General features: G+C 39.8%; 2 pseudogenes; both read left to right on the forward strand.

Annotated features, from left to right (window-relative positions):
• Positions 1 to 3,793: 3,793 nt before the first annotated feature.
• LOC124078514 (bone morphogenetic protein 15-like) lies at positions 3,794 to 18,907 on the forward strand (annotated as a pseudogene).
• Positions 18,908 to 46,753: 27,846 nt separating this feature from the next.
• On the forward strand, positions 46,754 to 47,872 carry LOC124078510 (histidine protein methyltransferase 1 homolog; annotated as a pseudogene).
• The last annotated feature ends 24,217 nt before the right edge of the window (positions 47,873 to 72,089 follow it).

Genomic DNA, 72,089 nt, shown 5'->3' on the forward strand with positions numbered 1-72,089 from the left:
TATCCTTCCAAAGTACCTTGGGCTTATGCACATTTTTTGGACACATATGCCTTTCCGCAGCACTAAGTCCTGATGAATCCAAATTTAAAAAGTTTAGAGTAAAAAGGGTTATTTTAAGTTTATCTTTTGGGAATATATACCCCTTCCCAATTCCTTCTTTTTGCTTTAATAAGTACATTTTAATAGTTTGATGAGCTCTTTCAACTATGCCTTGTCCCTGTGGATTGTATGGGATTCCTGTTATATGAGTAATGCCAAATGTTGAGCAAAATTGTTTAAAAGAGGTAGAAGTATAACCAGGGGCATTATCTGTTTTTAACTGTTTTGGAACACCCACAGTGGCAAAATTTTGTAAGCAATGAGCTATAACATCTTTAGTTTTTTCTCCGGCATGAAGGGAGCCCATCAAAAATCCAGAAGAAGTATCAACTGTAACATGCAAATATTTTAATTTTCCAAATTCTGGCAAGTGTGTGACGTCCATCTGCCAAATATGGTTAGGTATCAATCCTCTAGGATTGACTTCAAGATTAACTTGTGGTAAAAAGGTCACACAATTTTGACATTGTTTTATTATTTGTCTAGCTTGTTCCTTAGTTATTTTAAAACGCTTTTGTAAAGTATTAGCATTGACATGGAACTTTTTATGAAAATTTATAGCTTCTTCTAGTGTAGAGAAAATATGTATGTCATGTGTAGTTTTATCTGCTAAATCATTGCCCAAACTAAGGGCTCCAGGCAATCCTGTATGTGCCCTGATATGTCCTATAAAGAATGGATCTTTTCTGTCCCAGATTAGACTTTGTATAGTGGAAAGCAAAGAGAAAACAGTAGAAGAAGGGGAAATCCTACCAGCATCTTCAAGAGATACTATAGCATTAACTACATACTGACTATCGGAAAATAAATTAAATACAGAATATTTAAACATCACAAAAGCTTGTAATACTGCATTAAGCTCTACCTTTTGAGCTGATTGTTTGGGTACTAAAAATGTAAAAGTTTGATCAGGGGTAACTACTGCTGCTGTACCATTATTTGACCCATCAGTGAATATATTTGGAGCATTCATGATAGGTGTTTTTCTTGTCATTTTTGGAAAAATTACAGGATGCAATGACCAAAAAGACAATAAAGGATTAGATGGTAAGTGGTTATCAAATGAAACATTAGATTTGCACATGATTATTGCCCAAGTATTTAACTCATTAGCTAACTCATCAATTTGATTCATAGTATATGGAGTAATAATTTTATTGGGAGAAATTCCAAACACTCCCTTTGCTGCTTTTATTCCTTTGAGTATTAATTGTCCTACAGCCTCAGGATACCTAGTAAGAATAGTGTTAGGAGAATAAGATAAATGTATCCATAATAATGGACCTTCTTGCCAAAATACTCCTGTAGGAATATTTTTTGTTGGTAGTACAATAAATAATAAAGGCAAACTTATATCAATTCTATCCAAATGCATATTTTCCATATATGTTTCAATGATTTTTAATGCCTTTCTTGCTTCAGGCGTTAACATTCGGGGTGAATTTGGATCTGATGGACCTTTTAGGATATCAAATAAAGGTCCCAACTCTCCTGTTGGTATACCTAAATAAGGCCTTATCCAATTTATATCTCCTAATAAATTTTGAAAGTCATTAAGTGATTTGAGTTGATCTACTTGTATTTGAATTTTTGGTGGACGGACCATGGTTGAGGATAATAGAACTCCTAAATAATTAATTGGAAAATTTAGCTGTACTTTATCTATTGCTATCTCTAGATTGTAATTTTTTAGTAAGTTTGTAAGTGTGGCATAACATTCTAGCAATGTGTTTTTATCTTTGTGTGCTAATAATACATCATCCATATAGTGAAATATTTGTAGTTCAGGATTTTGATTTCTAAGTGGCTGGATTACTTTGTTAACATAAATTTGACACATAGTTGGGCTGTTAGCCATCCCTTGAGGGAGTACTTTCCATTCATATCTCTGATCAGGACCTTCATGATTCAGTGCAGGGATAGTAAATGCAAAACGTGGACTATCCTCAGGATGAATTGGAATTGAAAATAAACAATCTTTAATATCTATAACTAAAACATACCAGGTTTTTGGCAAAGCAGACAACTGAGGAATCCCTGATTGAGCAGGTCCCATAATAACCATCTCATTATTAATGGCTCTTAAATCTTGCAATAATCTCCATTTACCAGATTTTTTTTTGATGACAAAAATGGGAGTATTATGGGGAGATACAGAAGGTTGTATATATCCTTCCGCTAATTGTTGTTTGACCAGGTCATGGGCTGCTTGTATCTTTTCTTTAGTCAGGGGCCACTGAGGAACCCATACTGGTCTTTCTGATTTCCAAGTAATTTTTATTGTCTCAGTGGCCCTTTCTGAAAATCCAACCCATGTCTTTCTGTTCCTTGATCTATTTGTATTGGTGCTGCTATACCTTGTTCTTGTTTTTCTAATCTTTTTCCTTTCCTAAAACCTTGTCTAGTCATAATAGTGGATGCATTTTGGTTGATGTTATTTGTTAATGTCAAACCTAATTGATCCAGGACATCTCGTCCCCATAAATTTACGGGAAGATGATCCAATACATATGGCTGTATAGTTCCTTCACATCCTTCAGGATCCTTCCAATCTAATACCATTGCACTTCTATGGGGATTAGTCGCCACTCCTAGGCCTCGAAGCGTTTGAGTGGCTTGTTGTAATGGCCAATGTTTTGGCCATTCTTGATGAGAGATGATGCTAAGGTCTGCACCTGTATCCAGTAGCCCATTAAATTCATGTCCTTGAATATTTAGTTTTAGCATGGGGCGAGAATCTAAATTTAAAGAAAGCATAGCCCAATCTACACCTGTGGAGCCTAATCCCTTGGAAACTCTTTCTACAGTACGACTGGAAAATTTATCATGTAGGCTGGGTATTATTAGTAACTGTGCTATTCTATCTCCTGGTGAAATTACTGATATACCCTTTGGAGAACTGGCTATAAATTTTATTTCACCTTCATAATCGGGATCAATTACCCCAGGACTTATCATAAGTCCTTTTAGAGTAGAAGAACTGCGTCCCAATAATAAGCCTACTGTTCCTTTGGGAAGAGGTCCTTTCACCCCTGTGGGAATGATTTGAACTCCCATCTCTGGAGTTAGTACTGCTCTGGCGGAGGCGCAGATGTCCAACCCTGCGCTCCCTCTGGTTTGTCTGATGAGGGATCTGATGGACAATGTGTCCTGGGCACTACCCTGATGGGGTTGCTGGGTTCCTCCAGTGCTCCGTATATTTGTGGTTTTGGGCCCCGGAGCATTGGGCCCCCCTGTCCATTTTTTGGCAATGGAGCCCGATGCCTTTCTCCACGATATCGTGGATAAATACCTGGTATTCTACTCCTTTGATACCTAGTTTTGTTAAACCCTCCTCCAATGGGGCAATTCCTTTTAAAATGTCCTGTTTGTTCACAATTGTAGCATGTTCTTGGCCTGGCATCTAAAGCCTGTTTTACTGCAGCTGCCACGACTTGCTCTTGTTCATTAATGTCTCTACATAATTTAATATATGTGTTTAAATCTTCATGTTTCCATGGTCTAATGATATCTCTGCACCAACGATTATACTTTGGTCGTCTTGGGAAGCTATATAAGGCCTGCCTTTCTTTCATTCCTTGTCCCATCCTTGGTCCTGGAGCCTAGATATGGTTCCTTGCATGAAACGAAGGGATCAGAGTGACACCCTTTGGGCTTGGTCTGGAACTCTTGGCTGAACACCAAGCCTTTGAAGATGGTCCTCCCCAGCTCTCTTAGAATACTTCTTTGGGGACTGGTGCTTTCAATGGAGCATGGGGTCCACATGGAAAAGGGAGACCATCCCTCTGTCACCGCCCTGCCCATGGAAACCCCTACCTACCTTTTTTGTTTCGGGAGCTGATAGAAGAAGCACCAGGCAAGCAGCAGAGGAAGCCGCAGCTCCAAGGGCATCCGCTACAGTACATGCTGGAGTTGGGCCAGTGTTCAGCTGACCCCCATGGACATCCTAGGAAGATTGCACCATCAGAGCCACCATGGTGAGCCTGGTGAGGCCTTTGGCCCATGTAGCAAGGCCTAGAGGAGGTGAGTCCTCGTGTCCCCATTCTACCCTAGAGTCGGGAGAAGAACAGAAGAGTGTAGAGAACAAGGAATCTGTGGGTTTACTGTCAGGCCTCATTGCCTGGTGCAGGTAGGCATGGCTTCATTTTCTTTGGTTTTGGTTTTGTTGTTGGAGTTTGAACCCCAGGGTGCTTTACAACCAAATCAGTCTCCAGCCCTTTTGGGGTGGTGGGGGCTGCCAGGGACTGAACTCTGAGCCACATCCCCAGCCCTATTTTGTATTTAATTTAGAGACAGGGTCTCACTGAGTTGCTTAGCGCATCTCCATTTCTGGCTTGAACTTGCCATCCTCCTGTGTTAAACTCCCAAACTGCTGGGATTATAGGCATGCACCACCATGCCAGGCCCCAGCCTTTTATTTTTATTTTAAAATTTATTGATTTATTTATTGGTACTGGGGGTTGAACCCAAGGGTGCTTAAGTGTTATACCGATACCAAGACCCTCAATTAACTCTCAGACCACACATTGGCATTCCAATTAAGTCTTTATTGCTGGCCAGTGGCGGACACTCTACTCTCTAAAAGCAAGATAGAGTGGTGCACCCCCTTCAGTTTGGCCTCATATTTAAGTCAAAAAACCACAAAAGGGACATTTGGGGGTTTAGTCAATGCAATGAAGCTAAATTACAGAAGCGGGAGATTGCATTCAGGCGGTGGGAGGCTTAGCCAATCAAAATAAGCCCAGTTACCCAGTTACAGAAACAGGAGCCCAGTCATCCCAGTTACAGAAACAGGAGCCCAGTCATCCCAGTTACAGAAACAGAGCCCAGTTAGATAGTTCCGTGTTCTCGAGGGTTCAACCAAAGGAAAAAAAAAACAAAAACTTGCCCCAGTCATGACCTTTCTAGTTGGCATGGATGTTTCACAAAATGGAGTTAATAAACAAAATGGAGTCACTATAGTCATGACTTCTGGTTCATCATATTAACACTGAGCCGCATCCCCAGCCCTTTTAGAGACAGGATCTCGCTGATTTGCTTAGGGCCTTGCTAAGTTGCTGAAGCTGGCTTTGAACTTGCAGTCCTCCAGCCCCAGGCTCTGGAGCTGCTGCAATGACAGGCATGCACTACCACACCTGGCTGATTTTTAAATTTTGAGAAATGGTTTTACTAATTTGCTGAGGATCTTCCTAAGTAGCTGGCGCTGGTCTCAAACTTGTGAATCTCCTGCCTCTGCCTCTGCCTCTTGAGTCACTGGGATTCCAGATATGTACCACCTGCCCTGGTTTTGAAAGGACGGCAAGCTCAGGAAAGCTGGCTCCAAGCCTATTTTCCTTTAGGGCCCCAGCTTAAGAACAGATTAGCTTGGGGCCTTCTGAAAAATCTTTTCCATTCCCCACAACAACTGAGTAATGTGTTAGCCACTTTCCTTCATAATAATCTTATTGCTTGTTGTCTCTGAAGACTGTAATTGAGCTGCATTTTTGTGGAGGGCTGTTTATGTGGTGGCTTGCTCTTAGAAGGCAAATAGTACAGGATGCTGTGTTGGGGAGACTTATAAAGCCTCAGAAAAGATGAGAAAAGCTAACACCTGAGGATATGCGAGCATCTGTGACAGTATTTAATTAATGACAGCCAGTACCACTTGTAGTTGTGGGGCAATTGACCATTTTAGAGAGAAGAGAACTATGGCATGGAGAGAGAAAGCAACTGGCAAATGTCACACGGTGAGTGGCAGAGACGAAATTTGAGCTCAAGTCTGATCCTAAAATCTGTCTATAACTTTTTAAATCTTTAAATGCAGTATCCCAACCTGCCAGGAAGTTCTCCTATTTGGGCCATGGTGCTACTTTGAGATTTTGGCACCAAATATGCTTTATGATTTTCTTTGTCCCCATCATGCTCAATTCACAGCAAGATGGGACCCCTTCTGCCTGCCTGATGGAACCTGGGTGGCAGACCATAAGCACACAGACATGGTCGCAGCAGCGGTGGTAGCAGATTCCATACCGATGGCAGGGGGAGGACTGCAAGGTAAGGCTGAGAGAAGCTTGGGTATCTGAGAATGAGGAAGAAAAAGTAGAATGGGAAAGTGGTTCCCTAGCAAGGAAAACTTTAGCAGTAGAACAGAACAGAGAGGAGGATGGGAGCGGAGAGCAGAGGGAAGGATGGGAGTGAATCTCAAAGCTTGAACATTTTTTGCCCTGTCTGGTGACAGAAATTGTCCAATTCAGTGAGGGTTTAAAATCAAAGTTCCGAGCCAGAGGGGAGGAGCCGGGCCGCCGCCAGCACCCGGAGCAGGCCCAGCGGCTCGCCAGCGTGGTGACCGCGTGACCCCAATTGGAGAGGGGGCGGAGCGGAGCCGCCACCCGCACCCGCAAGGTGGGCAGACCCGCGACCCAGTGGTACATGGGCGTGGTAGGAGGGGCAGGGCAGAGCCGCCGTTCGTGCTTGCAAGGTAAACAGACCTGTGACAGCCTGGCGGGTCAGGCCCAGTGGCCTGCCAGTGTGGTACACACGCCACCCCAACTGGAGTAGGGGCAGAGCAGATCTTTCTCCCACGCCCGGATCAGGTCCTGCCGGTGTGGTGGCCACGTGACCCCAATTGGAGTGGGGGCGGAACAGAACCGCCACCCGTGCCCGCAGGGTGAGCAGACCTGTGACCAACCTGCAGATCAGGCCCAGGGGTCCGCAGGCGTGGTAGGAGGGGCAGGGCAGATCCGCCGCCCGCGCCTCCAAGGTAGGCAGACCTGCAACAGACCGGCGGATCAGGCCCAGGAGCCTGCCGGCATGGTACACACACCACCCTAATTGGAGTAGGGGCAGAGCAGAGTCGTTGCCCGTGCCAGGAACAGGCCCAGCATCCTGCAGGCAGGGTAGTCACGACACCCCAATTGGAGTAGGGGCAGACCAGAGCCTCCACCCGTGCCCGAAAGGTGGGCAGATCTGCGACCGACCAGCCGGACAGGCCCAGTGGCCTGCCGGTACGACAGACACGTCACCCCATTTGGAGTAGGGGCAGAGTAGAGCCGCCGCCCGCGCCTGCAGGGTAGGCAAACCTGCAAACGACCGGCGGATCAGGCCCGGTGGCCTGCCGGCGTGGTACACTCGTCACCCCAATTGGAGTAGGGGCAGAACAGAGACGCCGCCAGTGCCCAGAACAGGCCCAGTGACCTGCCGGCGTGGTAGCCACGACACCCCAATTGGAATAAGGAGAGAGCAGAGCCGCCGCCCGCGCCTGCAGGAAAGATACGCAAGCAGTATGAAAAGACAAGGAAAGAAAGGACCACAAGCAATGCAGGTCAACGCAACTTTAGAAGAGGTAACAGCTGCAGCAGATGGAATGTCAGATAAAGAATTCAGGATATACATGCTTCAGATGATCTGGAGTATCAAGGAAGACATTAAACAGCAAAATCAGACAATGAAAGATCACTTCGACAATGAATTACGCAAACAAATCCAGGAAGCAAAGGATCAACTATACAGGGAGATAGAGGTTATAAAAAACAAACAAACAGAAATCCTAGAAATGCAGGAAGCAATAAACCAACTTAAAAACTCAATGGAGAATACTACCAGCAGAGTAGAACACTTAGAAGATAGAACATCAGACAATGAAGACAAAGTATTTCAACTGGAAAAGAACATAGACAGCTCAGCAAGACTGTTAATAAACCATGAGCAGAACATCCAAGAAATATGGGATAACATTAAGAGACCAAACTTAAGAGTCATTGGGATACAGGAAGGTACAGAGGTCCAAACCAATGGAATGAGCAATCTATTCAATGAAATAATATGAGAAAACTTCCCAGACTTGAAGAATGAGAAAGAATCCCAAATCCTAGAAGCCTACAGGACGCCAAATGTGCAAAATCATAAGAGATCCACACCTAGACACATTATAATGAAGATGCCCAACATACGGAATAAGGAGAGAATTTTAAAAGCTACAAGAGAAAGGAAGCAGATTACATTTAGGGGTAAGCCAATCAGGATAACAGCTGATCTTTCAACACAGACTCTGAAAGCTAGAAGATCCTGGAATAACATATTTCAAACACTGAAAGAAAATGGGTTCCAACCAAGAATTGTGTATCCAGCGAAATTAAGCTTCAGGATGGAAGATGAAATTAAAACCTTCCACGATAAACAAAAGTTAAAAGAATTTGCAGCTAGAAAACCATCTCTTCAAAACATCCTCGCCAAAGCATTACAGGAAGAGGAAATGGAAAATAACAATGAAAACCAACAGTGGGAGGTAGGACAGTAAAGGGGGGGAAAATAATCAAAGAGGAAAACAAACCATGTTTAGTAACAGAAATAAACAAATATGGCTGGAAGAACAACCCATATCTCAATAATAACCCTAAATGTTAATGGCTTAAACTCACCAATTAAGAGACACAGGCTAGTAGAATGGATCACAAAACAAGACCCAACAATATGCTGCCTACAGGAGACGCATCTGATAGGAAAAGACATACATAGGCTGAAGGTGAAAGGTTGGGAAAAATCATATCACTCATATGGACTTCGGAAACAAGCGGGAGTGTCCATACTCATATCAAATAAAATAGACTTCAAGCCAAAGTTAATCAAAAGGGATAAAGAGGGACACTACATACTGCTTAAGGGAACCATACACCAACAAGACATAACAATCATAAATATTTATGCCCCAAACAATGGTGCAGCTATGTTCGTCAAACAAACTCTTCTCAAGTTCAAGAGTCTAATAGACCCCCATACAATAATCATGGGAGACTTCAACACACCTCTCTCGCCACTGGACAGATCTTCCAAACAAAAGTTGAATAAGGAAACTATAGAACTCAATAACACAATAACCTAGACTTAATTGACATATATAGAATATACCACCCAACATCAAGCAGTTACACTTTTTTCTCAGCAGCACATGGATCCTTCTCAAAAATAGATCATATATTATGTCACAGGGCAACTCTTAGACAATATAAAGGAGTAGAGATAATACCATGCATCCTATCTGATCATAATGGAATGAAACTGAAAATCAACGATAAAAGAAGGAAGGAAAAAGCATACATCACTTGGAGAATGAACAATAGGTTACTGAATGATCAATGGGTTATAGAAGACATCAAGGAGGAAATTAAAAAATTCTTAGAGATAAATGAAAACACAGACACAACATATCGGAATCTATGGGACACATTGAAAGCAGTTCTAAGAGGAAAATTCATTGCTTGGAGTTCATTCCTTAAAAAAAGAAAAAACCAACAAATAAATGATCTCATACTTCATCTCAAAATCCTTGAAAAAGAAGAGCAAAACAACAGCAAAAGAAGTAGAAGGCAAGAAATAATTAAAATCAGAGCTGAAATTAATGAAATCGAAACAAAAGAAACAATTGAAAAAATTGACAAAACTAAAAGTTGGTTCTTTGAAAAAATAAACAAAATCGACAGACCCTTAGCGATGCTAGTGAAGAGAAGAAGAGAGAGAACTCAAATTACTAGCATACAGGATGAAAAAGGCAATATCACAACAGACACTTCAGAAATACAGAAGATAATCAAAAACTATTTTGAATCCTTATACTCCAATAAATTAGAAGATAGTGAAGGCATAGATAAATTTCTTAAGTCATATGATCTGCCCAGATTGAGTCAGGAGGATATAGAAAACCTAAACAGACCAATATCAATTGAGGAAATAGAAGAAACCATAAAAAGGCTACCAACTAAGAAAAGCCCAGGACCGGATGGGTATACAGCAGAATTTTACAAAACCTTTAAAGAAGAACTAATACCAATACTTTTCAAGCTACTTCAGGAAATAGAAAAAGAGGGAGAACTTCCAAATTCATTCTATGAGGCCAACATCACCCTGATACCTAAACCAGACAAAGACACTTCAAAGAAAGAAAACTACAGACCAATATCTCTAATGAACCTAGATGCAAAAATCCTCAACAAAATTCTGGCGAAAAGGATACAAAAACATATCAAAAAAATTGTACACCATGATCAAGTAGGATTCATCCCTGGGATGCAAGGCTGGTTCAATATACGGAAATCAATAAATGTTATTCACCACATCAATAGACTTAAAAATAAGAACCATATGATCATCTCGATAGATGCGGAAAAAGCATTCGACAAAGTACAGCATCCCTTTATGTTCCAAACTCTAGAAAAACTAGGGATAACAGGAACATCCCTCAATATTGTAAAAGCAATCTATGCTAAGCCTCAGGCTAGCATCATTCTGAATGGAGAAAAACTGAAGGCATTCCCTCTAAAATCTGGAACAAGACAGGGATGCCCTCTCTCACCACTTCTGTTCAACATAGTTCTCGAAACACTGGCCAGAGCAATTAGACAGACGAAAGAAATTAAAGGCATAAAAATAGGAAAAGAAGAACTTAAATTATCACTATTTGCAGATGATATGATTCTATACCTAGCACACCCAAAAGGCTCTACAAAGAAACTATTAGAGCTAATAAATGAATTCAGCAAAGTGGCAGGATATAAAATCAACACGCATAAATCAAAGGCATTCCTGTATATCAGCGACAAATCCTCTGAAATGGAAATGAGGACAACCACTCCATTCAAAATATCTTCAAAAAAAATAAAATACTTGGGAATCAACCTAACAAAAGAGGTGAAAGACTTATACAATGAAAACTACAGAACCCTAAAGAGAGAAATAGAAGAAGATCTTAGAAGATGGAAAAATATACCCTGTTCATGGATAGGCAGAACTAACATCATCAAAATGGCGATATTACCAAAAGTTCTCCATAGGTTTAATGCAATGCCAATCAAAATCCCAACGGCATTTCTTGTAGAAATAGAGAAAGCAATCATGAAATTCATATGGAAAAATAAAAGACCCAGAATAGCAAAAACAATGCTAAGCAGGAAGTGTGAATCAGGCGGTATAGCGATACCAGACTTCAAACTATACTACAGAGCAATAGTAACAAAAACAGCATGGTACTGGTACCAAAACAGGCGGGTGGACCAATGGTACAGAATAGAGGACACAGAAACCAATCCACAAAACTACAACTATCTTATATTTGATAAAGGGGCTAAAAGCATGCAATGGAGGAAGGATAGCATCTTCAACAAATGGTGCTTGGAAAACTGGAAATCCATATGCAACAAAATGAAACTGAATCCCTTTCTCTCGCCATGCACAAAAGTGAATTCAAAATGGATCAAGGAGCTTGATATCAAATCAGAGACACGCCGTCTGATAGAAGAAAAAGTTGGCTATGATCTACAGTCGGTGGGTTCGGGCTCCAAATTCCTCAATAGGACACCCATAGCACAAAAGTTAATAACTAGAATCAACAAATGGGACTTACTCAAACTAAAAAGTTTTTTCTCAGCAAAAGAAACAATAAGAGAGGTAAATAGGGAGCCTACACCCTGGGAACAAATCTTTACTCCTCACACTTCAGATAGAGCCCTAATATCCAGAGTATACAAAGAACTCAAAAAATTAGGCAATAAGAGAACAAACAACCCAATCAACAAATGGGCCAAGGACCTGAACAGACACTTCTCAGAGGAGGACATACAGTCAATCAACAAGTACATGAAAAAATGCTCAACATCTCTAGCTGTCAGAGAAATGCAAATCAAAACCACCCTAAGATACCATCTCACTCCAGTAAGATTGGCAGCCATTATGAAGTCAAACAACAACAAGTGCTGGCGAGGATGTGGGGAAAAGGGTACACTTGTACATTGCTGGTGGGACTGCAGATTGGTGCAGCCAATTTGGAAAGCAGTATGGAGATTTCTTGGAAAGCTGGGAATGGAGCCACCATTTGACCCAGCTATTCTCCTTCTTGGTCTATTCCCTAAAGACCTAAAAAGAGCATGCTACAGGGACACTGCTACATCGATGTTCATAGCAGCACAGTTCACAATAGCAAGACTGTGGAACCAACCTAGATGCCCTTCAATAGACGAATGGATAAAAAAATGTGGCATTTATACACAATGGAGTATTACTCTGCATTAAAAAATGACAAAATCATAGAATTTACAGGGAAATGGATGGCATTAGAGCAGATTATGCTAAGTGAAGCTAGCCAATCCCTAAAAAACAAATGCCAAATGTCTTCTTTGATATAAGGAGAGTAACTAAGATCAGAGTAGGGACGAAGAGCATGAGAAGAAGATTAACATTTAACAGGGATGAGAGGTGGGAGGGAAAGGGAGAGAGAAGGGAAATTGCATGGTAATGGAAGGAGACCCTCAGGGTTATACAGTGGAGGGGGTAGAGAGAGAGGAGGGGAGGGGAGGGGAGAGGTGGGGAGGGGGGAGGGTGGAGGATGGGAAAGGCAGCGGAGCACAACAGACACTAATATGGCAATATGTAAATCAATGGATGTGTAACTGATGTGATTCTGCAATCTGTGTATGGGGTGAAGGTGGGAGTTCATAACCCACTTGAATCAAAGTGTGGAATATGATATGTCAAGAAATTTGTAATGTTTTGAACAACCCACAATAAAAATTAAAAATAAAATCAAAGTTCCTTCTGGGGGCCATTGTGACCCATAGAACTTTTGGGGTCTAAGGATAGGATTCCGTGTTTCCCATGACCTTCTGGCACCCTCAGGGGTGACTGGGAGCAGAAAAATGCGTCCCAAATTTTGCTTGTGCTCACCTGAGGAACGGGTAAGGGCCAGGCAGGGGTTGAGGTGTCCCAGCAACCCACTTGGGGGTCCAAACGGATGGAGGGGCTTGCAAGAGGACTGGAATGTCTCCACAGTTCCGGGAGACTTGAACGGAATGGGTAGGGTCTATGGCATGCGTGTGACTTATGGATAGACCCCACACATGGAAAGGGGCTGTAAGGTCAGGAGAACAAGGGAACTTACCCAAGTCTGTTGGCCCAGATGAAGACAGGGAAAAGAGCAGCTTAGGAATTTTCCTGGTTCATTTGAAGGGGGAAGGGATGGACTTCAATTCCCTGAGGCAGAAGCCCGAAAATCCCTCCCAGGTTTCGGCACCAGATGTGAGGTCAGGCAACTGGGCAGCGATCAAAGGAGGCAGATTTAAAAGGCTGCTGAACGAGGCTTTATTGAGACTCACTCCCATGTGGGACTCGATCAGACTGACAGAGTAGACCGGAGAAGGGTCTGAGGAGAAACCACGTGGGGGTTCTACAGGACTGGAATTTTATGTGGCTTATGGCAGGATGGAAAGGGCTTGGGACAGGAAAAGCTGTTTTTAGAGTCCCTTGTCCTACTGGAGTTGGTCGGGGGAACTGGCTGAGACCAGGATTGGTCAGGAGACCCTGCTGATTAACAGCCATTAGCCAGGAGATCCCACTTATTGACAGGTGTATCTGTCGGTGCCTCATTGATGTTTCTTTCCCATGCTCAGGCTACTTGGTGCTTTGTTCCTAAGTCACCGCCACCGACCTGACACTAAGCTCAAGTATCAGATCAAAAGTCTGAAACCTTAGGCTTTAAGACCAGCGGACACACACTCACTCAGACCGTGGTGATCAGATCAGGAGCCAAGGCAGGCTTCTCCTGGGGTGGAGCTGACAGCCAGTTTAGGAGAGAGTCCTAGGGAGAAGTTGCAGCTCTCACCAGGGTCAAGATGTGGCTGTAGAGTCTGACAGTGGTGGGGAAGAGGCAGAAGATCAGGCAATCCATGAAAAGAGTTGGGATGTCAGTCCAGGTTCTCATCAGGCTCTCCAGCGGGAGGGCATCAGTGTGGGCTGGCTTAATGTCAGTTCATTTGCTCCATCATTTATACTAAATTTTGGGGCTTCTGACCACCCTTTCAATCCCTATCAGTCATTTGCATAAAGCATCTGGTCTGTGGTCCCTATCCTGATTTTCTTGCCACTCCCCCTTACTGAGGTGAGGACAACATGACAGAGACTTCACTCTGAGCTTTTCAGGGTGGGGAGAAATGACTTGTTTGTGCCTGAGGGTCATACTGGAAGGCTCTGTAGGTATGCCTGATGAGACTGCAGGTTTCAAACTGGAGTTTTAAAATGGAGTTGCTTAGGCTCAGGCCTAAGGCCATCTTTACACTAGTATAATAGTATAGGTAGATAATGTTACAAGTGCTTAGAGGATTAGCAATTGGGATACCAGGATTCCAGAGAAGAAATGGATCAGGCCTGGGGATATAATGCAGTTGGTAGAGTGCTTGCCTCACTTGCATAATGCCCTGGGTTCAATGCTCAGCACCACACACACACACACACACACACACACATGTCTCACTGTTTGGAGCAGAGAAAGGAAAGCAGAGATAATGGTGGAAGGCCTCATTGAGAAGGTAATATTTAAGCTGGAACTCGGGAAAGGAGGAGTAAGGAGCCGATTACATTGGCAGAGAAGTTCATCCTGATTTAGGAAAGAGAACATAACTTGGTGTGGGTGGAAATTCATTCAACAAATATTTATTTAGCACCTACTGAATAAATAGGGCTGAGCATGCAAATGTGATTAAGACAGGCAAAGCTACTGTCAGGTCGGTGGTGGCGACTTGGTGGCAACTTAGAACAAAGGAGCCATGTAGGAAAGGAACATCAATCAGGTGCCAGTGGAAACGTCTGTCAATCAGCGAGATCTCCTGACTAATGCCTGTCAATCAGCAGGACCCCCTGGCCAGTCCTGGAGTTCAGCTAACTCCCCTGACCAACTCCAAAAGGACAAGGGACCCTAAAAACACTTTTCCCTATCCCAAGCCCTTCCCTTCCTGCTGTAAGCCCCATAAAAGTCCAGTCTGGTTGAGCTTCCACGCGGTTTCTCCTCAGACCCTTCTCCTGTCCACTCTGTGGGTCTGATCGAGTCTGCCCGGGAGTGATATCTCAATAAAACCTCATTCAGTGGCCTTTTTAAATCTTCTTCCTTTGGTTGCTGCCCAATTCGCCTGATCTGACAGCTACTGTCTTGGAGCATGTGCTCTGGTGGGGAGATAAACGTGCAAACAGTTAAGTCGCAAATTGTGGCAAATCGGTTATGATTGATAATAGCAATGAAGTCATCTCTTTCCATGGGGTTATGTGAAGGTAGCTTTGAAGAGGGAACATTTGAGGGGAGGTCTATTAAGAAGGGAGACATGAGAAGAGTGGAGAGACACCTGACTTAGGTTTAAGGAACAGCGTGTGCAAAGGCCTAGAGGGAAGAATGACCTATTTGTGGCTGAGTCTAGAGAGCTCTGCAGGGAATGGCAGGATATGAGGCTGGTGAGAGGTGGGGTCGGAGGCCCTGAGGAGGGCCCCAGATTCCTTTCCTAACTGCAGCACAAAGCAGACCAAATCAAGTTTGCACTGATGCTATGAGGCTGAAAAGGAGGATGCCTACAATTAGGCACATATCCCGGGCCGACTAGGAAGCAACTGGTATCTTAGGGACTCTGGAAAGGATCCAGAAGCAGATGACAGGTTCAGTCACACAGGATGTATGAGTCATTCCTTTCCCTGAAAAGGTCTGAGCAGACCCTTCCTGGCTCTGAGCCTCAGCAACCCCACCCTGCTTCAGGAAACTTGTGAGGTCAAGGTCTGAAAGGAAAGGGCAGTTCCTCACTAGACAGCCTGCTAGAGTTTGGGTTGGGTCCCTTTTCAGGCATGGTGGAGCAGGTGTATGGGTGGGCCTCTTGGAAAGATTATTGTAAGATGGGAGTATGGAATAACTTAAGAAAGCAAATACAGGCCTGGCTTGGGCCTGTGTGAATGATGGCTAGTGAGTGCCCCAATCCTGAGGGTGTGTTAAGCATGAGTTAGAATCCAAACTTTAAAAAGTATTCTGGAACATCAAAATATTAAAGAGTTATGTTAAATCCCCAGCACTATTACAACCCCAGGCTTGTGGATTCAGTGGAGGAGGAAGGTTAGTGAATAATATATAAATTAACGTGGAAATACTTACTCAGATGTTTGTAAAGGAGAGAGAAGACCTTTTCCTGAGATGTCTGGTTTTGTAGTCTTTGCTCTTGACCTTTACCAGGAGGGGGAGCACAAGTTGGGAACTCTGCAGGCCCAGCCTTCCTACCCTTTGGCCACTGGGTGTCAGCACAACAGTTTGGATTAAATCTCTCAATTGCTATGAGGCATGTGGTTTTTAATAGACTTTCCAGCAAACAAAATATTGGTGATCAAGGCCTTGTTGAGATGGTATTTAGAGAAGTGTTCGTAAAATGAATAGGGCGAATGGAGAGCCATTTCTAGAAAGGATTGGAAAAGGGATAAATGGGGAGTTAAAGGAGAAATGGCCAAAAGATACTTAAGAAGCAATTAAAAAAAACTTTTTGTAGTTGTAGATGGACAGAATGCCTTTATTTTATTTATTTGTATGTGGTGCTGAGGATCGAACCCAGTACCTCACACATGCTAGGTGAGCACTCTGCCACTGGGCTACAGCCCCAGCCCAAGAAGCCATTCTTGAAGTTGTTGGAAGACAGAAATGGCAAAAATAGCTATCCCCACTAGTGATATAATTATTTTGTGGTGCCTAGGTCCTGGATTTAAAACAATGACAAAATAGCACCCAATATCGAATTGTTGCCCCAAATCTGCATCTGTATAGTGATATGAAATAAGGACTCTTTTAAAAATATTTTAAACATTTTTATTACTTATAATTATACATGACAGTAGACTGTGTTTTGGCAGAATATACATACATGAAGTACAATTTATTCTATTTGGGTTCCCACTCTTGTGGTTGCACATGATGTGGAGTTTTCCTGTGTACAAATACAAGGCTAGGACAGTTATGACCAACTTTCTACTGTCTCTCCTATTCCTCTCCTTCCCTTCCTCCCCCTTTGTCTAATCCAATGGATTTCTATTGTCCCCTTCCCAATCTTCCTGTGGGTTAGCATCCACAAATCAGAGCCAATACCAAGAAACCAAAGGCCACATGTTCTCTCTGAAATAAGGACCCTAATCCATGCATGTTTCAGCATGTCTTTTAGTCACCTTTAGTAGTCAGTAATATAATTGATCTTCTAAACTCTTGTATGCTTGAGTTTTCCCCCTCAGTCTAGAAGTGTAAAGTGATCTAAAAGTGAGACAAATTACTTTCTTTAGTGTTTTATTTTTAATTTTATTGGTGCATTATAATTATACATAATAGATTCATCATGACATATTTGTGCAGGGACATAACATAATTTGATCAATTTAATTAACAGTACTTCCTTTTCCCTTACCTCCTCCCTCCCCTGACCAACTTCTTTACCACTGGTATAGTTTCTTTTCTTAATGGAAACCAGCTTGAGTTCAAATTTTAACTTTACCACATGCTGGCTGTGTGAACCCAGGACCTTACATATGCTAGGCAAAAGTGCTCTCACCAATGAGATAAATCCAGCACTTGGGTGTGTGTCCTTTGACATAGCTTCTGTGAGCCTCAATTTCCTTGTCTGCAAAATGGGAATAATAAGTATCTCATAAGACTATTGAGGATTCAAGAGTTTATAAATACAAAGCATCTTGTACATTCATAAGTGTTCAACAAATGATACATATTATTACTTTGAGTTAATTTCAGGGCTGATTATAGCTGTTTCTCTTGAACAGTTTTGTGAAGGATTTTCAGGCTCAGTGTTCAGGCAAGACACTAATCCCCTGACCCTGTTCTATCTTATGTGTGCAGGTTCCTGGACTTTCCTCTCGGACCAAAGCGGGAAGTGTACCAACTGGTCAGAGCCACTGTGGTTTATCATCAACAACTCCACCTAGCTCACTGTCATTTATCCTGCCATGTGGAGCCCGGGGCCCCACAAACCCTAACCAACCACTTTCCATCAGGAGGAAATTCCTCAAAGCCTTCTCTGTTTAAAGCCTGAACAGAGATGGACACCACACAACACATTCAACAGACACTCTGGGATCACAAGAGTCACAGGGTCCTAAGACTCCACTTCATCTGTCAGCAGCAAAAAGGTAGCTTGCTGTTTTTGGATTCCTTTGGATTCCATTGGATTCCTGGGATCCAATGGAATGGTACTTCACCTTTGGACACTGCCTTTGTACTAGTCTATTTCAATGACACTCATAAAAGTGGCCAGTGGACTAAACTTCCCAGTGGACTGGAGGAATTTTTGGAAAGGGAATCTTCCAAAAAAGGGTCCGGCGAGCAGGCAGCATCGTGTCTAGGGTTTCTGACTCTTCCCAGGAACATTATGGGTCTGCAAATAATCAGTCTGCCAATAATCAGTGTTCCCTTCGTCCTTTCAAAGTCAGCTTCCAGCAGCGGGGCTGGAATCATTGGATCATTGCTCCTCGCCACCATACCCCAAACTACTGTAAGGGATCCTGTCCTCGGGTGCTACGCTATGTTCTCAATTCCCCCAATCACGCCATCATTCAAAACCTTGTCAGTGAGCTGCTGGACAAGAATGTCCCTTGGCCCTCCTGTGTGCCTTATAAATGTGTTCCCATGAGCATCCTTCTGATTGAGGAAACTGGAAATATTCTGTATAAGGAGTTTGAGGATATGGTTGCTCAGTCTTGCACATGTAGATAATAATGAAGGAACAGCTAGCTAGGGCTGCCCATGTAATTGTAGAATGGTTGTAAATATCAGTGTGAAAGATATATGGGATCTTAAATCTATAGGTCCTATCTCTTGCCCTAAGTATTGTTTCTTTAGTCTCTTCCCCCATTTGTAATCTACTCAGTTGACAAGACTGTGCTGATACCAATTTGACCTAGTCAAATTTGGTCACTAGAACAAATCTGACCACTACTATTGGTCAGTACAATTTGACCACTAGTCAGAGCCCTTGCTGCTTGGGTAAGATGGTCCTTTGAAGATGTCCTATTTTGTCTTTTGAATTTTTTTGTAGTTATAGATAGACAACATGTCTATTTTATTTGTTTATTTTTATGTGGTGCTGAGGATCGAACTCAGTGCCTCCTCACATGTGCAAGGCAAGCACTCTGCCACTGAACTACAGCCCCAGGCCTCTATTTTGTCATTTTTTATTGTGACGTTTTCAAGTCACTGGCCCAAGCTGGTAGAACTTTATAAAGTATCCACCAAAGCCTGGGAAAGGTGGACTTTTGCTAGTGTTCAGCTTCTAAGGCTCTGGAGGATTTGGAGTGGTATTAGTAGCCTGAGATTTTTGTACCCTCTTCCTCCCCTCCTATCTCCTGGAAATGAATGTCTCCTATCCGGACTGCCTGCTTCTATGCTCTTTCCACCTTCTAATTCTTGGATTAGAGAACTTTGTAGGTAACCATCTTTATAGGAACCTTCATGTAAACATGTAGGGCTTTTCCTCTCAGCCTCTACATCTGGGAAAAGGGAAGCATCACCATGGAGTTGTCCGAGATGGCAATTGCTTCAACACCACCAGCATTTGTGGTAAAGAGGAGAAGAGCTGTTATTGCTGATTAGGATGAGGGAGATTTCAAACTTTCTATGGAGCAGTAGATTTCACAGGATATTTTCTTATTCTACATAACATTTAAAGCCCTTACTCACACCCAAAGAAAGGTCCTTGATGGCTCAGAGACCAGGAGGCCTGTTTGGGGAAGGAGAGGAGGAGAGACTGTGGTGGAGGGGAGAGTGAGCCATGCAGAGGTCTGGAGCTGACTTCATTCTGGGCTTGCGTGTTTCATGTATCCATTGGGCTCTGGACATTAGACTTGGGGAGATGGGGATGAATGGAACTCTGTTGTGGGCTATCCAATGCTTATGCTGTGGTTCTATTCTATATTCCTGTGCTGTATTTAAGTGATGGGGTGGGAATGTGATGCACATAAATTGAGGGAAATGTAAAATGAGAAGATGAAATTGTCTAAATATATTGTGCACGTGTACAAATATAAGAATGTATAATTAAAATGCATTAATAAAAAATTTAAAAAATATATTTTTTTTGTTGAAGAAGATCATGAATATTTGGGGAATTAGGAGAACAGGTGGAAGGAATTTGTTTCCTTTGTTGGCTTTTAGCTATGATTAGGATCTCATCTCTAGTCCCTATGGGGCAGGTCTGCAGGCTTTTCAGAATTCTGCTTTCTTAAAGGCATACTGCTGGTGAACAGGACTCATGGACATGCCCTGTTGAGGAAGCTTGGTAAGTCTTTCCCTCTGCCCGACTCTTCCTTGATAAATTGGTATCATTCTCAGTGGGATGGGGTTGATTAAGGGTAGGTACATATGTTTGCAAATATTAATCCCTATCTTTCTTATCCATCATAAATCAACTCATTTCTACCAATTCCTTCTCAACAGTTCTAGCTAGACTAAATATGCTGCAAGTGAATATCTTGCAAGTCTATGCATATATAAATGCTCTTCTTCCCTTTAAGGAATTGTTCCTTAATATTCGTTTGTCCATCTATCCACTGTATCTTTAGAAATCACCTAAGGTGATTTTTTTTTTCATCTCAGTAGCTCCCATGCCCCTCCAGACTCAGGTAGGTGTCCACTTTGGGTTCACATAGCATTACATGCTCTCCCTTAGTATACACTAGTGTAACTGTCTATTGTGAAAAGGATGGAACTCACTTTGAGGGGTTTTACCTGTGTCATACCCCTGTTCTCTATTGCCAGACCCCAGTACCTAGTAAGTCAGTAACACAAACACAGAACACTAACAATACTTTTTACAGAGTGGGAAATCCAACCCAGGGGCTCATACGTGCTAGACAAGTGGCCTACACCTGAGCTTTATACCTCACCCAACAGTGACATTTTTGTGGGGCATACGTTCTTCCTGATATAATAATTCAATATTTGCATAGTTCACTAACTTTTTCATTGGAATAAATGTAACTTATGCATATGCTTTGTACATAAATTAAGATGATTAATATTTGTGCCCATTTCAAAAGGATGCTACAAATGTCAATAGAATGGGATAGCTATGTTACTGAATAGGGCAGTTTGTGAAATCCTATGTACTTCAATTTGAACTGAGAGGAGATATGGGCTTTCAGTCCAGTCATTTTCCCAGTCTGCCTGGATTATGCACAAATACATAACAGGCCTGAAGACAAACCTTGGTTATAGGACCAGATCCTGAGTTCAGTCTCTTGGTTCTTTGCTATTTGCAGAAAGTCCTGATCTCCCAGCCTTGAGCCCTGAATACCTGTGGAACAAGCTGTTTATGGAGTACTCAGTTAATTGGTTGGCCCTATTATCCATTAAGTCCAGACTCATCAAAACCCCCAAGGAAATCACTGGCTATTAGTTTAGTTGAGGTGTCCCTCAAAATCCATGTGTAAGATGAGATTTAGAAGAGAAATGTTTGGGTTTAGAGGAGAAATGACTGGGTTAGAAGAGCCTTAACAGAATGACAACCATAGGCTGGTAGGCTGGTCCTAGAGGAGGTGTGTCCCTGGGGCATGCCTTTGGGATATCTATTTGGTCCTTGATGAGCAGAACTCACTCTCCTCTGCTTTCTGGTGTGATGTCTTGAGCCTCCTCGTTCTGCCACACTTTCATGGTGATATTCAGCTGTCCTTGAGCTCTGAGGAACACAGCTGGCTCTCTGTAGATCAAGGCCTCTGAAACCGTGAGCCCCCAAATAAACTTTTCTTCCTCTAAAATTGTTCTTGTCAGGTCTTTTAGTGATAGTGGCAAAGAAACTCACTGCAACACTGGCAGAATGGGGTAAGTTGTGACTGGGTGATGGATTCTCTTTTCTTTTTGAAATACGGCTTTAGCTCAGCGTTGTTTCTCAAATCTGAAGATATCTCTACTTTAAACCTTCCTCTGAGAGGAAGGAGACATACATGGTAGTGGAGGGGAGAGAGAGAGAGAGAGAGAGAGAGAGAGAGAGAGAGAGAGAGAGAGAGAGAGAGAGAGAGAGAGAGAAAGTATAGAAGATAGTAGTGCTAGGTTTTGGTCAGATAATCATTCCAAACTTGCAGATGCCTCAGTTCTAAAGCAATATTTCCCAGCCAGATTTGCAGCAAATGAATTCATAAAATAAATCTCCATTTCCTCCCTATTTTAGTGTGGTGAGGATACCACCACTGGCTGTGAAATCACACTTGCAAGTTTAACAATGCTTTTGAAAAGGTCATATTTGAAAGGTCACATTTGTTTTTAGTTCTCCCAAGGACTGTCCTAAAAGAGAGAAAGTGTCTTTGTTCTGTGTGATTCCAAAAGGTAAAGCTTGGACCCATGAATGACAGACAGAGAGCAAATGGCTTCAGTTCAACCTTAGGATATCACCCACAGCCAAGACTTTCCAACAACAAAATGGACATGCTTAGAAGGGAGCAAGTTCCCCTATGACCACTGGAGAACAGGCTTCGAACACTATAGCACAGGTTCCAGAAACGGTCTTAAACTAGGTAACCCTGGAAAAGCTCTCCTCACTCTGAGATTCTCCACCAAGAATAGCACTAGTGTGAGTTAGGTGTGTTCTTTGGCATTTGGGGGTGAAGGTCAGGCACTGAGAACAGCCCTTTCATGAAATTTCTGCGGTTCTTTATTAACTTTTCAGATATGGGTCAGCATCTTTTCCCCTGTGGTTCTGAAGAAGCCAAACTATAAAAACCATGATGTTCCCTCCACTCAATCACTCCAGAACTACCAAACTCAAGTTCAAGTGTCTCCTTTCTCTTTAAAAAAAATTCCTGGGGAGGGGCTTGGAAAGAGGAAGAAGAGATTCATTTTAATTATTTTAAGGGACAATGCTCAAGTGTCTTCCAGTTGGAGTTGAATTATTTTCTTTGTCCTAGGTTTTGGAGAGGGAAAACCAAGCTTGACCTTTTTCACTTCAGGGAGAAAATTGGGGATCTCAACAGGGTGCCAGGTGTATTATGCATAACAGATCAATGGGGCCTAAAGTGGTAGGTACCTAAGGGTTAGCCAAACATGCCACCCACTGTTCTGACATTCTGTCTCTCTCTCTGAATGGATTTCTATCCCATGCCCCCAGATGCTCTCTACTTTCTAGGAGAAGGCAACAGTTGAGGAACTGAAGCAGTTGTGACTCAACAGGACGTTCTCACTCTCCTGCTTGTTTAGTGTCTTTCTGGGTTCTTGTGCAGCTTCTTCCTTGTGGCCAGCAAACACACAGTGGCCCCTTCCTTCCACAGCCATCTTTCTGGGGTCAATCTTTCCACTGCCTGCCTCCATTTCTTCACCTGTCATTGCCTCTTAGACTCACTGCCATCTGCCCTGTGTCCCAGCAGGACAGGGGAACTTCTCTCACAGGCTCCCCATCAATCCTTTCTTCTCATTCCCCGGGACTGTCTGCACTATATGATGCTGACCCGACTTTTCTTTAATAAAATGGCAGTTTGGGTAGCCCACTTTTTTATAGTTCTTAGAGGTGATTCACATGGGAAATCATCCTCTATCTTGGAGACTTTTAGACCTGAGAAGACAGTCTTGATCATGTTTATTGTTTTGCATTTTTTTCCACTAGAATGTAGGGCTTTTGAGGAAATGGCATCTCAGCTTGATGTCATTTTTTTTTTTTTTTGGCAGTACTGGGAGTGGAGGGCCTCACACATGCTAGGTAAGTGTGCTCTACCACCTAGCAACACTCCCAGGCCCTGTTTTATATTTTAATTTTGATTCTTTTGGTGCTGGGAATTTAAACAGCTTGTTGATTCTTAATTGTAGGCTAATTGTATGCTTATCTGTGACACAGCATTTGCTCTGACCTAGCTTGAAACCAAACTTTTTTTTTCCCTTTCTGGGATAAGATCTCTATGATGCCATTCAGTAGAACTCAGCATGTTTCAGCCCTAACATATTGAAATCTGTAAAGTTCAGTTTACAGGATATGTAGTCATCACTCAAGGACTACTAGAATTATGTGTCTAGACGAGAGGAAAGAGATTTGGAAGAAAGAGACACACATGTGAGTCCTGGCCTTGTCACTACCTAGATGGGTGACCTTGGGCAAATCACTGAGCTAACTTTTCAGTATAATTTTCTGCATCTGTAAATTTAAGCTAATAATTCTAACTTATCTACTCCCGGTCTGTTGAGAGACTAAGATGAAATAATAAATATGAAAACACTTTGGTAAAGAAAAAAATAAAAATCCTCACACCCTTATTATGAAAGGAGGCCCTGCCTTTCCCCCTGCCCCATTTTGCTGTGCTAGGGGTAGAACCAGGGCCTCAAGCATCTAGGTAAGTGTTCTACCACTGAACTATAATCCCAGCACCTGAGCTATCCTTTAACCACCCATTTTCACTCCAAGGCTTACTTTACAGTGCTGTCTTATGTTCTTCAGCTTCTTTTCATCATTATAGCAGAAGAACATAAATTGCCTAGCTCCTTGTGCAAACAGCACAAACTAGTAAATATTTTGTACACAGAATTGGTGAGATCATCTTGATTCTTTTTTAGTAATATTAATTGATTTTATTTTTAAATACACGACAGTGGAATGTATTACAACTCTTATTACACATATAGAGCACAATTTTTCATATCTCTGTATATAAAATATGTTCACACGAATTCATGTCTTCATACATGTACTTTGGATAATGATGTCTATCACATTCCATCATCATTGCTAACCCCCTGCCTTTTCCCTTCCCCTCCCACCCCTCTGCCCTACCTAGAGTTTGTCTATTCCTCCCATGCTCCCCCTCCCTATCCCACTATGAATCAGCCTCCTTATATCAAAGAAAACATTCGGCATTTGGTTTTTTGGATTGGGTAACTTCACTTAGCATTATTTTCTCCAATGCCATCCATTTACATGCAAATGCCATGATTTTATTCTCTTTTATTTCATTGTGTATATATGCCACATATTTAAAATCCATTCATCTACTGAAGGGCATCTAGGTTGGTTCCACAGTTGAACTTTTGTGAATTGTGCTGCTATAAACATTGATGTGGCTGTGTCCCTATAGTATGTTGTTTTTAAGTCCTTGGGTATAGACCGAGGAAAGGGATAGCTGGGTCAAATGGTGGTTCCATTCCCAATGTCCCAAGAAATCTCCATACTGCTTTTCATTTTTAAAAATTTTTTTTATTTGTTTTAATTAGTTACACATGACAGTAAAATGATCATGACATATCTTACATTTGAATCAGATGGGGGATATTCATACTGCTTTGCATATTGACTGCACCAATTTGCAGTCCCACCAGCAATGTATGAGTGTGCCTTTTCCCCCACATCCTCACCAACATTTATTGTTGTTTGTCTTCATAATAGCTGCCATTCTGACTGGAGTGAGATGATTTGCATTTCTCTAATTGTGAGAGATTAATCTTGCTTCTTTACTGATAAAAATCACTGCTGCTAGCAGGCACATCATCCTTCCTTGGAAGTACAGCCAGAAGAAACATGATGGCACAGAAGAAAAAATGCTGACTAAAACTTTGGATACCTTGGTTGAAAGCTGGTTTTGCCATTAAGTAGTGTTTGGTATCAAGCAGGTTATGCCTCCTCTCTGTAAACTGAAGGGTTGAACAACTTGATATCTTTTTTCTTCTCTCTCTCTCTCTCTCTTGTTTTTTGTACTAAGTGTTGAACCCAGGGGCAATTCATACTAAGACACAATCCACAGCTCTTTTTTTTTAGAGAGAGAGAGAAGTTTTTAATATTTATTTTTTAGTTTTCGGTGGAAACACATTTTTATTTTATTTCTATGTGGTGCTGAGGATCGAACCCAGCGCCCCACGCATGCCAGGCGAGTGTGCTACCGCTTGCCCAGCTCTTTTTTTATTTTGAGATGGTCTCACTAAATTGCTGAGGTTGACCTCAAAATTGCAATCCTCCTACCTCAGCCTCCCCAGTCTCTTGAGAATAAAAGTGTACATCTCTGTGCCAGTGAGATACTAAATTTCTTAAGTTCCTCTGTGACTACTTCCAGGCAAGTGCCTGAATATAAGATATGCAAACAAAGGTTTGATGGTAGAGATGAACTTAGTGAGATTAAAGTAATAGAGGATCACCAGTTGGCTGGTGTATTTCTCCTACATGTGCCCATACATTAGAGCCATTGGGCAGATGATGAATTAACTCAAACAACAAGTAGCAATTTGGAGTAGATAATCTTACCTAGGAGCCAGGCCTGTAATCCCAGCCCTCTGGAAGCTGAAGTATGAGGATTGCAAGTTCAAATCCAACCTGAGCCATTTAGTGAGACCCTAGGCAATTTAACAAGACCCTGTTTCAAAATAAAAAATAAAAAGCGCTGGTGATGTAGCTTAGTGTTAAGTGACCTTGTGTTCAAATCCCCAGTACCAAAATAAATAAATAGAATAATCTCACCTAGGGAACTCAGAGTGAGAAGAAAGAGGGGATTTAGGTGGACTCTGGATTTTTCTACCATTTAAAAATGAGGAAGGATAACAAAGAATCTATAAAGGAATCACCAGAGGATGTAGGTAAAAGGCCCATCAGCAGAAACAGGGAGAAAGACATAAAACTGGGCTGGGTTCTTAATTTAAAAAGTCCTCTCAAGAGTCTTTTCTTCATTAAAAATCGACTGACCAGTTTGCCTTTTGGGAAAGAAGAGGACTGAGATAGAAGTCCTGTGAACTCTTCAAAAACTTCCTATTTTAAATTCAATTTGAATATGATTTTCCTCATAGCAGGGCCTCTAGCTCCTTTCTGAACCAGGACCCTTTTGATATTCTAAAGAAAGTTACCAGCTCTCTTGCCCAAAGGCTATGGCTAAGTACTTAGAGGCCCTGGGGCTACAGAACTCAGTGGCAGAACATTCACTTGCCCAGCAGGCATGAGGTGCTGGTTCCATCCCTGGCACCAGAAAAAGGGGCCCCTCCCCACCAAAAGAAAAACACCACCAACAAAAACACTACCTAAAGTTCTGGGCTGGGACTTAGAGAACCTAGCTGCAAATCTTGACTTTAGTAAAAGGCAAGGTATATTCGTGTGTGTGTGTGTTTGTGTGTGTGTGTGTGTGGTGAAAAACAGCATGATGTCTACCCTCATACACTTGTTATATGCAGTATGGAATATAAACTGAACGCACATTAGCATGCAGAGCAGGGCTCTAGAACTTTCCATCTTGCCTGATGGAAACTCTCCACTCATTGCACAGCACCTCTCTGTGTCCACCTCCCTCAGCTACTGGAACCAGCACTGTATATTCTGCTTCTGTGATTATAATTACTTTAGATACCTTGTGAAAGTGAGATCATGTGCTCTTTCTGCATCTGGCTTATTTCACTTAACATCGTCCAGGTTCATCCATGTTGTTGCAGATGACAAGAGTTTCTTTTCTAAAGCTCTGTGCATGTGCGACCTTTTCTTTATCTAACTGTCTTAGGATAGGCACTTAGGGGTTTTCCAGCTTTACTGGTGTGTAATCAACAAATAAAAAATAGACATTTACAATATACATTATGATGATACATATATGTGCACATTGTGAAATGATTACTGCAATCAAGCTAATTAAAATCTATCACCTCACATGGTTGTGTGTGTGTGTGTGTGTGTGTGTGTGTGTGTGGTGAGAACACATAAGATCTATTTTCTTAGCCAATTTCAACTACATAATATGGCATTAGTGACCATAGTCACCATGCTGTTCATTGTATCTTCAGAACTTACTTATCTTATAACTAATAGTTTGTACACTTTAAGGCAGGCATAGTGGCCCATGTGGGTAATTCCAGTGACTTGGGAGGCTGAGGCAGGTAGATCACAACTTAATGAGATTTGACTGTTACTCAAGAAAAAAAAATAGGTAGGGATATAGCTTCAATGGTAGAATGTCCCTGGGTTCAATCCCCAGTACTGAAAAAAAGTTTGTATCCCTTCACCCATTGCTCCCCATTCCCCTGCAGAGCACCTAGCTCCTAGCAATCATTATATTCTTCCTTCTGGGAACTTGACTATTTTAAAATCCATATATAAGTAAGATCATATAGTGTTTATTTGTGCCTGGTGTATTCCACTCAGTATAAAATTTCCTGGCTTCATCCATGCTGTCATATAGATCTATATGTTTGTTTTTGTGCCAATACCATACTGTTTTGATTACTGTGGCTTTGTAATATGTTTTGAAGTCAGGACGTGTAAGGCCTCTAGTTCATTTTTGGAGTCATTTATGTTTTTAGAAATTTTTTCTTCTGTCCCAAAATGCCATGTGATTTTAATAGTTATTGCATTAAAACTGTAGGATGCTCTGGGGATACATTGAAATAACACTTATTCTTTTAAAGAGCTTACATATTTACTGAAACACAGTTTTGTTACAAAATGAAACAGCATCTAGGTGTAGTGGTACTAGCCTCTAATCCCAGCTATTCTGGAAGCTGAGGCAGAACAACTGAGTTCAAGGCCAGCCCACATAACATATGTTACATGGTAAGAACCTGTCTTTTACCCAGGGATGTTGAACCACTGAGCCACATCCTCAGCCCTTTTTAATATTAGAGACAGGATGTTGCTGAGTTGCTTAGGGCATCACTAAGTTGCTGAGGCTGGCTTTGAACTTACAATTCTCTTGCTCATCCTCTGAACTGCTGAGATTACAGGCATGCACCACTGCACCCACCATAAGATTCTGTCTTGAAGAGAAAGAGGGAAAAGAAAAATAGGGAGGGAAGGATGGAGAGAAAAGAAAAGAATAACAGTATTCAATCAGTGAGTTCAATTTTCTCTACTTGTCTATAGCTCAGTGCTATAGCACTTGCCTAGCATACACAAGGCCCTGGGTTCAGTCCCCACCACTAATAAAAATGCCCTACGTTCTGAGAACACTTGCTTAGAGCTATGCTCAGTGCAAGACATTTTTCATAAATTACTGGCAATGTGAGTTTTATTAAGTTTGTTTCCAAGTGAAGGGACTGACCTAGGAAGCAGTAGAACCAGGGTTACAAAGCTGGGAGGCTAAGTAACATTCTGTGGTAACTTGATTATTCATGTCTCTGTCATATTCTCCTCTTTTGCAGGAGAAGCAGGGAGCTGAGGTCCTCCACTTTGCCTGCCTCACATTTCCATCTTTGAGGACTTCAGCTACAATAACTCTCCTGGTCTCTCTCCCATCCTCTCCCTTCATGTGGCAAATGAGTTGGCAAATTGGTGTAGCTAAGAGGAAGACTACTAGGAGTACATTATGGCTATCTTTCTTCCTTCTTTTTTTTCATGGTTGTTGTCACTGGGGATTGAACCCAGGAGCACTTAACCACTGAGCTACATCCCTAGCCCCCCTTTTAAAATTTTTATTTAGAGACAGGGCCTTGCTAAGTTGCTTAGGGCCTCACTAAGTTGCTGAGGCTGGCTTTGAACTTGTGATCCTCCTGCCTCAACCTCCTGAGCCATTGGGATTATAGGCATGCACCACCCCACCTAGCTATGCCTACCTTTCTATTCCTTATCTTCCAATACAGTAACACTCTGAAAAAAAATATATGTATATGAGAGAAAGTGTACTGGGATTGAATCCAGGGCCATGCATGCCAGGCATGTGCTGTACCACTTACCTATATCCCAGCTCTTCACTGATATTTTTTTCTCTATTTCTCTCCTTTTTGTGTCTATCAATTGGTTCTGAATTTGAGAGTGGAAGAGAGAGATATTATTACTCATCACTACCCCCACATACCTCTGCTCAATCCATTTTTACTCAGACTGTGTGTCTTTCTGTCCACTTAATCTGTTCCCTATTGTCTCCTGAGTGTCTATGTGGGACTGTTTCTGAATACACCCTGATTGCACCTCTGATTGCCTAGATGCCTCCTTTGTGTGTGCACGTCTGTATAACAGGAAGTGTGTGTGGGTATTAGGCCCAAGACTCCATGAGGTCCTAAGGGGAATTGATCTGAATATGGGTGGGAAGAAGAGGAAAAGAGAATGAAGGCATGTTCCTTGAACTTGGATTTAAGGGTCACTTTTCCATAATTATAATGATTTTTGTCCTTCTCTACCAGAAGCAGGCTCTAGGCTCTATCTGGAAAGACTGCTCAGACCCATTTATTTTCCTTTTCTTTTACTCTGGGGCCAAAGACTTCTGTCCTCCCATCTCTGTGCCAGCAGGGTCAGAAGCAGGAGAGTAGTTGCTATTTCAGAACCCCTTCTGGTTCAATGATTATTTACAGATTGTTCACTGAACAGGGAGGTCTCATTTTTTCATAGGCAAATTATCACATTAGAGAAATTTAACCCGTGTTTTGCAGTTGTTATTTAGTGTCCTGTGATACATACTTCTACAATATTTTGGTCAATTTTACCAAGTCATTTTTAAAATATTTTATTTTTCAGTTGTACATAATACCTTTGTTTTATTTATTTATTTATTTTTATATGGTGCTGAGGATCAAACCCAGAGCCTCGCACATGCTAGGTGAGTGCTCTACCACTGAGCCACAACCCCAGCCCCCCAAGTCATCTTAATGTCATCACATCCTTGGGGAAAAATAGGGTGAGTCAGGATTACAGTCCCTACTTTATGGATGAAACCAAAGGTAGACATGGTTAATTGCTTTGCTAATCATCTTTCCAATGCTTCCTTGGTAATTTGAGTGTTGGTGCATCCAGACTATTCCTAAGCTAGTTGGCTCTTCAGGCAAAAGACAACTCAGATCACTCTTTTGAAGGGTGGAGCTTAAAATAATTATATTTAAGAGGCTGGGATTGTAGCTCAGTGGTAGAGCACTTGTCTAGCATGTGTGAGGCACTGGGTTTGATTCTCAGCACTGCATATAAATAAATAAATAAATAAAAATCCGTCGATGACTAAAATATTTAAACAATAATTACATTTAAGAAGCACAATTAATATAAATGCTATCTTATAATTAATGATTATTAATATTGACATTACCCTGAAAAGTAAGCTGGAAGTAGTATTAAACTTATATATAAATGTAAGCCAGGCATAGTGACACATACTTTTAATCCCAGTGACTCAGGAGTCTGAGGTAGGAGGATTACAAGTTCAAGGCCAGCCAGAGGAAATTAATAAGACCCTGTCTCAAAATAAAAAATAAAAAGGACTTGGCATGTAACTCAGTGGTAAAGCACACCTTGGTTCACCTCCCAGTTCCACAATAAATAAATAGTTAGTGTAAAAAAATATTGCTAGCCCAGGAAAAGGTCAAAATTCCAAAATTCAAAGTGAATATCTTTCACTTTCACACCATTGTAAGTTGGGGACTCTATATTCTACTTGGGTAAGACAGAAAATAAGCACTGAACATTGTGACTAGGTAAATTACATAGTGTATTGGAATAAAAGTAGTAGGTGCTATGGGAAAAAATAGAGCCGAACACAGAATGCATAAGTGGTTTTTGGTGTTAGTTTACAATCTCAAGCAGTTTTCCAGGAGAGACCTAATTGAGAAGGTGGCATTTGAGTAATTATTTGAAGAAGGTACCAAGGTCCCCAGGCTAAGGATCAGCAAGGAAGACAGTAGGGCAGGAGCAGGTGAGCAAGGGGAAGAGTGGTTGGGAAATGAGAACAGAGACGTAAGAAGTTTGGCTGGGTTTTGTAGATTAAGGATTTCTCCAAGTCTTTGTATAAGGACTTGACGTCCCAAATTAGATAGGACCATGCAGCCTTGTAAGCAGAGGAGTGACATGATTTTGAAAGGTTCATTCTTGAAGCTAAATTGGGTCTAGATTTCAGGGCTCACAGGTGGAAAGCAGGGGCACAACAGTGGTCCATTCCAGTAATATATCCAGACCACTCTGTTAGTGAAACAGATCTCGTTAGAAATGATATCAAAACATGTTCTTATGTTTTTTATTGATTTTGGTGCTGGGAATGAACACCAGGGCTTTAGACATACTAAGTGCCCAACCACTGAGCTACATCCCTACCCCCCAAAGTGTTAGTTTTTAGTCTCCTCAGTTGGATCTATCAGACTATTCTACTTGGTTTTCTGGGGCTCCTGTTTCTCCCCTTCTCCATTTACTTCACCCTGCCTAACAATTATCTCAACTCTTCTGGATATTTCTCACAGGGAGGAGATCTGGGGCACTGATAGTTGTTAGTGGAGAAGGAAATAAGAGTCTAACATTGCAGATTACATGGGAACAACAGCAAGCTCCTCCTTCCCAAATACCTATGTATCTCAGAGTGTGTTGCAGGTGGTGGGGGTGCAGTAAAGTAGGGTGGTCTCCTTAGAACTGCCCTTATCTAATTCCTCAGGAATTTTGCCTAGGGTGCAGGAAGATTTTTGGTGAAGGACAGTTTCTTTTTAGTTATACAAAAATAGAATCCATTTTGATATATTTATACAAAAATGGAATATATCTTATTCTAATTAGGACTCTATTCTTGTGGATGTACATGAGAGTGGGATTCAGTGTGGTGTATTCATATGTGTACACAGGAGAATTATGTCAGATTCATCCCACCATGTTTTGTTTTCCTACCTGCCCTCCCTTCCTTTCATTCCCCTTTGTCTAATCTACTGAACTTCTGTTGTTCCCCTCCCCGCCATTTATTGTGGGTAGCTTCCACATATCAGGAATGGAACCACGATTTGACCCAGCTATCCTGCTCCTCTGTATATTTCCTCTGGATGTAACATGAGCATACTACAGTGACACAGCCACATCAATGTTTATAGCAGCTCAATTCACAATTGCCAAGCTTTGGACCCAGCCTCAGTGCCCTTCAACAGATGAATGGATAAAGAAAGTGAGGACAGTCTCTTTTGAGTTAAAGCTAGTATAACATTAGTTTGGAAAATACTATAGCCTGAATACTATCTTGGTGAAATAAGTTCTTACAAGTATATACTGCTGAAGAAATCTGGACTGTATGTTTCTCCTTGGGTAACTTTATGGAAATGATTTGTTGCAGAAATATATCATTTAGATCATCCTATGCTTTTACCCATTCAGAAAATACCCATTGTCTGTGGACTCTTAGGATCCATGTCTTTCTAATTGGTTAGAGACTCTAAGTTCAGAGCCTCGACATGCTCTTCATCCTTCTTGAGCTGAGAAATCTAGACACTGTGTGTGTGTGTGTGTGTGTGTGTGTGTGTGTGTGTGTAAGAGGCTGCCATGTGTGATAGTTGGTGCTCTCAGAGAAGGCTTGTTGGAACAGGTGTTTGTTTGTGTTCTAAGTTCACACTCGTGTCAGCTCAATTGGAAATCCTTGATTTGCTCTTGGGAATACAAGTTCAGCTGAGCTGTGATGAATATTTGCCTTGAATATTTGTGGTGAATATTTGCTCTCACGCAGTTTCTGCCAGTGACTGACTCCTTCCTCACATCAAGGATGTGAAAATTAGATAAACTTCTCAGATCCAATATGTGGACTGAAGATGGCCTCTTGGTGACTTCCTGTGAGCTGTATGTTTACCAATCTGTTCTGCTTATCAAATGCTGTTTCCAGTGAGCCATTACTCCTTGGTAATCCATAAAAATGTTTTTGGTACATATTAAGCTTTTACCTTGACTCCTCCAGAGGTAGAAAGAAAAAAGGTCACACACACACGCACACACACACACACACACACACACACACACCCTTTTCCTTTCAGAATGTTTCTGTCATGTTGCCCTCCTATAGTGATAGAGAAGACCCACAAATTTATTAAATATTTGAACAAAATTCAACCACCACAGCAGTTTTGGTTGAAGCTCTGGAGAAGTACAAAACTGTTGGTCAAAAAATTATTTGTGGTGTCAAATACTTATGAAATATTGGCTAAAGAGGAAGCCATTTGATCTGGCTTAAATCCAGAAAGTCCTAGCCCAATGAATAAAGAATACCAAGCTGCATTTGTTCAGGAGTCTGATGGGCTTCAGAAAAAGATGACTTTCTCCGAATGTTTTCTTTGGGGGAGGTGGTCACATGCCTAGATGTGCACATATATACCCCTCTGTCCCTGCAGATCAGTGGACAAACCTGCACATAAGATTTATGTTCAAACTTGAGGATGTCTGGCTCCTTTTCTGAGGTCTGCAGCTCACATTGCTAAAGAAAGAGGTTTCCACATCTTAGAACAATTTTCAGGAATCACCTTGCGATATTTCCTTGATGTTCTAATATATAGGACAATTCCAGTGTTTTATTTTTCCCCCTTGGTTTATAGTAAACTTCAGAAACCTGGATATCATATTTAACTCTTCCTTTTCTCACCACATATCATGAACATTTGCATAATAATCAAGTTCTGTCATTTCTAGTCCTAACTTGGTTCTCAAATCTATTAACTTCTTCTTTGCATGCCTACTGCCACCCCATCATCCTTTCACACCTAGACCATTTGAACATCTTCCTAACCAGGTTTCCTGATGCATGCAGTTCTGCCCAGATTCTTCTGATCCATTTTTCACTCTGCAGCAACATCACTCTATTTCTAAAGTACAAACAAGCACACACTATATGTCACTCCCTTGTGCAACATTTTGCAATGGTTCCTCATTGCTTACTAAATACAATCAGACTCTCATCCCCCAATACCACCACCAATCCTGTCCAAACTTCCCCTCTTGACACACATTTGCCTCTCTAGAAGTGCCAAATTATGAGCGATTCCCCAAGAACAGCCAATTTTCTTGTACCTCATTCTACACAAGTGTTCTACCACTGAACTACACCCCCCAGCTCTGTACCCTTATGCCTTTAATTTTTTTCTTTCTTTCTGGAATATTCTTCACTTTAACTTTATCCATCTGGTAAATCCCTACTCCTTTTTCAAGTCTGCACAAAGTTCGCAGTTACAGAAGAAACCTTCTTTGATGCCCTTAGAAAGCCTTAGGCTATTCCTTTTTGATGCTCCCACTGCCCCCTTTATATGTCTCCATTATGGTCCTGATCATATTTTATTGTAATTGTCTCCGTATGTGCATGTGTGCATGTGTTCATACACACACACACACACACACACACACACACACAGGGCTGGATATTCCTTGAAGAAGGAAGCCATGTCTGATTCTTCAATATGTTCCCCAATGTCTAGCACAAGGAGACTGTTATGGTTTGGATGTGAGGTGTCCCCCAAAAGCTCAAGTGTGAAACAATGCAAGAAGGTTCAGAGGAGAAATGATTGGGTTGTGAGAGTCTTAACCCAATCCGTGAATTCATCCCCTGATAGGATTAACTGAGTGGTAACTGAAGTGGTAGGGTGTGTGTGTGGGAATTGACGTGTGGCTTTGAGGTTTATATTTGTTTCTGGAGTCTCTCTGCTTCCTGATCATCATATGAGCTGCTTTCTTCTGCCACATTCTTCCTCCATGATGTTCAGCCTCACCTTGAGCCCTGAGGAATGGAATCTGCTTTCTACGCATTGAGACCTCTGAAACTTTGAGCCCCAAAATAAACTTTTCCTCCTCTACAATTGTTCTGGTTGGGTCTTTTTAGTCTCACAATGAAACAGCTGACTAAAATAGAGACCTTAACATGGTTGTTACTCATTGAACACATGAACAGGGGCTTAGAAGATCCAAAGCATTTTTAGTTAATTGAGAAGAAACTTCCTGGATGGTGTGTTGATATATCTCTTAATCATGGAATGGGAGATGAGAATTTTACCACCTATTATGGCCAATAGGACACCTCAAAGAGGCTCCTCTAGTGGCTCAGAACCCAAGAAAAGGGCGCTGAGACTGACCAAACTCCAGACATTTACTGACACATGATACTTGAGAACTAATAACAAAATGAAAATATGTAAAAAGTTGGCTGGTTTACAGGGAATACTCACCATAATCTCTCTCTCTCTCTCTCTCTCTCTCTCTCTCTCTCTCTCTCTCTCTGTGTGTGTGTGTGTGTGTGTGTTAGTGTGGATTGAACCAGGGACATTCTACCACTAAGCTACATCCTCAGCAGGTTTTATTTGGAGACAGGGTCTTGATAAGTTGCTGAAGCTGGCCTCAAAATTTTGATCCTTCTGTCTTAGCCTCCCAAGTTGATGGGATTATAGGCATGTGCCACCAGCAATCTTCTTTTCTGAAAATAGTTTTGCATTTAATGCTTTGAACCTTTTTTGTGCCTCCATGGTGCTGGTGATCAAACCCAGGAATTCCGACATACTATGCATGCCCTCTGTCACTGAGCTATCCCCAGCCCACTGTCATCTTTTTAACAGCATTTTGGGTACTCCAGAAATTGGCCACTGCCTGGCTTTCCAGCTTTGTGTCTGCCTGCTCTGACTCTCGCTCAATTCTCTGGCTCCACCAAACAGCTTAGAGTATTCCTTATATTGCGATGTGCCTCATGTTTTTGCTCATGCTCTCTGTCTGCTTTTGCTTAGGCAACTCCTACCAACACTTTAAGACTTAGCTCAGACCTTATTTCTTCCAGGAAAACTTCTCCAACTACACAACATGCACACATGCACACATATACACGGAGTCTAGATGGATATCTATATGAATCAGGACTCTTGGTTGCAAGGGACAGAAATACAACACAAATAAGCTTAAGTCAAAAGAAAGGGGTTATGCAAATAAGAAAAGTTCAAGGCTAACTGCTGGATCCAGATGCTCAAATGATGTCATCAACAATCTTTCTATCTCTTAGCTCTAGTTTCTTCTATGTTGACTCAGCTCTTAGGCAAGCTCTCCCACATGATGGCTGAGATAGCCACCAACAGCTATAGATATGTATCTGTCCACTTAGCAACCTCATTGGAAACACTGACACACTTTCTCAATAATCCTAGCAAAAATTTCAAAATTGAGTCCATGAACCAATTACAATGGCCAGAGAAATGGATTCCTCTGATTGCTCATAGCTAGGTGATATAGCCATCTAGGTGGGATGCAATCTGTTAGAAGAAAACAAAGTGGGCAACAAAAGCACTATTCACTTGTATTTAGCCCCATGTTCTTTTCTGTGATGAGACTGAATCACCAGTACTTTTGTGTGTGGGGGTGAGGGTGGGGGGGTACCCTCCAGTAGACTGAGTTCTTATGCCTATTTATCCCTGTATTTCTAGAGACAGTATAGGGGGTTGACTTTTAGTAAACGTTCTAAATCAGTGAAGGATGAATGAATGGCTCTGCTGTGCATTTTTAGCAGATGATTAAATTGCAGGGAGCCATACTGAAGGCCAAGTTCAGGCAAATTTGATATTCAGACAAATTAATAATATGACTCTATTAGTTAAATGCACAATTGTTACTGGGTTCCATGGTAAAGAGGCATAAACAGCGAATGGGTCATTCAGCATTTCAAAATTATGTAATAAATGCCTTCTATGTGTCAGGGGCTGTGGTAGACACTAGATTAGCCTCTGTCAATTAATTAACCCCTTCCCGTTAATGACAGTCAGTATAATATAGTTATTGTGTGTGTAGGCTCTAGGACCCTGAATTAAAATCCTAGCATCTATATTTACTATTTCAATGACCTTCAGCCAGTTACTTAACCACTGTGCTTAGTTTCCTCTTCTTCCAAATGGGAATAGTACTTTTTTAATATTTATTTTTTAGTTATAGGTGGACACAGTATCTTTTATTTCTTTATTTCTATGAGGTGCTGAGGATCGAACCCCATGCCTGATGCATGGTAGGTGAGTGCTCTACCTCTGAGCCATAACCCCAGCCCCAAGGGAATAGTACTTTCCATAGAGTATGTTGTGAGGATTAAATGTAGCAGTGGATGTGAAACATTGAAATATCAAATGTTTAACAAGTTAATTTTTATTATTAAGTATAAATGTGAGCTCCTTTCTACCTAAGTATCACATTACCTATTATACTTGACCTGAGGCAAGGCACTGGGTCACCAACTTCAAATTAAGTTTAAATACAACTTCTGAGCTTCAAGAAAAGAGCATAGAATAGAATAGAATGGAAGCTTATCTAAGTCCAGGAAGGTCATATTTTAACATAGAACCTAGGATCTTGGCTCCCTTAGCATAAAATGATCATGTTCGAGGACTGAGGTGTAATTCCATGGCAGAGTGTTTGCCTACCATGCAGGAGGCCCTGAGTTCCATCCCCAGAACTGATCTATATATCATATATATATTTGAATAATGGGGATAACAATGGCACTTACATTTGGGGTTGTTGTGAGAATTAAATAAGTCAAGGCATGCAAAGTCCTTAGTACCATATACTGTACACTGAATGTTTTCCCCCATCCCAATTCAGATGTGGAAACCTAACCCCCAATGTTAGGGTATTCAGAGGAGGCACTTTGGGGAGGTGATTAGGTCATGAGGGTGGAGCCTTCATGAATGGGAATAGTGCCCTTATAAAACGAGGTAGGAAAGAGCTTGCTTCACCTTACTGTGTTCTCTGCCATGTGAGGACACAGCAAGGAGATGGTCACCAATGAAACAGGCAGTCTTCACCACACACTGAATCTGTCAGCAAATTAATCTTGGACTGTCCAGTCTCCAGAACTGGGAGAAATAAATATCTGTTGTTCATAAGCCATCCAGTCTACGATGTGTTTTATAGCACCCCAAACAAACACAGAGTACGTTGTACCATGTACTGGTTTGGCATTTACCAGAACAATACTAGCATTTACCTCATAGGGCTCACTGTGGTGAAGGGGGAGGATAAATGTCAAGTGCCTGGCCAAATAGGTGCTAAATGTATGGTAGCTTGTCATCATCAAAATTGCTGCACTGTGAAGTCTCTTCCAGTAACAAAATTAATGGATGAGCGGGTTTGGTGGCATATGTTTGTGGTCCCAAGCTACTCAAGAAACCAAGGCAGGAGGATTACAAGTTTGAGGCAAGCCTGGGCAAGCATCTCATAAAAAAAAAAGATGATAGAAGGGGCATTTAATGCTAATATTGATACCAATCAGACTAGTTCTTGAAGAGAACAGGTACCTGTTAAAATTTTCTCAGCTGGGTGCTGTGGCACATGCCTGTAATCCAATGGATTGGGAAGCTGAGGCAGGAGAATTGTGAGTTTAAAGCAGCCTCAGTAAAAGCAAGGTGCTAAGCAACTTAGTGAGACCCTGTCTCTAAATAAAATACAAAATAGGACTGGGGATGTGGCTCAGTGGTTGAGTGCCCCTGAGTTCAATCCTTGGCACCAAAAAAAGTATTTGTCTCGCTACAATTAAAATTAAAAAAAAAATTCTAAACAATATGAAGTGTGGTGATCTGAAGTTAAGGGGTCCATGAGATGGTGACTTGGAAGGGAAAACACACAGAATAAAGCCAAAGCTCTTTTTAAAATCATGAAGAAACTCTAAGTAAGCAGGATGATTAATGCAGGTCATAAAAATTCATTGAACAGATCCCCAAGGAGTAAAGGTCAGAGGCAAATCAGCCAGAAAATTTTTTAGGCAATCTTGAGGTAGCCAGGTGAAAGTGGGAAGTGTGATCTGAGTACAGAAAAGAGAGACTAATGATGATAGCTAATTTCTAGTCTATAGTTAGAACTTACTATGTGTCAAGAATTGTGCTAAATGATTCATATACATTCCTTATTTTCCTTTGAGATTCATCCTTATTATTACCCCTATATTGTGGTCTGGACCCAATAAGTGTACATTACTGTAAAACCATAAAACATATGAAGTCCCAAAAGAGTGGCTCCTGGAAATAAGTCAATGAATCAGGTTTAGAGTATCCAAAATGGAATTCATCATCTTTTCCCAGGGAATGCATCATTCATTCTGTGTACCGTGCGATCAGAACATTACCAACTACCAAGTTACGTAAGTAAAAAATATGGGAGTCAATCTTGAATTTTTATTCTTTTATTGAATCAGTCACTAAGGAGTTACAATTTTGCTCTCTAAATATTTCTCAAATTCTTCTTTCCCTTTTTATTTCCTGTAATCCAGGTTCTCATCTTCTCTTACCTGGACCTATTCTAGCAGCGTACTCTTTGTACTCTCCGCCTCTAGTTTTTTTTTTCTTTTTCTTTTTTTTTAAAGAGAGAGAGAGAGGGGGAGAGAGAGAGGAGAGAGAGAGAGAGAAATTTTAATATTTATTTTTTAGTTCTCAGTGGACACAACATCTTTGTTTGTATGTGGTGCTGAGGTTCGAACCCGGGCTGCACGCATGCCAGGTGAGCGCACTACCGCTTGAGCCACATCCCCAGCCCCTAGTTTTTTTTTCTTATTTGTTCTTTTTAGTTATACATGACAGTAGAATGTATTTTCACATATCATATATGCATGGAGTATAACTTCCCACTTTGTGGTTGTAGATGATGTGGAGTTACACTGGTCGTGTATTCATATATGAACATAGGAAACGTATGTCTAGTTCATTCTACTGTCTTTCCCATCCCCACTCCCCATCCCTTTCTCCACCCTGTCCAATCTGGTGAATCTCTCCCCTACCCCCACCTGGACCTGCTGTGAGTCAGCATCTGTATATCAGAGAGAACATTTGGCCTTTGGTTTTGGGGAACTGGTTTATTTCACTTAGCATGATAGTCTCCAATTCCATCCATTTACCTGCAAATGCCATAATTTCATTCTTCCTTATGTCTGCCTCTAGTTTTGACTTCCTTCTAATTATCCTAAAACTGTAGTAGCATAATTTCTGTCTTCTTTTTTTTCAACAAAGAAACCTTTCTAAGATGCAATCTGATCATATAATTTCCCTCCTGAGAACTTTGTTATGCCATAATTATCCTCTGAATGATGTCAGTGATCTGACTTTCCATTACCTGAACTGGGCCTACTTCTCTGATTTTACCTCCTGCACTTTCCAGCCCCTAAATTCATGAAGTTCCTTCTTACACACCTCAGTAGTTCGTGGTCTTGTGACTTTGCTTGTGTCTTTGCTTCTGCCAAGATCATTGTGCCCATGTCCTTTCCTCTCAGCTGCTGAGTCACAGCTTATGCCTCAGCACCTCCAGAAAGCCTTCCCCAATCCTTGTCTTTGCTAAGTGACACTCCTTTACCCTCTGCACCCTCACCTCATGTCTGATCTCTTACTACAATAGATGGAAAAGATCCTTGTGGTCAGGGGTCATGCCTCATTCATTTCTACACTCTTCAAAACCTAACAAGTGCTTGATCCATATTTGAATGTTTGTCTTTGGTTATTGATGAATCCTCAGTGCAAACAGAAGGGCCTGGCACATAGTAGATTACCAGCAAATAGGGTTTTTTTTGATACTGTGAATTGAACTCAAGGGCAATCAAATACTGAGCCACATCCTTAACCCTATTTTGAATTTTATTTAGAAACATAGTCATGCTGAGCTGCTTAGTGTCTTGCTTTTGCTGAAGCTGGCTTTGAACTCGTGATCCTCTTGTATCAGCCTCCCAAGTTGCATGCGCCACCATGCCTGGATAGCAAATAGTTTCTGAACAAATGGAATATGTATACACTCTCAATGCATAATCTTATTTAGACTTTACAACAATCCTGTAAGATAAGTAATAATAGTATTCAAATTTTTACTTTATAGGCAAGCAAAGTAAAGCTCCTCATCACTGTTCAGAATTACAAAATTTTGAGTAACATGTTTTGATCCTATAGGTTCAAAGATGATTGACTCAGATCAGAGTTGGAAGATCATGCCTAGTTTTGCATTGTGTCATGCAACAAAAATGTCAGCCCAATCAAATTACCAATTAATAAGTGAATCTTGGTCAAGCTGAAAAGAATAGAAAGACTATGAAGTCCCTCCCCAGATATCACACATTCTACAGAAAGAATCAGTTTTGTAACCTTAATAGTTTATTCTGTATCTTCTGTTCTAAGGGATATTTGGGGGACTTCAGAGGATTTTCATAGGAAAATTCTGAAGCTTGGCCATTGCAGTAAGGGTACAATTTTTGTAGACTGGCCCTTAAGGATTTGTAGAGAACAATTAGTTCATGGTACTGAGAACTAGGGTGCCTATTGTGTGGCCTCCTTAATTTCAAAACACCTACCTCTATAAGGATAGTTTAAAACCAAGCACTTCCCAAAAGGTCTTCCAAGGCTGATTCTAGCCATGGTCTAGAATTTCATCATTGTGTATGGAAACTGATCAATTCTCAATAAAGGTGACATACCCCCAGGACCTTTTAAGTCAAACTCAAGTTTGGCCTCTGTAGTTCCTCATTTCAGCTCTGGCTTCTTATAGCCCATTTGAGACTCATTTTCAAGTTTCTCTAGACTAACTGCATTTAGCAGATAAACTAGAAGGGGAGGAAAACACAGGCTTAGTATAGGTAGAAATGCTCCTTCCTATGTATTCTTGCTTCTTTTATTTCTTCAGGGGGGGAAACTTTCTTTAAATTTTCTAAAGTATGACAAAATATTTTTTCTCTGCATTCATTCCTCTCCCAAACAAAAAATATCTGATATCTGGCCAGGCATGCTGGCACACCCCTATAATCCCAGTGGCTTGGGAGGCTGAGGCAGTAGAATTGCTAGTTCAAAGCCAGCTTCAGCAAAAGTGAGGCACTAAGCAACTCAGTGAGACTCAGCTCTAAATAAAATACAAAATAGGGCTGAGGATGTGGCTCAGACAAAGAAATGCTATGTAAATGTTCTATATCAGAAGACAATATGGATATATAATAGCAAAATTCAATATCTGATCCTGGGATGGGGGTGTGGCTCAAGAGGTAGCGCACTCGCCTGGCATGCGTGCGGCCTGGGTTCGATCCTCAGCACCACATACAAACAAAGATGTTGTGTCCGCCGAAAACTAAAAAAAAAAAAAAAAAAAATTAAATTCTCTCTCTCTCTCTTTTAAAAAAAAATACCTGATCCTAACCTGGATCCCTTATTGGCAGGAACAAATGAACAAACATGCTATTAAGGACAGTTAATTGCTACAATTGGAATATAGAATATTTATTTTGTGAAATGTAGAAAGTAGATTATATTCAAGTATCATATCAATGTAATAAATTGATATGATACTTGAATATATGGTAATAAATATACTGAGGTTATGTAAGAAAATAGTAAAGTATTCATGCTTAAAAATACCATGATACATACAACAAACTTCCAAATGGTTCAGGAAGCATCAACTATTATATGTGTGTGAATAGATGATACATTGATACATTGATAGAGTGAGCAAATAGTTTTGTTGGCAGGGGATTGGGGATTGAACCAATACTGGTTTCAAACTTGTGATCTTCCCGCCTCACCCCCCTGCCCCAGCTGCGGGGATTACAGGTGTGTGACACCACACCCAGAGCCAATTTATGAGTAATAGAGTTCCATAAAGAACAATGAAATCATGTCATTTGCTGGAAAATGGACAGAACTGGAGCACATCAAGCTAAGTAAAATAAGTCAGGGTCAAATACTTTCTCTCATATGTGGAAGCCAGAGAGAAAAGGGGGAATTAAAAAAGAGGATCTTGCAAAAATAGAAAGGAGATCAGTAGAGGCAGGAACCAAGGGGAAGGAGGAGGAGAGGGAAAGGGGAACAACTAGGGAATGAAACTGACCAGATTATGCTATGTGACTGTAGGACTGCATCACAATGCATTCCAGTTTCATATATGACTATAATGTACCAATCAAAAAATAAATGGGGGGCTGGGATTGTGGCTCAGTAGTAGAGCGCTTGCCTAGCACGGGTGGGACCCGGGTTCGATCCTCAGCACCACATAAAAAATAAAGGCATTGTGTTGTTTTAAAAAAGAAATAGTTTTAAAAAATAAATGGAAGTAAGACCAATAAAGTAGAGAAAAAAAAATATATATATATCTGATATCTGTATTATATTTTACACTTTGTTGAGTGTTTTCTATTTACATAGGACAGTTTAATCAACAATCTTTTTTTTTTTTGGTACCAGGGAGTGAACCCAATCACTTCACTGAATATTTACTATCTTGTCTCTTGTTTCTGTAGGAAGACACACAAAGAACCGGCAAATAACCTGATCCTTACTAAACGACCCTAGATTTAGTGTCCACTGGTCCTTGCCAGAAACAATCTTTACCATGATGGTTGTAAAATGATTTTTCCAACTCTAGCATACCCTCCATGTTTACCAGTCAGCCCTTAGTATTCTACCCTTCCTCCTCCTTCTTTATTTATCTATTTATTACCATCATAAGCTCATGGATTCCTATTTTTTATTAATGATGTATAATTCAATACTCTTCTTTAATTATTCTGATACTCAGATTGTTCCAATTTTGATATTGTGAGCCTCCACAATCTGGTTCCTGTATCTTTGTGCCATATCCTCATCATGGCAGGCATGTCCATGATGAGGACATGATATATATATATATATATATTCCTCTTATCTTTACTGTCATGCTTCAACTATGAAATCAGTCATTTCTCTTAAAAAGCCCTGACTTCTTTTAGTGGGAAATAGTATTAGAGACCAAAATCTGGTGGGCACTAGGTTTGTTGAGCTTCACTTTTAAGAATAGATGATAGCACCTGTGGAAACTGGCCAGATAGAAAAAATTTGTCCTACCCGTGGGGGAAAGAGAGGAGTATAGGGGTTAAGGATGTTCTCAAGAACATGCCCAGCTACTATCACAAACACTGGTGGTTGCTCATATGACAGTTTTACATGTTTCTCCTCATGCTAAAAGAAGAAACCAGAATTGTTTCTGCCCGGCCCTGGAAAGTGAATTATTATTGGTTTAAACCAATTCTGGTAATCCCATTCCCATTCTCCTAGTGGGGTCTGCTCCTAAACAAGCGATCAGATGTGATTAGTGAAACCTTAGGGAAAGTCTATTCTGAGGTTTCAAGAAAGATTGTATTCTCTGATGAATGTGCAAGCCTTAGAATAAAATAGTGCCTTTTACCTATATGCTTTTTATGCTGCTTGATTGTTGTTATTGTAGGATGTGAGGTATAGTGCTGCAATGCTAATCTTCATTCACTCAATAAGTATTTATTGGGGTCATCTTATGTACCAGGCAATGTTCTAGGTACTGAAAAAAGAGGAGTAAACCATGCAGATGTAAGTCTCTGTCTTTGTGGAGTTTTCATTCTAGTGGGAGGGAGAAAACAAAACAAGTAAAAAAAATATATATGGAGATATTTGAGAAAATATGGAATGCTTCATGATTCAGATATCATTTTCATAGAAGGCTATGGTAATCTTTTCTATGTTGTATCAATTTTAGGGGATATATACCATTTAAGAAAGGGGAGACATTGCTACATCCCTAGTATTAGAGACACTGAGCAGAAAAAAGGAAAGGGCCAAGTCTTTGATGACATCATTGAACTGCTGCATTAAGCCACCCTGGAATTGAATTGCTGTGAGCAGGCTGACTGACATCTAGGAAGGCCACACCCACCTCATGTGTTGTGTGGGGATTATAGGCAGAGCAAGCAAAAAGATGCTTATGTCACCCGCACAAACAGAGGGGCAACGTCAGTTCAGTCAACCCTGTATGCTCAATGCTCATAGTACATACACACACAAAACCCTTGGCTTACCACATCTCCACACTCTCATTGCTCAAAGCTAAGGGGCACTCACTTCCCATGTGGCAGCTCCCTACAATACATTGCTTTACTTTCTGATAATCGAAAGTATTTACATTCTGTGGCAAAATTTGGGGACTGAGTTAAATCTGAATAATTACGATTTTTTCTAGAAATATGAAAGTGGCAATAATAGATGTGGTTATGCAAACACTACAAAAATATGTTGGATATATATCCAAAGGAATTGAAGTAAATATGTTGAAGAGGTATCTGACCTCCCATGTTCAAGCAGCACTGTTCACAATAGCTAAAATATGGAAACAACCTAAGTGTCCATCAAGAGATGACTTGATATAGAAACTATGGCATGTATACATAATGGAATAATATTTATTTAAAAAGAAGGAAATCCTGTGATTTGCAACAACATGAATGCATCTAAAGGACATTATGATAAGTGAAATAAATAAGCCAGCCACAGAAAGACAAATACTGTATGGCCTTGATTTTATTATCATTATTATTATTATTATTACTATTATTTACTATAGTATTGGGGATTGACCCAGGGACACTCTACCACTGAACTACATCCCCAACCCTTTCAACTTTTTAATCTCTCACTAAATTGCCCAGGTTTGCCCCTCAAAGTTGTGATCCTCTAGCCTCAGCCTCCCAAGTTGCTGGAATTACAGGCATGTGGCACAACACCCAGCATGACCTCACTTTTATGTGGAATCTTGAAGAGGCAAACTCATAGATGAAGCAAATAGAGTGGGGGTTACCAGGGGCTAGGGAGTGTGAATGGAGAAAGGGGAGGTGTTGGTAAGGGGGTAAAAAGTTTCAATTAGGAGGAAAAACTTCTGGTCATCTCTTGTATAGCATGGTAACTTTAGTCAATAATAGCATGTTGTATATTTCAAAATTGCTAAAAGAAAATATTTTAAGTGTTCTCACCACAATGTCATAAGTACGTGAGAATGGATATGACTGGTTCATCTTAGCTAACATTTAGCTAACAAGATGTTTATATCATGTCATTTTTCTTGTCATTGGTTATATTCTTAATTTTGCATATTTCATGGTTACCATTTTATCCTTAATTCACAAAATGCATCAATGGCTCAAATGTGGTTCATTGAAGTATAAATATAGTGATAAAAATTAATAGCAACTGAAAGTGACATTTAAGACATAGCGACCCGCACGTCTAGGTGGTGGTCAGCTTTACCTGGAGCTGGGTGCTTCTGAGAGGGCTAAATTCAAAGAGGAGCAAAGACCTCTAAAATGTCTTTGGAAATGTCTTTGTAATGGTGTATAAGCAGCTAAAGAGGAATTGACCCCAACAGAACTAACTGAATAATTGAGGCAGGTTTCTGTGTGTCATCAAATTCTGTCCAGAAGTCGAAGAATCTTCCTTTGAACTCAAGACTGGTGTGCATTTAATAAGAGGATGACCTTTCAATTTAATTTCACTATAGAAGACCATCTGGAAAGTGAATTAGCACCCGCTGGGGATGGAGATTTGACTCTGGATTCCTCGAAAGCATCATCAGCTTCAGAAAGTCAAAAGGGAGAACACTCAAACAGAAAACATTCTGCAGAGCAGCTGCGGAGCCCCAGGAGTACCTGGGGAAGCACAAGTCAGTGGGGAATGCAGCCCTCACCCTTCAGATGCGGACCCACCCAGTGCAGCTGAGAGCTCAGGGGGCTCTGGGCCACATGACGAACTGAACAGCTTTGCTTGAGACTTGCCAAAGAGCATGCTGTGCCTAGAGATTTGAACAAAGTGCTGGAAAATAAAGTCATAGAAATGTTGCCAGGTTTCCAGCCTGTGAACATAGTGAAACCACCTTGTTGAAAGAGAACTTCCCTGGAGAAAACATAATTTCAGAAAGCTTTTCTTCACATTCTGATCTGACTACAGGTATTTATGAAGGAGGCTTAAAAATCTGGGTATGTACCTTTGACCTCCTGGCTTATTTCACAAAGGCCAATGTGAAATTCGCTGCGAAAAAAAGTGTTGGATCTTGGCTGTGGATCAGGATTACTGGGTATAACTGCACTCAAGGGAGGGGCCAGAGAAATTAATTTTCAAGATTATAACAATTTGGTGATTGATGAAGTGACCCTACTTAATGTAGTGGCTAACTCCACTTTGGAAGAGGAAGAAAATGATGTAAATGAACCAGATACAAAAAGATGCAGGAAATAAAAAGTAGCCCAGGAATTGTGCAAGTGCTATTTCATTTCTGGGGAGTGGTCTGAGTTTTGTAAGCTTGTACTAAGCAGTGAAAAACTCTTTGTAAAATATGACTTCATTCTCACCTCAGAAACCATTTATAACTTGGATTATTATAGTGCTTTGCACCAGGTGGTCCACAGACTGCTGGGTGAAAATTGGCGGGTGCTTCTGGCCAGCAAGGCACATTATTTTGGTGTTGGTGGAGGTGTTCATCTCTTCCAGAAGTTTATAGAAGAAAGGGATGTATTTGAGACTAGAATACTCAAAATAATGGAGGAAGAGCTAAAGAGATTCCTAATTGAAATGACTTTTAAGCAGCCTGGTTAATATTCATGGAATCTCCTAAGTGAAATAAACAGAATGACCCCTCCCCCCTCAAAAATAGTGAACTTGCCTTTGAGGTAAATATGGAATGCAAAGATACATGCATTTGGACAAGTAAATGTGCATGTATGATGACTGAAAACAGGAACAGGAAATCCTCCAGAAATTAGTGAAGAGGAATTAAAACAATGAATATTGGAATACTGATTTATTTGGTGATCATAGTGTGTTATGAAACTTCATTCAACAATGCCACTGTAGGTTTTATAACCTTTTCATACAAAGCACAAAGATATCTCTGTCATTTAGCCCAATGTCTATAGAAAAAAGAACATATACTTTCCCATACTAAATTGATGAATATTATTATTACAGGGAGATAACAGGCTTAAACTATAATGACTTCCAAAAAAATCTACTTTTTCTTTTTTGTAGTACTGGAGATGGAACCCAGGGGTGCATTGCCACTGAGCTATATACATAGATCATTTTCAATTTGCTATTATTTTTTTAAATTTTGAGACAAGATCTCCCTAAGGTGCTTAGGGCCTCACTAAACTTCTGAGTCTGGCCTTGAACTTGTGATCATCCTGCTTCAGCCACTGTAGCCCCTGGAATTACAGGTGTGCACCACCACAATCAGCTTCTAACACTATTTCTACGAATCTATAACTATGGAGTTGTGGTAACTATTACATTAAGAAAAACTTCAGCATGCATTTTTGACACAATTTCTTTATTACTGTCATATTGTATAATACCATTGGATGACACAGTGCAAGAATAATTTATAAAACTTGAGCATGCTTTGGCATATTTTCAGTTGAAATATCTGATACACATATGCAAGAGAATCACTACTGAACTTTTATTCCATTGTTATGGAAAAACCAGCCTACAAAAGAATATAACATCCACCTATTTAAAGATCATTTTGTGATGTTTGATAAAGATCAGAAAAAAAAAACATCAAGGTGAAATCAGCGTGACAAAGCAACAGCTATGCATGTAACAAGGAAGGATGCTAAAGCCCCATGAGTAAAAGATGTTGTGCTGAATGTCAGTTTATACTTAGTTACCTTCAAAGAAACATGGGTGGTCCATAAGAGCCCTTGTGACTTTGATTCAGTGTTGAAAAAGAGGCAAGATTGGGAGTATGATAATACAACCTCTTTTTGAGTGTTCATCTTTTCATGATGTCAAATGAAGAAATGGGCAGTGAAGAACAAGTCTATCTTTCAACACTGATTTATGAGGACTAGCAAGGGAAAGATATTCCCCCAAGATTTTTAACAGTGAAACATAAAGGATTTCTTTATAACAGTGATAACACCAGAAAAAAAATATCTATATGAATTCAATTGAATTTCTCAAGAGATATATTGGCAATATATTCTACATTTTAAACAGCCTGAGCTTATCACTTCAGGACGTAAATATTAAATGATATAAGAATTTATTTGGGTGACTTAAATATGGTTCAAATGGTTTAATCACCAAAAGTTTGATGTGGTAATTTTTTCCCTTATCAGAGAAAAAAATGTCATATTTTAAAACCGCATCCACGTGCTGAAATGAAATGGGAAAAAAAAAAACACCTTTCAGAGCTGAATACAACAAAAGAAAAGATTAGATCCATTTGCTAGTATCTTCCAAATTGAAACATTTCAAACTTTCAGCTTGTAATTGTGAAATGTTTATCATCTTCATATCTGACAAAGTGTCGAAGTAGTCTTTAGTGAAATTGTTCCACAATTTCTAGTTAATGTTCTATTTGAATATAAATATCCAAGACTATCTGCCAAAGCCACCAAATCCTTTCTGCCATTCCCAACAACTTAAATTTGTGAATTGGGACTTTCTCTTTTGGTGAAAGTAGCAGGGAATCTACAGAATCATGGCTGGAATTATAGGTATGTGCACACACACATCCATTAAAAGCTATAACAACAAGGAGGCTGACGTTTTACAAATGTGGTGATATATTACAAATAAATTATTGTTATTAGCACTACAAAATGGTGATTAACATTGATTGAATTTGGGTCTGGAAAACTTTCAATCCAGCTGAATCCTCCCAAGCCTGAATTTCAGCTTTAAAAATTTCCTTTAATTTTTTCAAATCATAATAAATCAGTCCCCTGTACTTCCCCTCTCCTTCCCCGATCCCTCTCCCCATACTCTTCATCTACTCTATTGGCCTTCCTTCTATTTATTATTGTTGTTGAAATTGGTGCATTAGAGTTATACATAAAAATAGAATTCATTGTGATATACTCATACAAGCACATACCAAATTATGTTAAATGCATTTATGAATATATAAAAATGAACTCTACCATTATGTAGGACTATAATGCACTAATAAAAAACTTGCAATCAAAATGAAAATCCCATCCACAGTTAACATGTTCAACTTCTATCAGTTATCAATGCCTTACTTCAGGTGAATTTATTATATCTTTTCCCAAGTAACTGATAGATAAGTATACATTTTGATAGGAGAATGGGTGCAGTTGGGAAAGATAGACCCAGAGAATAGGACCGAAGTCACCATCTAGGAAGCTATGAAACAACATTGATGCCCAAGCCCCTTCCTAGACAATTGATTTTTAAAAGTCCCTAGAGGATTCCATCATAGAGCCAGGATTTAGACCAAACAATAACCCTTAATATTATATATAATACCTGCTTCTTAAAAACCTAACAAAATATATGCAGTTCACATGCTGAAGATTACCAGCAGCTAATGAAAGAAATTAAAGATTTCCATAAAGAGAGGGACAACCGTGTTAATGGCTTTCTAGATTCATAAAGGTATGATGCCAATCATTCCCAAATTGATGATAGATTTAATGCAATTTTAATTAAGATTGAAGCAGATTTTTTTTTTTGTAGATACAAACTAAGTGGTTCTAAAATGAAAGGGAAAAGGATAAGAATAACCAATTTTTTTTTTTGCAAACAGACACAATTCAAGATTAATACTAGAATAATTGTGACAGTGTTACATATAGCTGTAAGATACATATATCTGTAAAAAAAACTGGCCATAGTTTTGTGGAGAGCCAAAAAATGGGATAGTCTTTTCTGTAAATGGTTCTGGAAAAATTAGATATTTAGGATATGTACCCTAGAAGAAAGGAAATTTATGTTCACACAAAATCCATGTACACATGTTTATGGCAGCTCTATTCATCATCATCCAAACCAGAAATAACCCAAATGTTCTTCAATGGGACAATGAATAAAATACGATTTGGTGTATCCATATAGTGGAACATCACTCAGAACAATAAGAATGACAACTTGAACAAAACTCCAAGACACTATGCCAAATAAGGAAAGCAATCTTAAAATATTTCAGGCTGAATTATTCCATTTGTAGGATGTTCTTAGAAAAGAGTATAGTATAGTCAGTGGTTGCCAGGGCTTACAGGTGGAGGAAGGGAATGACTACATAGGGATCATAAAAATATACAGAACTTTTGCATAACTTTTTGGAGTGATGCAAAAGTTCTGTATATTGATCGTGGTGGTATTTATATGAATCTATACATTTGCTACTATACATAGAACTATGCCAACACTAATGTATAATTTTTGTTAAAAATTGCCTATCAGGGCTGGGTTATGGCTCAGTGGTGGAGTACTCGTCTTGCATATGAGAGGCACTAAGTTTGATCCTCAGCACCACATAAAAATAAATAAATAAAACAAAGGTATTGTGTCCAACAAATTGTGGTATAAAGGTATATTAAGAATTGACTAATGTGGTTCTGCAACCTGTACAATCAGAAAAATAAGAAATTATACCCCATTTGATTCAAATGTATGAATTGTCAAGATCATTGTACTGTCTTGTGTAACTAATAAAAAAGAATTGTAATGCAAAAAATAATAATAAGAGAGCTCATATATAATGGCATAATTTGGCGTGAACATACTTTATATACAGAGTTACAAAAAAATGTGCTGTGAATGGATAATTATGATTATAATGCACTCCTATAGTCATGTATGTAAGAAATAAAAAAATAAAAAAAAGAAGAAAAAAGAAAGAAAAAAATTGCCTATCAGGCAGGTAAGAATCCTTGCTTTCTATAAAATTGACACAAGTGTTTGTATGCCTAAACATGACTATTATTTTCTTTTGAGTCATATATATAGGGAATCATATAGCATATTTTCATTTGTATCTGGCTTCTTTCACTTAGCATTATTATTCTCTATATGGCTTGTTTCATTCCTTTTAATAGCTGTTTAGTATTTCATGGTGTGAATCTGACACATTCATTTATGCATTTTCTTTTTTTAAAAAAATTTTTAGTTGTAGTTGGACAGAATACCTTTATTTTATTTATTTTTATGTGGTGCTGAGGATCGTACCCAGGGCCTCACAAGTGTCAGGCGAGTGCTCTACCGCTGAGCCACATCCCCAGCCCTATGCATTTTCTTATAGGTGTATGATTGGGTTGTTTCCAGTTTTTAGCTTTAAAATATAGGACTACTGTTTGAATATTATTGTATAGGAAAGCTCATCATAGTTGGTTTACCATGGTAAGAAAATAAATACTTATCATCCAGTAGAAGAATTACTGAATAAACTGTGGTGATGAGAAACAATCACATGTCATCAGAATCATCTCAGATTGTGTGAGCCACTGCTGGATAAATTACACAAGTGTTCCCCTGGTTGCTGTTGTGATGATGACTCACAACTCTAATGGCATGTGGGCCTCAGTAACCACTGCATCAGTAAGCTTGCTGAGCTCATCTAGGGTTCCTTGTGGGGAGAGACAAGAACAAAAAGAAAGGAGCCCACAACCATGAAGGTGCTTGCTCCAGGGCACTACAGAGATGACCTCATCTGGTCCTGGGCCTATGGTTCTCATCATAGCCTCAGAATTCCCCTCTACCTGGTTGCCCTGAGTACATCCCAGAAGCCAGCCCCTGGAGATGCCTGAATTGGCCCAAGTCAGTTCTTCCCACTGATTCTGACCATCTCCTCCTTCTCCTGGGCTAGGACTGCTTTCTCATTACTTCAGCTCCCCTCCACTCATGAGTATCCTCTGCATGCTGGGAATGCCATTATGCCTATTAAGCAACTGAGGAAATTATTAAGCCAATAGAAGTCAGGGGCTGGGTCTGCAGAAGCACAGCAGTTCAGCTGTCATGTGGTGAGTAGGGTGCCTTTCAACTGCTTGAGTGGATGCTCAAGGCTCATGGAGATTTTCTGCTTCTTCCTCATCTGAGGGATTCTTCTGTCCAGGTTCTCAGCCTAGGATGATTGGGTCATCTATTCACTCCAATTAGGGGCTGTCCAACCAGCATTCAGACCCTAAGAAGGGATGCCCACAGGAAGAACTGGATGCTGGCTAGGGTGTGGCTGGGAGGAGTTGGTGGTCTTCTGTTGAGATTGATCCCAGTGCCTTCAGGATATATGCCTATGTCCTTACAACTGGCCAAGTTATAGTCTGACTGTCCATGGTACAGGCTGCATAGGCAGTGCATTTTTTTGCAGGGGGAGGTGTACCAGGGATTGAACTCAGGGGCACTCAATCACTGAGCAACATCTGCAGCTCTATTTTGTATTTTATTTAGAGACAGGGTCTCATGAATTGCTTAGTACCTCACCGTTGCTGAGGCTCAGCAATTTGAACTCACAATTCTCCTATCTCAGCCTCCTGAGCTGCTGGTATTATAGGCATGCAACCACCATGCCCAAGCAGCCAGTACATCTTGAGAAAACTAAAAACCAATAATGCTAACTTTAGAAGAGGAAGATTAAAAATATAAGAATCTCTATTTAACCAAAGAAATGAGCTCATGGTGAAAGGAAAAGTGGAGGAAGAGAAGAGGAAGATGGAGGTCATCTACAGAAAACTCCAAATATCACTAACCAAAATCAGGGCCCTTCTGGAGGAAGGGGTAGAGCTGGCCCAAGTCTCCTTCCAGCTGTCCACAATACACACAGAAGGAGGCGGTGATGTACATCTTGCCCTGGGGCTTGTGTAGGAGTAAATGTTTAAGACTTCTCCATTTTCTCTGTGGTTTTCCCTGTCTTAGAGATGAGAAGTCCCCTGTTGTGGTAGGCATGGTGGTACACACCTGTAATCTCAGTGATTTAGGAGACTGTGGCAGTGGGATTGCAAGTTTGAGGCCAGCTTGGGCAAATTAGTTAAGACCCTGTCTCAATAAAATGGAGATGGTTGGATATTATAGGCAGCCAGCACCCTGCTAGGGTAATTTTTTCCTAATCAGAAAGAAATAAGCCACCTGAGAAAAATAAGTCTGAAATAGTGAAGAAATAATAGGCAGAGTCAAAAATAGGTTTTAAAAGCAGGTTGCCTGTTAGGTTCTCCAGCTCTGATAGGAGCTGGAACTAAACACCTAGAAAATGCCTCCAGTTGTTTATTTAAGGGAGTATATTAAAGGCAGGTTTCAGAGGGAGGAGTCTTGCTTCTGGGTGTGGCATGGCCAGAGACTTGCAGCAAACAGGTTGACTGGCATTTTGGCAAGCCACACCCATCTCTGAGAAGCTGTGTGTCTATCTGGCTTCAGCGGGTCACCCTATCTTGGTGCTGTGTGGAACCTGGCAGAGCTAGGTAGGAATTTCACATGTACTGGGTGATCTCATCAGTAAGAGTGTAACTGTGAGTTCCCAGATACTAGACTTTGTCACCTAATGGCTTTGACGCTGGTTTGGTTCATGCACAGTTTACAGAGGGCTCTTGACAGCTGGGGGTATAGCTTGGTGATGGAGTGCCCCCAGATTCAATCCCCAATACTACAAAATGGTCTCCTTCTGGCCTAAGTGGATATCATTGTAATGTGGACAGTCCATGACTGAGCTGTGACTGGTGACATTAAGATCTCACCATGGTACCAGAGCCACTATGGGGCTACGAATTTCAGTTCTAGATTTAGTGTGAGGAAAGCATGATAAATGTAAAGTGGTTAGTTAGTGTCTGGTACAAAATCATGGTGAAGTAAATGCTGGTATTAATGTCATGAATCATTGTATTAGTTAGGGTTCTCCAGCCAAAGGTTATAGTCAGATTTCTCTCAGTGAAAGGAAAAGTCACTTTCACTTATCAAGAAGCTCAGGTGTGGACCTGGCTTCCACTGCACCAGACACACCCAAAATAGGAAATGGAGGAGTTATAGAATGTGAGCAGGTGACTGTAGGCTGAGGGCTGAGGACAGAGAGAGCAGGGGCCATTGTAAGATTCAGATGCTGGACCTAGATATAAGGAGGAATAAAGAGATGATGATTAGGAAGGCTCTTGAAAAGGACTATATTCAGGGTTGATGAGAACACAGAAGGCCTGCCCACCTGTAAAGGAGAGATAACAGTAGAATTTATACTTCTGGGTTTTGTGAGTCATGTAAAGTGGCCAGCCAAGATCTGGTACAAAATCACAGTGAAGAATTGGATTTTTGTATCAGGGTTCTTCAGAGAAGCAGAACCAATAGGATACACCTATAGATACAGATACGGATATCTGTAGAGGGGATTCATTATGGAAATTGGCTCATGTGATTTTGGAGACTGAGAAGTACCAAGAACTAACTATCTTCTGCAAGCTAGAGAACCAGGAAGCAAGTGATGTAATTTAGTTTGACTCTAAAGGACTGACAAACAGGGGAGTCAATGGTGTAACTTCTAGAGTTTGAAGCCCTGAGAATCTGGAGATTTGATGTCCAGGGCAAGAGAAAAATGAGTGTCACAGCTCTAGAAGGGACAGAAAATTTGCCTTTTAAGTTCTTGAATTTGTCTTTTCAGTTTATCTTGGCCCTCAGGGGAATGGATGGTGCCTACCCACATTAGGTGAGAGTAGACTTTCTTTATTGAGTCTACTGGTTCCAATGCAAATCTCTTCATAAACATCCTCAAAGACATATTGAGAAATAATGATTTACCAGCTATCTGGATATCCTTTAGCCCAATCAGGTTTACACCTAGAATGGCCCATCACAATAGTATATCAGGAATCACTTTGTTAACTGATTGTTCAGATTCTGTTTTCCTCTATAGGATGGACATGTTGTGAGAAAAAAAAATTCTTCTGTGTTTATCTCTGTGGCCCTGGTGTAAGAAGAGTGACATTTACCATAAAGGCTGGCCAAGGGATGGTATATATGTTAGGCAGAATGACAGCCCCCAAACGTGTCCATGTCCTAATCTCTAGAAACTGTTCTAGCAAAGGATGGCAACAGTGTGCAGGTTCTGCCTTTGGTGACTGCATGTCATCTTATTTTTCCCTCAAAAAGCCTGTGAGGAGGAAACATTATCATCATGATGACAGAAGAGCAAATGGAGGTACAGACAGCCTAAGTAAATTACCAGTCACTCAACATGTAATTCAGTCTGGACTGCATAGCTCCAGCCCCTGCTCTTGCCTACCCTGGTGTGTTACATTGTCCACTAGATGGATAGAATGTGGGCCAGGTTGAGATTACATTACATGTTTTTCCCAAATCCTGCAAATATTCTGCCTGTTGGGCATTGGTTCCATCTTATGAATGAGAATTAGAGACTCAGAGAAGACAGGTCACTTGCTCCAGGTCACACTACCAGGACATGGGGTCAAAGACTTTTAAATGAAGCTCTCAAATCCACATGTTCTGATTTATGATGGGTGTGATGAAGCCCATGGGTAAACAAACTTCAATATCTGAGGTCAAGAATGGCCAGACCTGCCCATGACCCAAGAGATGGGTGTCCCCTTCCCATGGCTGCTGTCAGGAGACACAGGATAAACAATTCCTCACATCGTCTTCACCAATAGGGCTGAGGGAGACTCTAGCTTACTGGATAAAAAGCAGGATCTGAGCCCAGGGGAATGTTGGGAAGGAAGCAAGCCACCTATAGTTTATGCTCTAGACCCAGAAGCTGGGGTCACTGGGATCCTTTGTGTAGGAGTCCCAGAAAGTCACCTTACTCCCATGTATCATTGCACTTTGTTTGACTTGTTACTTCTTTTGTTTCCTGAGACTGTATGAAATATAATGGTGCATTTTAATGATGATGAATAAGTTGCACATTCATGTAACAACCAGCAAGTTCGAGGCCATTGTCACCATCACAGATAACCCTGAGTTTCTTTCCAATCAGGGTCTATTTTCTTCACTGTTTCCCATCTTCTCATTTCTGCCTTTCTTCCATCCTAGATCCTTCCTCATTCCTGTAGTCCTCCATAAAATGTAGAAATGTTAAGATAGCCATGGTCACCATGTTACAACTTATCATTGATACTGTCAGGTTGACAGACGTTCAGTGTAGATGGCATCCTCCATATAGATCTGAGGCTAAATGCTGTTTTCTGATGAAATAGGAAGTCATCCCCCTTTTAGGAGTTTCAGATATGAACAGAAGAGCAGGCTCAGGCATGTCTGTGATTCCTGAGCTTGCTTACATCTATAATATGGTACTACTTCATATTCCTTCCAGGTTGTGGGAGAAATAGAGATGGGAATACCCCATTCCTTTCAGTGAGTGCTGTGTGACAAAACTTGGCATGAAGCTTTACCAGTATCCCAGGACTAGTTGGTATCCAGTATCCCACCAAGTACTTCCCTTCTCAGAGCTGCTACATGTGCTGCTCCTTCTGCCTAGAATTCTGCTTCCCCAGATAATTGCATGACCTCTTTTCTCAGTTCCTCCAGGTCTCTACTCAGTCAACACCATTTCTGGGAGGCCTTCCCTACACACCTTCAATAAAATAACAATATCCTGCCTACTTATCCTTTTCCCTAATCCTGTCTCAACTCTCTATGTGGTGCTCGCTACTCTGTGATGTGCTATATATTTACTGATAAATTCTTCGGGATCAATTTTTTTGGTTGTCTCATCTATGCATAGATAATAGCTCAGAAAATACCTGTAGAAAGGTGACCAGGAGCCAGATACTTTAAAAACATTATGAAGACACAGTTTCCCTCCAAAGAACAATTTGATTTATTTCAAAGGAAACCATGAGTTGACCCCAACTGCAGGGAGGACTTGAAGGTCAAGTAAACACTATGTTTACAGACAAGGCAACCAAGTCAAAGGAAAAATTCATGGATAATTGGGTCAGACCAATTTCTCAGTGTCTTTGGACACTGTTCAGATTGGCAGTTAGAATGAGGCCACAATCATTATCTTGTCTTGAAACTGATAACGTTTCTTATTTCTGGATCTTGGTGTCCAGAAAACCTAGAAAGCTTACAACTAAAGAGGTTATTCACGTGTGGAAATGATTTTGATAGTTTATGAGATATTTTCTAAGAGCCTAGCTTTGTGATATCAATTTTTCCAGTGAGAATAGTCATCATCCCTACTGTCTACATCACTACCATCTATCAATTTATTCACTCTTGTCCCACTAACACATATTTAGAACATGCTTCTTAAGTGACATGTTCATAGTCTTTCTCTCCAGCCTCATTCCTCTGATCCTACCTGGCAACCTCAGTGTCTGTGAAGCTGAGCAGGCCACCACTGGAGCCTCTCCATCCTTAGAAATATTCTCCTCCTCTCCGAAGTCTCCTTGCCTGTGGTCATGCCTTGGGCATAAGGGAATACCCTGCCCCTTCCATGATGTTCATTTTTTTCATGCACCTCTCATCACCAGCAGCACCACCTCCTGTTCTTCCAGCTCCCCCCTGATGCTTCTGTATTGACAGCCTTCAGTCTCAGGGAGGCTTCCAGTCCACTCACTATACAGCATTCCTTATCCATTTTTCAAGGCCCTTCTTTAGCCAGTTTATCCAGAGCTATCCAGAACTCTCCCCCCTCAAACACACCTCTTCTGCTCCTTCTCCCTCTTCCCCAATCTCCCCTAACACCCCTAAATAAACTCTGCTCTTGCCACACCTGTATCTTCTCTATTCTCTACCTAAGTAGTCCTCGCAAGTACCAGCACCAAATATTTTCATGATGTTCACTGGTATTTCCTTGAGAAAACAGAAGTAATCAGAGGGGCACTCTAATTCCTTCCCAACACTGAGTCTGCACTAGTAAGCTCTGCTGTCCATCATGGAGGTAGTGACAGAATCCTGTTGAGGACAAGCCCTTCACCTGGATCCTATGCCCATCTGTCTTCTCAGTTCTAGATTTTCCAGAATTGTCACACTCCCCATTTCTTTTTAACTCTTCTCTTACTACAAACATACTCTTTTTTCTTACTTACTATACCACATGAAGTCAAAGCTAAGGCCATCCCTTAACCATATGCTTTTATCATATGACTACATTTCTCTGATGCTCCAAGCAGCAAACATCTCTACTCTTGTTCTATAAACATGATACAAACATTGAAACCACTTCAACTGAGCTTCTACATGAATGCCTCCAACAGAAAAATGCATTTTTAAGGGCATCCATGGCCTTCATATTGCCTAATCCCATGATGGCATATTCATCCTTTCCAAACTACATCTCCAGATGCCATTAGCACATTTGACAATTGTCTCTTTTTCAAAGCTACTTCTATTCATCTATCCACACACCTGTGTATCCATCCACAAATCCACATGTCCATGCATGCATCCATCCATCAACTCACCTACCTGTCTATGCTTCTGTCATCCTTGCCTCCATGCCCTCTCCCCTCTATTCTTTTATGTCTCTTTAAAAATTTTGGATTTGTGAAAATGATGCTCCTAGTGCATCTCCAACAATATCGGCATTCCATTCTATCTCACTGTTTTTTTTTTTTTTTTTGTGTGTGTATAGATTTCATCTTTTTAATCTGTTCTGTGAAGGATATCCTAAACTGTCGCGACCCCTTGCCCGCAAGGAAGACGCAACTCAGGAATCTTCTTTCAGCAGTTTATTCAGGCCCTTGATATTTCTTCTTCTCCCTCCCGGATGCCCCTCCCAGCCTTAATAAAGCATCCCAAGCCCCAATGCAAAGCTGCCGCGTGGAGCTTTCTCACAGGGTGGTGAAAAATCATGTGCCAACTTTCCCAGATAAGACGTTGTTTGTCACAGACCACAGCGGAGCCAGCGTCATCTTGTAATGGCGACCATAGTCTGCAGAAACGGCAGAAGCGGCTCACCACACTAAACACTACATGAGACAAAACAGAATATTTTTTTTTCTTCCAGCATTAAAATATGACATTCAGAAACATTTTTTAAAAGCTTATCTGTATCATCAGGGTGGTGATCTTGAATTTTAAGAAAAAGTATCACGTTCTTGACACAGATTGTTTATGGGTATATTTGGAAATTGCTTTCAAGACATGATAAACATTATATACAGGTTGTAAAAATGTCCCCACTTTAGCTTTAAAAAAATTAGTCTTTTTTTTCACCAGAAGCAATGATTCTGAGAGCCCAAACTAAAAACCTGGTAAAAGGAAAAATACCCAGGGGCTCAACAAATGTCCCAGAATTTGTCTTTAAATGAGAAAAAAAATGCATGGAGCTTTTTAAAAGGTCATTTAACAAGATACTCTGGGAGCTCAATTAAAAAATAGAAGTCGTGAAAGATCTATACAATGAAGACTACAGAACCATAAAGAAAGAAATCAAAGAAGACCTTAGAAGATGGAAAGATCTACCTTGCTCATGGATAGGAGAATTAATATTATCAAAATGACCATACTACCAAAAGCACTATACAGATTTAAGGCAATTCTGATCAAATTCCCAATGGCATTCCTCATAGAAATAGAAAAAACAATCATGAAATTCATCTGGAAAAATAAGAGACCCAGAATAGCTAAAGCAATCCTTAGCAGGAAGAGTGAAGCAGGTGGTATCACTATACCAGACCTTAAACTATACTACAGAGCAGTAGTAACAAAAACAGCATGGTAGTGGCACCAAAACAGACTGGTAGACCAATGGTACAGAATAGAGGACACAGAGACCAACCCACAAAACTACAATTATCTTATATTAGACAAAGGTGCCAAAAACATGCATTAGAGAAAAGATAGCCTCTTCAACAAATGGTGCTGGGAAAACTGGAAATCCATATGCAACAAAATGAAATTAAACTGCTATCTCTCACCATGCACAAAACTCAACTCAAAGTTGATCAAGGATCTAGGAATTAAACCAGAGACTCTGCGTCTAATAGAAGAAAAAATAGGCCCTAATCTTCATCATGTGAGATTAGGCCCCAACTTCCTTAATAAGTCTCCTGTAGCACAAGAATTAAAACCAAGAATCAATAAATGGGATGGAATCAAACTAAAAAGTTTCTTCTCAGCAAAAGAAACAATCTGTGAGGTGAACAGAGAGCCTACATCCTAGGAGCAAATTTTTACCCCTCACACATCAGATAGAGCACTAATCTCTAGGGTATATAAAGAACTCAAAAACCTTAACACCAAAAACAACAACAACAACAACAACAAAAACAAAAACAAAATAACCCAATCAACAAATGGGCCAAGGACCTGAACAGACACTTCTTAGAAGAGGATATACAATCAATCAAAAATATATGAAAAAATGTTCATCATCTCTAGTAATTAGAGAAATGCAAATCAAAACTACTCTCAGATACACCTTACTCCAGTCAAGATGGCAGCTATTATGAAGACAAACAAAAATAAGTGTTGAGAATGTGGGGAAAAAGGTACACTCATACATTGCTGGTGGGATTGCAAATTGGTGCAACCAATATAGAAAGCAGTATGGAAATTCCTTGGAAATCTGGGAATGGAACCACCATTTGATCCAACTATCCCTCTCCTCAGACTATACCCAAAGGACTTAAAAAACAGCATACTACATATATGGGGACAAGGTGGAGTTGTGTCTATGGTCTCTAGATGTGCAGAACATCAGTGGGTGGGTACATATTGCTCCATATCTCAATATCTTATCTCTGCTAAGGATGATACCAAAAGAGCTCTTGAGGGTTCAGGAGGCAATTAAGGATGCTGTGCATTCCAAAAGAACATAATTTAGGGGCAAATGTGCAGAGTTACTGAAAGTATGACATAAACAGTAGCCGCTAATATTTTAATTCTATTTTCTTATATGTCTCCATGATGAGAAATCCACTTGTTAAAGCAAACCTCATGCAAAATGTACTGTCTTTTGCTGTGTGCTGTAAGGAAGTTTCTTTGCCAGCATAGACAAAATATTGGCTCTGCAAGCACTGGGGATGCCTACTGAGATACAACTACCCTGGTATTTATGTTGAAAGATTTTTATACATTAAAAAATTTACACATTATCTAGGGGCCATGGAAATGGTCAAACTTGCTGTCCTCTTCAAAGCGTATTTCAAATTATTCTTATTTAGCTTTCCGTGTGAAGTATGAGAAGACAAGGAAGACAGAATTAAAGCTAGAGGAAGAAGAAATGAGAAAGATTATGCTCATTCTGTTCAATCTGTGGTTGTGAGAGATTTCACATTTGGTGTCTTCTGTTACTAGAAACTTTTGAGAAAATGTTGTTGAATATTATAGATACACATAATATTGTTCCCTGATGAGCAGAGGTTCCAATTGGTCTCCTGAAGGAAGTATTGATCCAAGAGTGTTATGTTCTGTTTTGGCCTGGATGGATGCTCTTAGATTCCCAAGAAATATGCCTGCTGGCTTCCTTCTGATGCTTACTAACAGTAGAATGCACACATTCTTCCAGGCATAGGTTAAAGTCCTTTACAAAATCATTGCAGTTAACTCCTGTGGGACTGACCTCAAGGTGGGAAGAGTAACTTTGTCAAAAATAAGTATATAGGAGGCTGGTGTGGGGGGATGTGGCTCAGTGGTAGAACACTTGCCTGGCATGTGTGAGGCACTGGGTTTGATTCTCAGCACTGCATATAAAAAATAAAAAAGGGTTCATTGACAACTAAAAAATATTTTAAGAAATAAGTGTATAGAATCCGGCTGGAAAATGTCTTTAGCCCTCATTGAGATTACATATATGTATTTGATGTGCATATTTAGGTTAGTACTTGTACCATTAGCAAACTTTTCCTTTTTACAATGCACACTCCAATAGGCCCAGCAGTCTGGTGATGAACCACCTCAACAGGAGCCTTCAAGTCAAAGTCAAGATATATTTTTTTAAATTTTTATTTATTTATTTTTAGTCATACATGACAGTAGAATGCACTTTGATATATAATACATACATGGAATGTACATACATCAATCATATTGTCTATTCTATTCTGCTGCCCTTCCTATCCCCCCTACTCCTCCTCTCCTCTCCCATCCTTTCTCTCTATCCAATCTAATGTGACACACTCGTTTTTTTTCTTTTTCTCATTACGACATCATATATGTATTCTGTATAACAATGAGGTTCTCCTCCCATCTTCCGTGCAACTCCCCTTCTCCCTCTTTTTCCCTCCCACCTCTCTTCCCTATTTAGTGGTAGTCTTCTTCTCATGCTCTTCCTCCCTATCCCATTTTGAGTAACCTCCCCTTATATCAGAGAAGACATTCGGCATTTGTTTTTTAGGGATTGGCTAACTTCACTTAGCATAATCTGCTCTAATGCCATCCATTTGCCTGCAAATACCATGATTTTATTATTTTTTAGTGCTGAGTAATATTTCATTGTGTATAAATGCCACATTTTTTAATCCATTCATCTATTGAAGGGCATCTAGGTTGGTTCCACATACTAGCTATTGTGAATTGTGCTGCTATAAACATTGATGTGGCTGTGTCCCTGTAGTATGCTCTTCTTAGGTCTTTTGGGTATAATCCGAGAAGGGGAATAGCTGGGTCAAATGGTGGTTCCATTCCCAGCTTTCCAAGGAATCTCCATACTGCTTTCCAAATTGGCTGCACTAATTTTCAGTCCCACCAGCAATGTATGAGTGTACCTTTTCTTCCCGCATCCTCGCCAGCACTTATTGTTGTTTGACTTCATAATGGCTGCCATTCTTATTGGAGTGAGATGGTATCTTAGAGTAGTTTTTATTTGCATTTCTCTGATTGCTAGAGATGGTGAGCATTTTTTCATGTATTTGTTGATTGATTGTATATCATCTTCTGAGAAGTTTCTGTTCAAGTCCTTGGCCCATTTGTTGATTGGGTTATTTGCTTTTTTGTTGTTTAACTTTTTGAGTTCTTTTTATACTCTAGAGATTAGAGCTCTGTTTGATGTTTGAGGGATAAAAATTTGTTCCCAGGATGTAGGCTCCCTATTCACTTCACATATTATTTCTCTTGTTGAGAAAAAACTTTTTAGTTTGAATTCGTCCTATTTGTTGATTCTTGGTTTTAACTCTTGTGCTATAGGTGTCTTATTAAGAAATTTGGGGCCTGCCCCCACGTGATGAAGATTAGGACCAACTTTATCTTCTATTAGACTCAGAGTCTCTGGTCTGATTCCTAGCTCCTTGATCCATTTTGAGTTGATTTTTGTGCATGGTGAGAGAAAGGGATTCAATTTCATTTTGTTGCATATGGATTTCCAGTTCTCCCAGCACCATTTGTTGAAGATGCTATCCTTTCTCCATTGCATGGTTTTAGCACCTTTGTCTAATATAAGGTAGTTGGAATCATGATACCACCAATTTCACTCTTCCTGCTTAGAATTACTTTAGCTATTCTGGGTCTCTTGTTTTTCCAGATGAATTTCATGATTGCTTTTTCTATTTCTGCAAGGAATGTCATTGGGATTTTGATGGGAATTGCATTAAATCTGTAAAGTGCTTTTGGTAGTATGGCCATCTTAATAATATTAATTCTACCAATCCATGAGCAAGGTAAATCCTTCCATCTTCTAAGGTCTTCTTCTATTTCTTTCTTCAGGGTGCTGTAGTTTTCATTTGTATAGCTCTTTCACCTCTTTTGTTAAGTTGATTCCCAGGTATTTTTTTTTTTTTGAGGATATTGTGAATGGAGTAGTCCTCATTTCCATTTCAGAGAATTTGTCACTGATATACAGGAATGCCTTTGATTTATTGGTATTGATTTTATATCCTGCCACTTTGCTGAATTCATTTACTAGTTCTAGAAGTTTCTTGGTTGAATTTTTTGGGTCTGCTAGGTATAGGATCATGTCATCTGCAAATAGTGCTAATTTAAGTTCTTCTTTTCCTATAGTTATCCCTTTAATTTCTTTCATCTGTCTAATTGCTCTGGCTAGTGTTTCAAGAACTATGTTGAATAGAAGTGGTGAGAGAGGGCATCCCTGTCTTGTTCCAGATTTTAAAGGGAATGCCTTCAATTTTTCTCCATTTAGAATGATGCTGGCCTGAGGCTTAGCGTATATAGCTTTTACCATGTTGAGGTAAGTTCCTGTTATCCCTAATTTTTCTAGAGTTTTGAACATAAAGGGATGCTGCATTTTGTCGAATGCCTTTTCAGCATCTATCAAGATGATCATATGGTTCTTTTCTTTAAGTCTATTGATGTGGTGAATTACATATTTTGATTTCCGTATATTGAACCAGCCTTGCATCCCAGGGATGCATCCCACTTGGTCATGGTGCACGATCTTTTTGATATGTTTTTGTATCCGATTTGCCAGAATTTTATTGAGGATTTTTGCATCTAAATTCATTAGGGATATTGGTCTGTAGTTTTCTTTCTTTGAGGTGTCTTTATCTGGTTTGGGAATCAGGGTGATATTGGCCTCATAGAATGAATTTGGAAGTACTCCCTCTTTTTTCTATCTCCTGAAATAGGTTGTAGAGTATTGGTATTAGTTCTTCTTTGAAAGTTTTGTAAAACTCTGCTGTATATCTGTCCAGTCCTGGGCTTTTCTTGGTTGGTAGTCTTTTGATGGCTTCTTCTATTTCCTCACTTGATATTGGTCTGTTTAGGTTGTTTATATCATACTGACTCAATCTGTGTAGCTCATATGCCTTAAGGGATTTATTGATGCCTTCACTATCCTCTATTTTATTAGAGTATAGGGTTTCAAAATAATTTCTAATTATCTTATGTATTTCTGAAGTGTCTGTTGTGATGTTGCATTTTTCATCCTGTAAGCTGGGTTCTCTCTCTTCTTCTCTTTGTCAGCATGGCTAAGGGTCTGTCAATCTTATTTTATTTTTTCAAAGAATCAACTTTTAGTTTTGTCATTTTTTTCAATTGTTTGTTTCGATTTCATTGATTTCAGCTCTGATTTTAATTATTTCTTGCCTTCTACTATATTTGCTGCTGATTAGTTCTTCTTTTTCTAAGGCTTCAAGGTGTAGTGTGAGGTCATTTATTTGTTGGCTTTTCCTTCTTTTAAGGAATGAACTCCATGAAATGAATTTTCCTCTTAGTACTGCTTTCATAGTGTCCCAGAGATTTCAATATGTTGTGTCTGAGTTTTCATTTACCTCTAAGAATTTTTTAATTTCCTCTTTGATGTCTTCTGTAACCCTTTGTTCATTCAGTAGCATATTGTTTATTCTCCATGTGTTGTAGGATTTTTTCTTTCTTATTTTATTATTGATTTCCAATTTCATTCCATTATGATCAGATAAAATGCATGGTAGTATCTCTACTCCTTTGTAATTGCTAAGATTTGCCCTGTGACATAATATATGGTCTATTTTTGAGGAGGATCCATGTGCTGCTGAGAAGAAAGTGTATCCGCTTGATGTTGGGTGGTATATTCTGTATATATCAATTAAGTCTAAGTTATTAATTGTATTATTGAGCTATATGGTTTCTTTATTCAACTTTTGTTTGGAAGAACTGTCCAGTGGTGACAGAGGTGTGTTAAAATCTCCATGATTATTGTGTTGTGGTCTATTTGACTCTTGAACTTGAGAAGAGTTTGTTTGATGAACGTAGCTGCACCATTGTTTGGGGTATATATATTAATGATCATTAAGTCTTGTTGTTGTATGGTTCCCTTGAGCAGTATGTAGTGTCCTTGTTTATCCCTTTTGATTAACTTTGGCTTGAAGTCTATTTTATTTGATACAAGTATGGACACCCCTGCTTGCTTCCGCGGTCCATATGAGTGGTATGATTTTTCCCAACCTTTCACCTTCAGTCTGTGTATGTCTTTTCCTATCAGATGAGTCTCCTATAGGCAGCATATTGTTGGATCTTTTTTTTTTAATCCATCTACTAGCCTATGTCTTTTGATTGATGCATTTAAGCCATTAACACTTAGGGTTACTATTGAGATATGGTTTGTACTTCCAGCCATATTTGATTATGTATGTTACTTAACATGATTTGTTTTTGCTCTATGATTAGTTTTTCCTTTACTGTACTACCTCCCGCTGTTGGTTTTCATTGTTATTTTTCATTTCCTCTTCCTGTAATGTTTTGCCAAGGATGTTTTGAAGAGCTGGTTTTCTAGCTGAAAATTCTTTTAACTTTTGTTTATCATGGAAGATTTTTATTTCATCTTCCATCCTGAAGCTTAGTTTCGCTGGATACATGATTCTTGGTTTGATCCCTTTTTCTTTCAGGGTTTGAAATATGTTGTTCCTGGATCTTCTAGCTTTCAGAGTCTGTGTTGAAAGATCAGCCATTATCCCGATTGGTCTACCCCTAAATGTAATCTGCTTCCTCTCTCTTGTGGTTTTTAAGATTCTCTCCTTATTCTGTATGTTGAGCATCTTCATTATTATGTGTCTTGGTGTGGATCTCTTATGATTTTGTACATTTGGTGTCCTGTAGGCTTCTAGTATTTGGATTTCTTTTTCATTCTTTATGTCTGGTAAGTTTTCTAGTATTATTTCATTGAATAGATTTCTCATTCCTTTGGTTTGGACCTCTATACCCTCTCGTATCCCAATAACTCTTAAGTTTGGTTTCTTTATGTTATCCCATAATTCTTGGATGTTCTGCTCATGATTTCTTAACATTCTCACTGAGCTGTCTATGTTTTTTCAAGTTGAAAAACTTTGTCTTCATTGTCTGAAGTTCTATCTTCTAAATGTTCTACTCTGCTGGTAATACTCTCATTTGAGTTTTTAATTTGGTTTATTGTTTCCTGCATTTCCAGGATTTCTGTTTTTTTTATATCCTCTATCTCCCTATAGAGTTGATCTTTTGCTTCTTGGATTTGTTTATGTAATTCATTGTCAAAGTGATCTTTCATTGTCTGAATTTGCTGTATAATGTCTTCCTTGAGACTCCAGATCATCTGAAGCATGTATATCCTGAACTCTTTATCTGATATTCTATCTGCTGCAGATATTACCTCATCTAATGTTGAATTGACCTGTATTGTTTGTGGTCCTTTCTTTCCTTGTCTTTTCATACTGCTCATGTTTCTTTCTAGCTTTGTGAAACTGTTGTGTTAATGGTTTTCCCCTTATATATTTATATTGTTTTTGTATAGCTCCAAAATCCCTCTTTTGCAGAGAAAGACAGTGTTAACAGTTCCCAATATCAACAGTACATCATCTAAGCACAAGTTTTCATTATTAATACATTTATAGTTAGATTCTAAGTCTACAGATATTGGTTTTAATTATTATTTAAGGATATAGTCATTAGTTTCATAAAAGGCATACCATATCTGGTGGCATATAGAAGACTTAATTTCAGACGTAGGATGTTATACTTAGAGGGAAAGGAGTGAGGGTATGAGGTTAAACTAACTTAGCAACTTTGGAGAACTCTAACCAATAGTCTGGTATTTTATGGAAGAATGTATAGACTCAACCTCCTATCTGTATTTAGATAGTTACCTTATGTATAGATAGCAAAAGTTAGGAGGTTGAAAGTGGGATAGAGGGAATACGAATGAAGAAAAGAAAAAAAATAACAAGGAAGAAAAGAGAAATAAGAGAGAAGGAAAAAGAAAGTAATATAGAAATAAAGATAAAAATGGGGAGAAGGTGGGGTATATGCAATTCCTCTATATTATATTATTTTGGTGATTCGGTTGTTCATGCACAGTTCTTGGTTTCACATATGTTGAGGTTGTGAAAGCGAGAGAAGAGAGAAAGAGAAAAAAAAAGTCTCTCAGAACACTGTTTTCCTTGCTTCCAGTAGGTGGCGTTGTCTATTCCTAGCTTGAGCCTCTGTGTTCAGGGTGGTGGATATAGCCAGTGTGAAAGGAAATGAGCTTCCACCTGTATCTTCCCTACTCTAGTCTCTGAGGTGGAAACCAGATGCCTGTACAGTTGTTGTTTTGTGTTGATAGCTACAACCCCCAAAAGCTTGTGGGAAATATTTTGAGTTATCGCAGCTAAGGGTGGGGGAGTTGGAAACCAGGTACCTGGATCAGCCGCAGAACCATGCTGGTAGCCACACCCCCTTTGATGGGTTTTAAGGGTTGATGGGCTTCCTCCCGACTAGCACGCGGGGCGGGGCCGGGCTTCTTCCCGTCGGGCTGGGCTGGGTGCCGGGCTTCCTCCTCCGGTTGGGCTGGGCTGGGCACCGGGCTTCCTCCTCCAAAAGTCAAGATATTACACCTAGTCAGAAGGTAGAAAATGAAGGACAACCTGAGGCTCAAGGTGATGGTAAGTGCAAGAAAAATGCCTGTGGGTGTAAGGTGTATGTGTGTGTCATACATTATGACATCATCAATAGCAGGAGGAAATAAACATTGGAAAATAATTTCAAACATTTCCTGAAAATTGTTGGGAAAGTGGAGAGTATAGTTTACAGATTTGTGCTTTTTCCTTGCTATAAAGAATGTTCCTTTTTCCTTGGAACTTTGTGGGTCTTTCAAACCTTGCTTTTCAGGATTAGCTTTACATTAGAAAACCCAAGGAAATGATTTTTAATTTTAATCATAATATTGCACATAGTTTCTTAGTCATTGCATCAGAAGTGGAAGCATCTTTTTTACACTAGCCTGTGTAGAGAGTGCTGAGTCAATATACTTATAACATAGTAACAACATAATAAGACCTATTTGCATGGGAATGTTAACTCCTTTTCTACAAAAAAAAAAAAAAAAAAACAAACAAAAAACAAAACAAAACAAAATACTTGCCTGATAGAGACAGAACCTTACTTCAATTCCAACATAGTGTTTTCTCATTATGTATTTTTTTAAGAAAAAATGAATTATTTTGCTTAAAATGCTTAATACTCATGTATCTATAAATTCAAATCCCTCAGTATTGTCCCAGGAAGTGACATATCAAAGAAGAAGGAGCTCAGTTAATGATAAACACTATTTATTTGATTGATACTCTTTAACCTGAAGGGGTGCAAAAGTTGTTAATTAAGCACAGTGACATACAGCTTGCCCACATTCCACTGTCATTTATTATTTATTTATTTTTTAAAAATCAATAAAATAAAAATGAAAATACATGTATATATCTAAAAAGAACAAATAAAATTAAATTTCAAAAATAAAATATAAAGTGAATTTAGTGGATATTTGTAAAAACTTTAGGATTAGAAAAATCAAAAGTATCCCAAGATTATGATAAAACAGAACTTATTTCTTCAATAAGTAGTATTTTCAAGCTACATACCTACATAATTCAAGTCATAAATTATTTTAGCAGTTCCCTTTGAAGAGTTTTCCAGAATATGACAGATAAGAATGCTCATTGATTTCTTTCCACTCTACTTTTTTAAAGTCACTATAAAACATTAATATTGCTGTTAATCACAAATATTATGTTGCTAATATTATGTGCTTTCTTCTGTGTGATATTCACTTATGACATAGAGGGCTACTGGACCTAAAAGTATCTCTTTTTTCTACAAAATCACTTATGATAATTCCACTCAGCCCTTCATTCTGAGAAATATGTAGTGGTTTTATATACAGACTGTCATTTCAAATAAGGATTCATAATACGGGAAAACAACATGAAGACCATTCCTAGTTGCTGTTAATATGACAAAATTAATTCCTGTCTTTCTGAACCATAATCTAGTTGTTTTATATTCTTTGTGATTTTTAGTTTACAGTTTCAAACAAATACAATTTACAGAAAATTATAACAGTGACACAATTAAAACTTATTTTCACCTAGATTCACTAATTGCTGGTATGTTTTGATGTTGATTTCATGTCCACCTTCCTCCTTACTTTTTTATTGTTCTATCTCATTGCCAATGTTTTCCTCCTCACTTTGTCATATAATGATATTCATATTTTTCTTTATATTCTTAATGATATTTTGTTAATTTTCTTTTTCTGTATTTTTGTTTATCTTCTTAATGCTGAATCATTTAATATTCAAATGTTATGAAAGACTTTTACCCTATGCATGTGTATAAACAAAGAAAAAGTAAGTCTACTTTGTGCAATTACTAAATTCAGGAAACTTGACAATAAGAAATAGCAAAGTTTTAATACACATTCTACATGTACATCTGCTTACTTGTCCCAATTGCTTATTTTTTTGTACTTGAGAGTCCAATCCATTGAATTTATTTTCATGTATATATAGTCTCATTTATTCTGGAACTTTTCTATAGTCTTTTGTTTTTGACATTGATATTTTTAAAAGAGAAGAGGCCACGAAAACTTTTTACTGCTTTTTTGGTGCATTATAACCATATGTAATAGTAAGATTTATTGGGACATACTCATACATGCACATAAAATAATTTGAATATTCAGATTGCTCAATACCTTTTCATTTCTCTGCCCTGCTCCCTATACATGATCCACTCTATCTACTCTACTGGTCTCTTTTCTGTTATTTTTCTAAATTAGTGCATTGTCATTATACAGAAAAATTGGATTTATTGTGAATATCCATACATGAACATGGTATAATTTGGTCAGTTTTGCTCCCAATTACCTACTCTTGCTCTCCCCTCCCCTTCCCTCTCAATCCCCTAGCTCTGTGTGGTCTTCCTTCTATTTTCATGAGGTCCCATTTTTACTCCTTTTTGTTTTCTAGCTTCTGCATGTGACAGAAAACATTTAATCCTTCACTTTCTGAGTCTGGTTTTTTTCAGTTAGCATGATGTTCTCCAGACCCATCCATTTTCCAGAAAATTAAATAAATATTTTTCTTATTTATGGTTGAGTAAAACTCCACCGTACACATACATAAACCACTTTTAAAATTCATTCTTCTATTGATGGATACCTAGCCTGGTTCTATAACATGGGTATTGTAAATTATACTGCTATAAACACTGATATGCCTATATTGCCTAAAGTAGCTGATTTTGGTTGTTCTGGATAAATACCAAGTGTTGGGATAACTGGGTCATATGGTGTTCTGTTCCTGTTCCTTTGAGGAATCTTCATATTGGTTTCCATAGTGGTTGTATTAATTTGCATTCCCACCAACAATGTATATGTCTACTCTTTCCCCTGCAACCTTTCCAGCATTTATTGTTATTTGTATTAATTATTGTCATTCTAATTGGTGAGATGAAATCTCAGTGTAGT

This window comes from Marmota monax, unplaced genomic scaffold (genome assembly GCF_021218885.2).
Source record: "Marmota monax isolate L192 unplaced genomic scaffold, Marmota_monax_Labrador192_F-V1.1 WCK01_AAM20220418_F8-fsc00494, whole genome shotgun sequence".
Classification (NCBI taxonomy): domain Eukaryota; kingdom Metazoa; phylum Chordata; class Mammalia; order Rodentia; family Sciuridae; genus Marmota; species Marmota monax.